Below are 72089 nucleotides of genomic sequence, written 5' to 3' on the forward strand. Positions count from 1 at the left end.
TGAAATTTTTAGTAACTTCAAAATAAAAGTGAACCAAACTCAATAATATTGATAGCAACTACTCCTACAAGTGCCTAGGGCCTATATCATGCATCAAAACTACTTTTGACCATATAAATTTGACATGCAAGCTCAAGAACAGGGTCACCTAAGTAGCAGAAATTTTCAATGAATAAAGCACTAGAACAAAAACTAATTGGACCAATAGAGGAGTCACATACCAAAGAACAATCTCCCCAAGCAGTTTTGTGAGAGGTGCTTTGAGAAAGGAGATCAAAAATGGCAGCAAAACGAGCTTGGACTCGGGTTTGAGCTGGATATTCATGTTTGGGGGAGGAAGAAGGAGTGTGTGGGTGAAAGGATAAGTGGAGGAGGGCCACCGTGGGCCCACGGGGCAGGGGGCGCGCCCAGGGGGTAGGGCGCGCCCTCCACCCTCATGGGCAGGTGGTTGACTCCCCCTGCTGTGTTCTCAGTGCCAAATATTCTCAAATATTCTAGAAAAAATCATATTTAAATTTCAGGGCTTTTGGAGAACTTTTATTTTCGGGGTATTTTTATATTGCATGGATAATCAGATAACAGACGGAAAAATATTTATTTTTATTTTATTTAATATAAATAACAGAAAGTAAAAGTGGGGTACAGAAGGTTGTGCCTTCTAGTTTCATCCATCTCATGATCATCAAAAGGAATCCACTAACAAGGTTGATCAAGTCTTGTTAACGAACTCATTCCGAATAACATGGAACCGGAGAAATTTCGAATAACACTATGTTACCTCAACGGGGATATGCACATCCCCAATAATAAGAATATCATATTTCTTCTTGACAGTAGGAAGAGGAAATTCAAAACCTCCAAATTTAATCGATGAAAATTTTCCAATAGAATTGATACTGTGGACTTGAGGTTGTTTCCTCGGGAAGTGTACGGTATGCTCATTACCATTAACATGAAAAGTGACATTGCCTTTAGTGCAATCAATAACAGCCCCTGCAGTATTCAAAAAGGGTCTTCCAAGAATACTATCGTCCTCGGGAATATCAAGAATAACAAAGTCCGTTAAAATAGTAACGTTTGCAACTACAACAGGCACATCCTCATAAATACCGACAAGTATAGCAGTTGATTTATCAGCCATTTGCAAAGATATTTCAATAGGTGTCAACTTATTCAAATCAAGTCTACGATATAAAGAGAGAGGCATAACACTAACACCGGCTCCAAGATCACATAAAGCAGTTTTAACATAGTTTCTTTTAATAGAGCATGGTATAGTGGGTACACCGGGATCTCCAAGTTTCTTTGGTATTCCACCCTTAAAAGTATAATTAGCAAGCATGGTGGAAATTTCAGCTTCCGGTATCTTTCTTTTATCAGTAACAATTTCTTTCATGTATTTAGCATAAGGATTCATTTTAAGCATATCAGTTAATCGCATACGCAAAAATATAGGTCTAATCATTTCAACAAAGCGCTCAAAATCCTCATCATCCTTTTTCTTGGATGGTTTGGGAGGAAAAGGCATGGGTTTATGAACCCAAGGCTCTAGCAACAAAGTCTTTCTTGTCATAACGTTGATTCTTTGATTGTGGGTTATCAAGGTCAACAACAGGTTCAATTTCTACATCATTATCATTACTAGGTTGAGCATCATCATGAACATTATCATTAACATTATTACTAGTTTCAAGTTCATTACCAGATTGATTTCAGCATCAGAAATAGAAATATCATTTGGATTCTCAGGTGTTTCAACAATAGGATCACTAGAAGCATGCAAAGTCCTATCATTTTTCTTTTTCTTCTTCTTAGAAGAACTAGGTGCATCTATATTATTTCTCTGAGAATCTTGCTCAATTCTCTTAGGATGGCCTTCATGATACAAAGGTTCTTGAGTCATTCTACCACCTCTAGTCATAACTCTAACATCATGATCATTATCTTTACTATTCAATTCATTGAGCAAATCATTTTGAGCTTTAATTACTTGTTGTACTTGAGTGGTAACCATAGAAGCATGTTTACTAATAAGTTTAAGTTCACCTTTGACATTAGCCATATAATCACTCATGTGTTCAAGCATATTTGAATTGTATTTCAATTGTCTACCAAAATAAGCATTAAAATCTTCTTGCTTAGCCATAAATTTATCAAACTCATCTAAACATGGGCTAGCAAACTTAGTAAATGGGATTTCAGCTTTATCATCTCTATAGAGAGAATTTACCTTCACTACCTGTGTCGGGTTATCAAGACCATGTATTTCTTCAATAGGAGGTAAATTCTTAACATATTCAGCTTTAATACCTTTTTCTTTCATAGATTTCTTTGCCTCTTGCATATGTTCAGGACTGATAAATAGAATACCTCTCTTCTTTGGAGTTGGTTTAGGAATAGGCTCAGGAATTGGCTCCGGAGGTGTCCAATTATTTTCATTTGTCAACATATTATTCAATAGAATTTCAGCTTCATCCGATGTTGTTTCCCTGAAAACAGAACCAGCACAACTATCCAGGTAATCTCTGGAAGCATCGGTTAGCCCACCATAAAAGATATCAAGTATTTCATTTTTCTTAAGAGGATGATCAGGCAAAGCATTAAGTAATTGGAGAAGCCTCCCCCAAGCTTGTGGGAGACTCTCTTCTTCAATTTGCACAAAATTATATATATCCCTTAAAGCAGCTTGTTTCCTATGAGCAGGGAAATATTTAGCAGAGAAGTAATAAATCATATCCTGGGGACTACGCACACAACCAGGATCAAGGGAATTAAACCATATCTTAGCATCACCCTTTAATGAGAACGGAAATATTTTAAGGATATAAAAGTAGCGAGTTCTCTCATCTTTAGTAAACAGGGTAGCTATATCATTTAATTTAGTAAGATGTGCCACAATAGTTTCAAATTCATAGCTATGAAAAGGATCAGACTCAACCAAAGTAATTATATTAGGATCAACAGAGAATTCATAATCCTTATCGGTAATACAGATAGGTGAAGTAGCAAAAGCAGGGTCAGGTTTCATTCTAGCATTTAGAGATTTCTTATTCCATTTAGCTACTAACCTCTTAAGTTCGTTTCTATCTTTGCAAGCTAAAATTGCTAAAGAAGCTTCTTGATCAAAGACATAACCCTCAGGAATAACAAGTGATTCTTCATCATCACTTTCATCAGTATTATCAGATTCAATATTTTCAATCTCTCTAGCCCTAGCAATTTGTTCATCAAGAAAATCACTAAGTGGCACAGTAGTATCAGGCATAGAAGTAGTTACATCATAAGTATCATGCATAGCAGAAGTGGCATCATCAATAACATGCGACATATCAGAACGAATAGCAGAAGCAGTTTTAGGTGTCGCAAGCTTACTCAAAACAGAAGGTGAATCAAGTGCAGAGCTAGATGGCAGTTCCTTACCTCCCCTCGTAGTTGAGGGATAAATCTTGGTTCTTGGATCTTTCAAGTTCTTCATAATGATAAGCAGATATAAATCCCAAGTGACTCAAAGAATAGAGCTATGCTCCCCAGCAACGGCGCCAGAAAATAGTCTTAATAACCCACAAGTATAGGGGATCGCAACAGTTTTAGAGGGTAAAGTATTCAACCCAAATTTATTGATTCGACACAAGGGGAGCCAAAGAATACTCTCAAGTATTAGCAGCTGAGTTGTCAATTCAACCACACATGGAAACTTAATATCTGCAGCAAAGTGTTTAGTAGCAAAGTAATATGATAGTAGTGGTAACGGTAGCAAAAGGTAACAGTAGTAAAAGTAATGTTTTTGGTATTTTGTAGTGATGATAGCAATAGCAACGGGAAAGTAAATAAGCGAAGAACAATATGGGAAGGCAATGGATCGGTGATAGAGAATTATGCCGGATGTGGTTCATCATGTAACAGTCATAACCTTGGGTGACACAGAACTAGCTCCAGTTCATTGATATAATGTAGGCATGTATTCTGAATATAGTCATACGTGCTTATGGAAAAGAACTTGCATGACATCTTTTGTCCTACCCTCCCGTGGCAGCGGGGTCCTTACAGAAACTAAGGGATATTAAGGCCTCCTTTTAATAGAGTACCGGAACAAAGCATTAACACATAGTGAATACATGAACTCCTCAAACTACGGTCATCACAGGTAAGTATCCCGATTATTGTCACTTCGGGGTTAACGGATCATAACACATAATAGGTGACTATAGACTTGCAAGATAGGATCAAGAACACTCATATATTGATGAAAACATAATAGGTTCAGATCTGAAATCATGGCACTCGGGCCCTAGTGACAAGCATTAAGCATAGCAAAGTCATAGCAACATCAATCTCAGAACATAGTGGATACTAGGGATCAAACCCTAACAAAACTAACTCGATTACATGATAGATCCCATCCAACCCATCACCGTCCAGCAAGCCTACGATGGAATTACTCACGCACGGCGGTGAGCATCATGAAATTGGTGATGGAGGATGGTTGATGATGACGATGGCGACGGATTCCCCTCTCCGGAGCCCCGAACGGACTCCAGATCAGCCCCCCCGAGAGGTTTTAGGGCTTGGCGGCGGCTCCGTATAGTAAAACGTGATGAATTCTTCTCTCTGATTTTTTCTCCCCGAAACACAATATATAGAGTTGGACAGGTGGTGGGCCCCTGGCCTTCATCTTTTGCAGGTATTTTTTATATTTTCCAAAAAGTTGCTCCATGAAGTTTCAGGTCATTCCGAGAACGTTTGTTTCTGCACATAAATAACACCATGGTAATTCTGCTGAAAACAGCGTCAGTCCGGGTTAGTTCCATTCAAATCATGCAAGTTAGAGTCCAAAACAAGGGCAAAAGTGTTTTGAAAAGTAGATACATTGGAGACGTATCAAGCTCGCCCACCACCGCCACGCCTCCTCCGGCAACTGGTCCGTGGGGAGCTCATCCGCGGGCGCATCGAGCTCGCGTCTCATTCCGGTGAAGAGCGAGCCGGAGGAGGAGCTCTCGCCTCACGCCGTGCCCGATGCGCCACCGCGCCGAGGCATCATCGGGCCCGAGGATTACCTCCCCCCGGGGAGGAGGAGCTCCTCGAGCGGTCGACGAGGGAGCGGGAGGAGATGGAAGAGCGCATCCGGCGCGAGCTCGAGTACGAGCGGCTCTTCGTCAAGACGGGCGTCGCCGCATCGCAGGCGCACACGTCCAAGGAGGCTGACCTGTGAGTGATGAAGGCGGAGCAGGCGAAGCTCTACATCGACCTCGACTCCTCCGACTCCGATTGAGCGCCGCCGCTGGGAAGCTACCGCACGAGCTCCGGTGAGCTCAATTTTGTGTAGTGGTACGTTAGTGTAGGCCCGGTCTAGCTCCGGCGAACTTATATGTAATATATGCATGATGTGTATGAACTTATATGAAGAAGAACTAACTATGCGAAGAAGAACTATCTATGCGAGCGAGCTTCGGCGAGCTTTTGCTTAAATTTCTTGCGCGAAACGAGTTTTTTAAATTTTTACGGGTTTGTATACAATTTCTGTTCTATCGCCATGATTTTGAGCCTGCATAAGCGCCCTCGTGCAAACTGTAAACACAGTTTATAGTTCGGCGAAATGCGGGGTCTGCTAGAGATGCTCTAAGGATGAACGAGAGAGGTGCGGTATCCTTTTGCAAAATTGCCATAGTTTGCTTTCTATCTGTCGGATATAGATCGGACGGTCTATATTGCAAGATGCCAGGCACATCATCATCACCAACTCGGTTTTTTATAAGAGTAGGAATAGATAATTTTTTCCGCTGCCATATGTTGCATGTAAAAGACTTTAATTTATGCGTTAAAAGAAAGCATGCGTTGCACGTGCACGCTTACTAGTGTGTTACAAGGTGTGAAGTTGAGTTAGACTCAATGCCCGACCACTGCAGAAGATAGAGAGAAAATGAAAGTCATTCTCTATGCTTCAGCCATAGGTTCTATCATGTATGCAATGTTGTGTACCAGACCTGATGTGTGCCTTGCTATTAGTTTAGCGGGGAGGTACCAAAGTAATTCAGGAGTGGATCACTAGACAGCGGTCAAGAACATCCTGAAATACCTAAAAAGGACTAAGGATATGTTTCTCGTTTATGGAGGTGATAGAGAGCTCGTCGTAAACGGTTATGTCGATGCAAGCTTTGACACTGATCCGGATGACTCTAAGTCACAAACCGGATACGTTTTTTTATTGAATGGTGGAGCTGTCAGTTGGTGCAGTTCCAAGCAGAGCGTCGTGGCAGGATCTACATGCGAAGTGGAGTACATAACTGCTTCAGAATCAGCAAATGAAGGAGTCTAGATGAAGGATTTCATATCTGATCTAGGTGTCATACCTAGTGCATCGGGTCCAATGAAAATCTTTTATGACAATACTGGTGCAATTGCCTTGGCAAAGGAATCCAGATTTCACAAGAGAACCAAGCACATCAAGAGACGCTTCAATTCCATCCGCGATCAAGTCAAGGAGGAAGACACAGAGATTTGCAAGATACATACGGATCTGAATGTTGTAGACCCATTGAGTAAGCCTCTCTCATGAGCAAAACATGATCAGCACCAAGACTCCATGGGTGTTAGAATCATTACTATGTAATCTAGATTATTGACTCTAGTGCAAGTGGGAGACTGAAGGAAATATCCCTAGAGGCAATAATAAAGTTGTTATTTATATTTCCTTATATCATGGTAAATGTTTATTATTCATGCTAGAATTGTATTAACCGGAAACTTAGTACATGTGTGAATACATAGACAAACTGAGTGTCACTAGTATGCCTCTACTTGACTAGCTTGTTAATCAAAGATGGTTAAGTTTCCTAACCATAGACATGAGTTGTCATTTGATTAACGGGATCACACCATTAGAGAATAATGTGATTGACTTGACCCATTTGTTAGCTTAGCATGATGATCGTTTAGTTTGTTGCTATTGCTTTCTTCATAACTTATACATGTTCCTATGACTATGAGATTATGCAACTCCCGAATACCGGAGGAACACTTAGTGTGCTATCAAACGTCACAACGTAACTGGGTGATTATAAAGATGCTCTACAGGTGTCTCCGATGGTGTTTGTTGAGTTGGCATAGATCAAGATTAGGATTTGTCACTCCGTGTATCGGAGACGTATCTCTAGGCCCTCTCGGTAATGCACATCACTATAAGCCTTGCAAGCAATGTGACTAATGAGTTAGTTGCGGGATGATGCATTACCGAACGAGTAAAGAGACTTGCCGGTAACGAGATTGAACTAGGTATTGAGATATCGACGATCGAATCTTGGGCAAGTAACATACCGACGACAAAGGGAATAACGTATGTTGTTATGCGGTTTGACCGATAAAGATCTTCGTAGAATATGTAGGAACCAATATGAGCATCCAGGTTCTGCTATTGGTTATTGACCGAAAGTGAGTCTCGGTCATGTCTACATAGTTCTCGAACCCGTAGGGTCCGCATGCTTAACGTTCGATGACGATCGGTATTATGAGTTTATGTGTTTTGATGTACCGAAGGTAGTTCGGAGTCCTGGATGTGATCACAGACATGACGAGGAGTCTCTAAATGGTCGAGACATAAAGATCGATATATTGGAAGGCTATGTTTGGACACCGGAATGGTTCCGGACAAGTTCGGGCATTTTCCGGAGTACCCGGATGTTACCGGAACCCCCCGGGGAGTCAATGGGCCTTATTGGGCCTTAGTGGGAGAGAGGAGGAGGCGGCCAAGGTGCCCCCCCAAGCCCAATCCGAATTGGGAGGGGGTCGGCCCCCCTTTCCTCCCCCCTCTCCCTCTTCCTTCTTCTCCTACTCCAACTAGGGAAGGGGGAAACCTACTCCTACTGGGAGTAGGACTCCCCCCTTGGGCGCGCCATGAGAGGGTCGGCCCTCCCCTCCTCCACTCCTTTATATACGGGGGAGGGGGCACCCCATAGACACACAAGTTGATTGTTTAGCCGTGTGAGGTGCCCCCTCCACAGAATTCCACCTCGGTCATATCGTTGTAGTGCTTAGGCGAAGCCCTGCGTCGATAACTTCATCACCACCGTCATCACGTCGTCGTGCTGACGAAACTCTCCCTCGGCCTCAACTGGATCAAGAGTACGAGGGATGTCACCGAGCTGAACGTGTGCAGATTGCGGAGGTGTCGTGCGTTCGGTACTTGATCGGTTGGATCGCGAAGACGTTCGACTACATCAACCGCGTTTCATAACGCTTCCGCTTTCGGGCTACGAGGGTACGTAGACATACTCTTCCCCTCTTGTTGATATGCACCTCCTAGATAGATCTTGCGTGATCGTAGGAAAATTTTGAAATACCACGTTCCCCAATAGCAATACCACCTCAAACTGGATTAGGCCTTTACCTTCACCGCAAGGGGCCGAACCAGCATAAACTCCCTGTGTCCTTTGTCCCCTTCAGAAGCAGCAAATGAAGGAGTCTGGATGAAGGATTTCATATCTGATCTAGGTGTCATACCTAGTGCATCGGGTCCAATGAAAATCTTTTGTGACAATACTGGTGCAATTGCCTTGGCAAAGGAATCCAGATTTCACAAGAGAACCAAGCACATCAAGAGACGCCTCAATTCCATCCGCGATCAAGTCAAGGAGGAAGACATAGAGATTTGCAAGATACATACGGATCTGAATGTTGTAGACCCATTGACTAAGCCTCTCTCATGAGCAAAACATGATCAGCACCAAGACTCCATGGGTGTTAGAATCATTACTATGTAATCTAGATTATTGACTCTAGTGCAAGTGGGAGACTGAAGGAAATATCCCTAGAGGCAATAATAAAGTTGTTATTTATATTTCCTTATATCATGGTAAATGTTTATTATTCATGCTAGAATTGTATTAACCGGAAACTTAGTACATGTGTGAATACATAGACAAACTGAGTGTCACTAGTATGCCTCTACTTGACTAGCTTGTTAACCAAAGATGGTTAAGTTTCCTAACCATAGACATGAGTTGTCATTTGATTAACGGGATCACACCATTAGAGAATAATGTGATTGACTTGACCCATTTGTTAGCTTAGCATGATGATCGTTTAGTTTGTTGCTATTGCTTTCTTCATAACTTATACATGTTCCTATGACTATGAGATTATGCAACTCCCGAATACCGGAGGAACACTTAGTGTGCTATCAAACGTCACAACGTAACTGGGTGATTATAAAGATGCTCTACAGGTGTCTCCGATGGTGTTTGTTGAGTTGGCATAGATCAAGATTAGGATTTGTCACTCCGTGTATCGGAGACGTATCTCTAGGCCCTCTCGGTAATGCACATCACTATAAGCCTTGCAAGCAATGTGACTAATGAGTTAGTTGCGGGATGATGCATTACAAAACGAGTAAAGAGACTTGCCGGTAACGAGATTGAACTAGGTATTGAGATATCGAAGATCGAATCTTGGGCAAGTAACATACCGACGACAAAGGGAACAACGTATGTTGTTATGCGGTTTGACCGATAAAGATCTTCGTAGAATATGTAGGAACCAATATGAGAATCCAGGTTCTGCTATTGGTTATTGACCGAAAGTGAGTCTCGGTCATGTCTACATAGTTCTCGAACCCGTAGGGTCCGCATGCTTAACGTTCGATGACGATCGGTATTATGAGTTTATGTGTTTTGATGTACCGAAGGTAGTTCGGAGTCCCGGATGTGATCACAGACATGACGAGGAGTCTCTAAATGGTCGAGACATAAAGATCGATATATTGGAAGGCTATGTTTGGACACCGGAATGGTTCCGGACAAGTTCGGGCATTTTTCGGAGTACCCGGAGGTTACCGGAACCCCCCGGGGAGTCAATGGGCCTTATTGGGCCTTAGTGGGAGAGAGGAGGAGGCGGCCAAGGTGCCCCCCCAAGCCCAATCCGAATTGGGAGGGGGTCGGCCCCCCTTTCCTCCCCCCCTCTCCCTCTTCCTTCTTCTCCTACTCCAACTAGGGAAGGGGGGAAACCTACTCCTACTGGGAGTAGGACTCCCCCCTTGGGCGCGCCATCAGAGGGTCGGCCCTCCCCTCCTCCACTCCTTTATATACGGGGGAGGGGGGCACCCCATAGACACACAAGTTGATTGTTTAGCCGTGTGAGGTGCCCCCTCCACAGAATTCCACCTCGGTCATATCGTTGTAGTGCTTAGGCGAAGCCCTGCGTCGATAACTTCATCATCACCGTCATCACGTCGTCGTGCTGACGAAACTCTCCCTCGGCCTCAACTGGATCAAGAGTACGAGGGACGTCACCGAGCTGAACGTGTGCAGATCGCGGAGGTGCCGTGCGTTCGGTACTTGATCGGTTGGATCGCGAAGACGTTCGACTACATCAACCGCGTTTCATAACGCTTCCGCTTTCGGGCTACGAGGGTACGTAGACATACTCTTCCCCTCTTGTTGATACGCATCTCCTAGATAGATCTTGCGTGATCGTAGGAAAATTTTGAAATACCACGTTCCCCAATAGCAATACCACCTCAAACTGGATTAGGCCTTTACCTTCACCGCAAGGGGCCGAACCAGCATAAACTCCCTGTGTCCTTTGTCCCCTTCAGAAGCAGCAAATGAAGGAGTCTGGATGAAGGATTTCATATCTGATCTAGGTGTCATACCTAGTGCATCGGGTCCAATGAAAATCTTTTATGACAATACTGGTGCAATTGCCTTGGCAAAGGAATCCATATTTCACAAGAGAACCAAGCACATCAAGAGACGCTTCAATTCCATCCGCGATCAAGTCAAGGAGGAAGACATAGAGATTTGCAAGATACATACGGATCTGAATGTTGTAGACCCATTGACTAAGCCTCTCTCATGAGCAAAACATGATCAGCACCAAGACTCCATGGGTGTTAGAATCATTACTATGTAATCTAGATTATTGACTCTAGTGCAAGTGGGAGACTGAAGGAAATATCCCTAGAGGCAATAATAAAGTTGTTATTTATATTTCCTTATATCATGGTAAATGTTTATTATTCATGCTAGAATTGTATTAACCGGAAACTTAGTACATGTGTGAATACATAGACAAACTGAGTGTCACTAGTATGCCTCTACTTGACTAGCTTGTTAATCAAAGATGGTTAAGTTTCCTAACCATAGACATGAGTTGTCATTTGATTAACGGGATCACACCATTAGAGAATAATGTGATTGACTTGACCCATTTGTTAGCTTAGCATGATGATCGTTTAGTTTGTTGCTATTGCTTTCTTCATAACTTATACATGTTCCTATGACTATGAGATTATGCAACTCCCGAATACCGGAGGAACACTTAGTGTGCTATCAAACGTCACAACGTAACTGGGTGATTATAAAGATGCTCTACAGGTGTCTCCGATGGTGTTTGTTGAGTTGGCATAGATCAAGATTAGGATTTGTCACTCCGTGTATCGGAGACGTATCTCTAGGCCCTCTCGGTAATGCACATCACTATAAGCCTTGCAAGCAATGTGACTAATGAGTTAGTTGCGGGATGATGCATTACCGAACGAGTAAAGAGACTTGCCGGTAACGAGATTGAACTAGGTATTGAGATATCGACGATTGAATCTTGGGCAAGTAACATACCGACGACAAAGGGAACAACGTATGTTGTTATGCGGTTTGACCGATAAAGATCTTCGTAGAATATGTAGGAACCAATATGAGCATCCAGGTTCTGCTATTGGTTATTGACCGAAAGTGAGTCTTGGTCATGTCTACATAGTTCTCGAACCTGTAGGGTCCGCACGCTTAACGTTCGATGACGATTGGTATTATGAGTTTATGTGTTTTGATGTACCGAAGGTAGTTCAGAGTCCCGGATGTGATCACAGACATGACGAGGAGTCTCGAAATGGTCGAGACATAAAGATTGATATATTGGAAGGCTATGTTTGGACACCGGAATGGTTCCGGACAAGTTCGGGCATTTTCCGGAGTACCCGGAGGTTACCGGAACCCCCTGGGGAGTCAATGGGCCTTATTGGGCCTTAGTGGGAGAGAGGAGGAGGCGGCCAAGGTGCCCCCCAAGCCCAATCCGAATTGGGAGGGGGCCGGCCCCCCTTTCCTTCCCCCCCTCTCCCTCTTCCTTTTTCTCCTACTCCAACTAGGGAAGAGGGGAAACCTACTCCTACTGGGAGTAGGACTCCCCCCTTGGGCGCGCCATGAGAGGGTCGGCCCTCCCCTCCTCCACCCCTTTATATACGGGGGAGGGGGGCACCCCATAGACACACAAGTTGATTGTTTAGCCGTGTGAGGTGCCCCCTCCACAGAATTCCACCTCGATCATATCGTTGTAGTGCTTAGGCGAAGCCCTGCGTCGATAACTTCATCATCACCGTCATCACGCCGTCGTGCTGACAAAACTCTCCCTCGGCCTCAACTGGATCAAGAGTACGAGGGACGTCACCGAGCTGAACGTGTGCGGATCATGGAGGTGCCGTGCGTTCGGTACTTGATCGGTTGGATCACGAAGACGTTCGACTACATCAACCGTGTTTCATAACGCTTCCGTTTTCGGGCTACGAGGGTACGTAAACATACTCTTCCCCTCTTGTTGATATGCATCTCCTATATAGATCTTGCGTGATCATAGGAAAATTTTGAAATACCGCGTTCCCCAACAGCAATACCACCTCAAACTGGATTAGGCCTTTACCTTCACCGCAAGGGGCCGAACCAGCATAAGCTCCCTGTGTCCTTTGTCCCGTTTAACCCCTTTAAGATAACCTAGTTGCGATGGCTCCACGACTAAGTCCTTCCTTTAGGACATCTGCCATGACAATTCCACGACACATCATATGAACCGCAATTATGTCCTTTCGTGCCCACACCATTGAGCAAATACAATTATGAATAAGCTAACCAATGTCTGTATCTTACATTACAAAACGAGAGGAATAGACTCATTTTGCTTTGACAAAGAAAAGAAGGCATTTTGCTCCCTATTTAAGGCCCAAGACGATATATGAGACAAAATTAACCCTTACAAGAATAAGAAAATGCAGGCAAGTCCTTGAAGAAATTGACATTGTTTTCCTTCTGCATTCATCAGCGCGCACCACAAACAAAGTTAGTTGCTGGCTTGCTGCCTCTAGGCCTTCATCTCGCTGAAGCAATCTTGTTGAAACCCAGGAGGTTGAAGAAGCAGCAGTCTGTAACTCGTTGATGTAGATCAGTAGATGCCAACAATCATGATATGGACAAACTGCAACCTTGAAGAAGGTGGCACCAAGTAGGGCTTGAAGATAATCCAAACTCCAGCTAAACAAAGGAGGAAGACATAAACCTTGTATGTTCATCGGCGGAGCATTATCTGGCTGAGCTTCATCGGACGAAGGAGCTAAAGGAAAAAACATGTAACATCATCCCCTCCGTAAGGTGTCGTCAATCACCTAGGTAAAACGAGGCCCAAGATCTGGCCATGACTGAACCTCCACACCTTGATGCCAAACAACATCACTGGAAAGAGAACATGACGAGGAGAGCCCATTCGTCGTTGTCAATGGCGTCGTCACCTCACCACTGTCAGTCATACACTTAGACTTAACCCTAGCAAAAGCTAAGATGACCAGAGACAACCAAACAATATTCAAAAATATGGAAAACATAAGAGAAGCGGAAGGCCACAACTTAGAGCAAATTGGCCAAAATTTTACCCCACCAAATTCATTGTTTTTGAATAATATGCACATGAAAATATAAAACATAGCACACTGATAGATGAAATAGCATATAAAATGTAGTTCACACAATAGCAAATACACATCAGATTCACACAACAAGCAATACAACTAAAATCCAGTCCAGTTCAAATAGACATAGCCTAATAGAGATGATGGGGCGCAGAACCTGAAGGAAATAGTTCTTGAACAAACCCTGATAATAAGAAAAATGGCATATCACCATTATTTCGCAAGCAGCCAAATTCAAAAACAACTGAATTCCAATTACAAAATTTAAAAGACGCTTAATCCGCTGCTTAGGCCAAAGCGGAGTGTTTTGCCATCGCTCATAAGCATTGGTTAAAAGCGCTTTCTTGAGCGCTACAACCAATACCGGGGTCCCCCACCTCGCTAACGTGGGAAGGCACCCGGAGCTGAGGGGAACCACCAGGGGCAACTGATAGGAGGAAACATATTTTGCATCTCAATCTTGTTTTTAATACTAATAAGTAGTTAATCAACATCTAACTGAATTAGAATTCAGTATTAGTTGTATTATCATTTTTTATTGTGCGAGACCAAACAATGACATGAAAATCATCACCATGCGTGCGGGACTGAGTAGATCGGAAGGACAAAAAAAACTGAATGCTGAATTGAAAATTAGCTAAATGAAAAACAGGAAGGCGTTTTTCAAAGCGTTTTTTAGACTCTTCTCTTTTTCCTTTTTTGAGGGATTTTTTTAGATGCTTCCCAGTCTTGTGGGCATCTCTAAACCTGCAAAACCCAACAGAAAAGCCGGCACCTCACCCGTAGACGCGTGAAATGCGCCCCCCAATCTAGAAACTGCTCACTGGCATGCAGCATTCCTCCCGCTGGGGACCCACTAGCAGCGACACATCCGGCCGTTCCGTTTTCTCGCCAGCTCGAAGGTAAACACACGCGCACACAAACAAAAAGAAAAGAAAAGAAAATATAAGAGTTCAAAAAGGCAGGGGAAAGAGAGCGAAACGCTATAAAAACGCGACCACCGCCTCCGTCTCCGCCTCCTCCGAGACGACGAAGCCGACCAAAGTAAGCAACGCCGCCGACCCCTCGAGGTAAGGTCTCCGCGCCCCCAAAATCCTCCTCCCCGGAATCCCGCCGCCTCCCACTCCGTTCGTCTGTCCCCTCCTCCTCCGCGCCCCGCCTCGCGGAAATGCCCGCGATCGAATCGGCCCGGTGGCGGTTTTTGCGGCGGTCGGCGTTTCGGCGCAGGCGGGGATGCCACGCGCGCGCTCTCTCTCTCTCCGCGGTTGACCGGGGTTAGGCGCGGGTTCGTGGTGGGGAAGCGATTTGTTAGGTTTGGTGTGCGGTTTGAAGGTTCTCTGCGATCATGGTTCGATGCCCTGGATCTCGGCGCTCGTAGTCGGCCAGCCACTGTCTGTCTAAGTTGGTGTGGGCTGTGTGTAGGGAGGTCGCAGATGCCGGGTTTGGTAGTGAAATTTCTAGTGTTTGGAGTTTATGCGAGGTGATTTTTGTAGTTTGGGATGGGAATTTCTGTCAGACGGCGCAGTTTATTTTCAGTTGAAATGGTTGCAGAAATCCCGCGCTGTAGTATGATGGATGTGATATGTACATGTGCAAATTCGATGTTCTCAGATAGAGCAAAGTCTAGCTGATGTACGCTTTCAATCCGTGAGATGATTTCTGGTTCGAGGTTGTTTCAGATTTTGTTTCTGACATCGAAATGCTTTGCTGTCATCGGGAACAACTTTGATGTTTCAAAGTGCTGACATAAACCACTTAAACGAACAAAAAACTTTAAAACTGATGCTCCTTCTGAACGTATATGGTGGTTCAAATGCTGTTGTTCTAGAAGGCTTCATTGGCTAGGAGATGACATCGGTGCTCTGAAGTTAAATAAATATGCTCCTGTGTAATCCTGTAATATTTTTCCTGATAAAAATCATTTATGTGCTTTCTGTAGTAGGGGTGAAACAAGGCAAAGGGAGAGTAATGTGGCGTCGCTGCATTTGCTGTCAAGCCACTGAGTTTGATGAGAATGAAAATGGGCGTGCCAAGGCCAAGGCCCCAACAAATAACGTAGATGGTACACTTATTTACCTTGATTGTATCATTTGCTTGCTAGTTTACAGTTATCATGCCACTTAAACTTAAAACTCTGTTCTGGTCATTTATCTGACATTCACCACATAGAATTTGATGTTATTTCCTCTGTTTTTTCAAGGAATGAAAAAGGGTTTGAAAGATTCTGCTACTGTGAAAGCCGAGCCACAAGATTCAGCTCCCTCTATCAATATTCCTGTTCTATCTTTGGATGAATTAATAGAAAAGACTGATGATTTTGGGGCAAAGGCTTTAATAGGCGAAGGGTCTTATGGGAGAGTGTACTATGCTGTCCTTGATGATGGGACAAAAATGGCAGTGAAGAAACTTGATGCTACTGAAAATGAGCCCATATCAGAATTCTCGACTCAGGTTGGCTTACTATTGAAGATTGGACTTATTCTTCTGGTTATACATCTGACACTTCTTAATGCATGAAGTGTTCTCTAATTTTAAATATGTATATTTTTCTGAAAATGCACGGAGAGTCCATCAGCAATGATCCACACTTTCTTATGCTAGGTTTCCTTGGTTTCAAGATTGAAACATGAAAACTTCGTAGATATATTGGGATACTGTATGGAGCGTAACCTTCGCATAGTAGCCTATGAATTTGCCACCATGGGGTCCCTGCATGATGTTCTACATGGTATGATTATGCATATCCATCATACTCCACAGTTTGATACAAAATTTCCTATTCTCGTTGGGAACTTGGGGATTGGGGTGGTACAGCTATTGTGGATTATTTGTAAGCAAGTATGTTTTTAACTTGTGCTAACAGGAAGAAAAGGAGTACAAGGTGCACAACCTGGTCCACCACTTAATTGGATGCAGCGAATGAAAATTGCTGTTGATGCTGCCAAAGGACTTGAATATCTGCACGAGAAGGTCCAGCCTTCTATTGTACATAGAGATGTTAGATCCAGCAACATCCTCTTATTTGAGGACTTCAAGGCCAAGATTGCAGACTTCAATCTTTCAAATCAGGCTCCAGATATGGCTGCTCGGTTGCATTCTACTCGTGTGTTGGGAACCTTCGGTTATCATGCCCCAGAGTACAGAATCCTATACTTTCAAACTACCAAATCCGTGATGAATTAATACTTTGATAACTATTTTATTGCTAAAATATACTCCCTCCGTCCCAAATTAAGTGACTCAACTTTGTACTAGCTTTAGTACAAAATTAGTACAAAGTTTAGTCACTTACTTTGGGACGGAGGGAGTAGTTCTCTTTGGAGTGTGAACTTGTCTAGTTAATTCTGTATGAAATCGATTGCATTGCTTGTTCAAAGCAGAGGTTAAAAAATGTCAACAGATAAGCACATTTATCAGCAACATTAGAATTTAATCATTTCCTGGCATTTATTTGTACATTTTGGCACTTAGCATTTATAGCAATATGCTGAGAAACTTGTGTCGTTGTAGAATCCATCAGCCTGTTTTTTCTCTTCTGTTCAGATTTTGTTTGACCAGATAAAACTGGTTTATACTCAACTACCAATCTGAAAAAGAATCAAGTTCACCAGGTGGAGGCAACCCAGTTTCCTGTACTTGGGCAGAATCAGACACAAATATTTATGTATTTTATCTTCTACTCCCTTTGTTCCATAATTCTTGTCGTGGTTTCAGTTCAAATTTGAACTAAACCACGGCCAGAATTATGGAACGGAGGGAGTATTAACCATTACTGTTACTGGCCAGAAACTTGTAAACTCTCCCTGGCAGTAAACACTCTAATATGGGGGTACTCCTTACATAAAACCTTTCTTGAAGTGATGCAATTGTCTACAGAATTCTGATATTACAGAATACTGTTTTTGTATAACTAATGCTTTGTAATAATATAAACTTTCTAGGTACGCAATGACTGGTCAGCTGACCCAGAAGAGTGATGTGTATAGTTTTGGGGTTGTTCTCTTGGAACTTCTGACAGGAAGAAAGCCTGTGGACCATACAGCGCCTCGAGGGCAGCAGAGCCTGGTTACATGGGTAATGCTCACATCGTAGTTACTTATTTCTCATAATAACAAGACACATCCCCATCCTTCACCGTGGACTTTGTTAACCAGTTCTCTGAGCATATAGCTTCTGTTGTGCAGGCTACACCAAGATTAACTGAAGACAAGGTGAAGGGTTGCATAGATCCCCGGTTGGAGGGTGAATATCCGCCGAAGGGACTTGCAAAGGTCTCCCTACTCCTCTTGTCTCTTGCCCCCTCTTTTGTATACCCACTAGCTTGACAACTTGTAACTTTTCCATCTGTTTTCACACTTTTCACCTTCGCACCTTAATACAGCTTGGGGCGGTAGCAGCTCTGTGTGTGCAATATGAAGCCGAGTTCCGTCCAAGCATGAGCATTGTGGTGAAGGCTTTATCTCCCCTTACCTTGAGCAGGCAAACTCCACCTGGACCACCACCAGCTCTGGACAGTTGATCCACAGAATTAACCAAAGAAATAAGTTAGTCCATACGGTTCTGTCATTGGATATCTCATCGCATGTTTAAGGTGCTAAGAGTTATGTTTGTGTCATCGCGCAGGATACCTCTTTAACTGAAGATGGCCTGCACGAAGATAGTCCGTCCGCTCGCCTTAAGCTGCTATCTCTTTTACCGAAAGCTGATGATGATATGCAAGTCAAGACATGAGGAAATTGGAGCCTTGTCAGATCACTTTATAACTAACTAAATTAAGACGTGTGGCTTTGGTGGAACACAGAGACGTCCTTTTCTAGTAGTATATCTCTAAAACTTCGGAATTATATCTGTAGAGAACAATATCTGCATTTTTCACATTCGTTGAGGGTGGATTGTAGAACTTCCTGTCGTGCTACTTTTGGGCTTTGGCCTAACTATAGGGGACGAAATACCTTTCTTACGAGTTACGATCCTCCTGGCCGTGCATCAGCTGAGGAACAATGGTTCCTCTATTACCGTCCTTGGGGTTATGATTTCTTGATTCTCATTATAGATCCTTCACTAAGATCATGTAGTCTGCGTACGTGGGAACAACTACGGTATTTTCAACTGGTTTATATACAGTCCTGCCCCCTCGCATCCAACGGTTGGCCTATTGCAGTTTACCTTGTTAGGGCATGTTCAACGGCAACCTGCAAAAAACCTCCTGCATCTATCTGTGGAGTGGAGGCAGCCATCCAATGCTAGTTGCATACATTTCAAATCGCACTTTAACTAACCGGATGAAATTCATGCAAATAGGCTGATATTTATTACAATTTGGATAGAAAATAGCACAAAGTATCCACACATAGCATGCAAATTAAGTCTAATACAACAAGGTCTCAAACTCGACTAGATCTCGGATGTCCAACAAAATTTTTCAGGAACGGATCATGTCCTCCCGCACATACTTCCCCCTCAGTTTCATCCAACAGTGCGTTCACGTAAATGGCCGTCCCTCTCACCCGTGGTTCAACATGGCAGCGCGTGTGGGCTACATATAATGTGTAGACCAACATTGAGTAAATAAATCAATCAACAAGTTTAGCAAGAGGACGTGTAGACCAACATTGAGTAAATAAATCAATCAATAAGTTTAGCAAGAGGAAATAAAACTTACCATCTCCTCCATGCCCGAGTGCAATGGCCACCTTGCCTTGAGCTGACTGACCAAATTGCGGAACTTGATGACATTAACCTAGATAGCGTGCCAGCGATACGACAACGACCTCACTTGTGTGGTCGCATGATGTACACGTCGTAAGGCGCAGTGTGCTTTCCTGTGTAAAACTTTTCATGCACTTGCTCCTAGAAGGGCGTCTCTCTGGTCCTGCCTATGAAATCCGTGGATACGGCCAGCCACGCATCGCACAACTCATCCTTCATGGTCGAGTAGCTCACCATCATTCGTACTCTAAAAATGACATAGCATTTGAAACTAAGCTCAATGACATTTGACCGAACACCTGCCAGGCGTGGTGTCCGCCATGAAGGTCGTCAATAGGGGGCGGAGTGTACCTGGGTACAAATGGCTCCAAGGCTGAAAGCTCCGTCGGAACAGCGAGCGGGCACGTCGGTGCTGGTTGCGGACGTCCGACAATGCCGGAGACGAACAGCGGCGGCGACGGAGGTGGAGGGTGCGGATGCAAAGTAAAAGGGGGAGAAGGGGCGGAGTGGAAGGAAATGAGACCGGGAGGGAAGATTGGGTCGGGCGGGGGTGTCGAAGTCCTACGTTTCATGTGTCCAGACTCCCGTAAACCTCCCACACTTTTGTCTCCAATTTACAGGAGAAATCACGTCCTGACCGCCTCGTGGACCGATACAGGTCGGCGTTGGACAGCTTTCGTGGGCCGTACAACGTAGTTCGAACGGTTGCAGGAGGTTTACGGGTCCACTTTGGCTAACGTTGACACGTAAATCCCCTCCCGCATCCGTCCTAGTTTTTTTTAATGTCCGCTCGTTCAAATAGCCGCATAAATAGAGTTCAGACGTTCAAATAGCCGCATACATAGAGTGCAAATGTTCAAATAGTTGCATGCAACAGTTCAACTTTAAAAAGGTTCAAATATTAATTACATTCCAACATTGTTGTCCCCTTCAACTGCCCACAGGTGCTCAATCAAATATTCCTTTAGTTGTCGATGTCGGATTTGTTGATGCATTTGAATAAACTCTTCAAATGTGTCCGGATTCTGGTTTGAAGTTCTATAGGATCACCCATGTTCTCAAATTCTAGAGCTACGGCAACATCCTTATCCTCATCCTCGACAATCGTATTGTGCATGATCACACAACATGTCATCATTTTCCACAAGGTCTCTGGATCTCATTGTTTAGCAGGTCCATGAACAACTGCAAAACGGGGCTGCAAAAATCCAAATGCCCTTTCTAGCTGCTTCTTGTCTTTGAGCAAAGTGAGACTTTTTCTGACTAACTGGGTTAGAGATGGTGCTGACAAAGGTAGCCCACACAGGATAATACTGTCAACCAGATATGTACTCATGTCCATTGACAATATAGTGGCAAGGGGGAGCTTTTACTTCAGTTATCCTCACAAACAATGGTGATCGCTGTAGCACATTTGATGTCATTGTGAGACCCGGTCATGCCAAAAAGCATGCAAAATTCAAAGATCATGTGATGCAACTGCTTCAAGAATGATGGTGGGCTTCTTAACATGAACCTGATATTGCCCTTGTAAAGCTTCGGGCAGTTCTTTCATTTTCAATGCATGCAGTTAAGAGATCTAAGCAAACCTGGCCACCCTCTTGCTTCTGAGATTGCCAAGAGCCTCTCGGTGTCTCTGACAGTTGGTTCTCTCAGGTACGGAGGTCCAAACACCTCGACCACGACAGTTGCAAACCTGGCCATGGCATCTCCACAAGTGCTCTCAGACATCTGTAGGTACTCTTCCCACAAATCAGCGGCCGTGCCATATGCAAGCATCCAGAGTGCGGCCGTGCATTTCTGGTAACCAAAGAATCCAATCGTTCCCACGACGTCCTTCTTCAAGACAAAGTAGTCATCATAGAGCAGACGCCATGGTATAAACAGTCAAAGACAGTCTTGCGCATCCAAAAACTCCAGTGAAAAGGGTCAGCGAAGAATGCATCGAGGGAAAAGTAATCAACCATTAGTGTCAAATGGAAACACGCCTTGTTGCGGTTGAGCACTCGATGACCCTCCGCGTCTTCAATGACTGCCTGCATCATTGCTATCTCATCTGTGTAGTCCTCCTCATCGGATGAGTCATCAGACGACTCAACATAGTGTTCGTATATGTACTCCAAATCAGAATTCATTGCTTGAAAGAAGAAGAAACAACTTTTTTAGCTCCGGCAATTCATCGAACAGTTACCGGGCATGGTGAGTATAGCAGTAGCGGATAGTACCTAGAGGGACGGTCGGAGGAGATGGGTTGAACGATGACGAAGGAGAAGCAGGGTGAAGCCCGGCTAGAATGCTAGGGGTGATGAAGAAGTAGAGTTTTGACAGAGGTATGGTGTAACGCCCCGAGACCGATATGCCAGGTGTCCTCCAGTTATTCGATGTTGTTGCCTTGTCATTGCTTGCGTGTCATGCTTTGCATATCATGTCATCATGTGCATTCCATTTGCATACATGTTTGTCTCATGCATCCGAGCATTTTTCCCGTTGTCCGTTTTGCATTCGGCGTTCCTATGTCACCGGTGCCCCTTTCTACCTCTTTTCATGTGCGGGTGTTAAACGTTTTTGGATTGGACCGAGACTTGTCATGCGGCCTTAGTTTACTACCGGTAGACCGCCTGTCAAGTTTCGTGCCATTTGGACTTTGTTTGATACTCCAACGGTTAACCGAGGGACCGAAAAGGCCTCGTGTGTGTTGCAGCCCAACACCCCTCCAATGTGGCCGAAAACCCACCTAAACCCCCTCCATCCTCTCGGTCGTTCGATCACGATCGCGTGGCCGAAAACCGCACCTCATTTGGACTCTCCTACCTCCCTCTACCTATATATAAGTGTCTCCCTCCGTTTTTCTCGCGTAGATCAAACCCTAGTCTACCACCTCCCCGCGCCGCCGAACACGTCCACGACGGCCGGACATGTCCACCGCCAGCCGCCACGCGTTCCGGCCAATGAGAGGCCGACACGTCGTCACCGCCGCCTCCCCCGTCCACTCCTGCGCCGCCACGTCACCGCCGCCATCTCCTCCGGCCCGGCAAGCCCACGGGAGGCCCTCTCGGGCCCGAGGCGGCCGCCGCCTACCTCCGCCCGCGCCCGCGCGTGAGGAGCCGCGCCCTCACCCGCGTCGGCCTGTCGCACCCCCCAGCGCCGCCGTGCCTCATCGCCGGCTCGTTGCTCCGGCGACCTCCGTCGCTGCGCCACCTCGCGCATCCGGCTGGAGCAGCCGCGCCTCGTCGTTGGCCACCGCGTCCGCGGCCACCTCGCCGCGTCCGACCACCGCCGACGCCGCCCCGTCCTCCCCCGGCCCGGATCCGGCGATCCCCGACAAGTCCGGCGACTTCCTCCTCCGGCGAACAGGGTTTCCGATGAACCTCGAAGCGCGCGCCGCCTCAGATCCAGATCCGGGCGAAACCCTAGGGTTGACTTTTACCCTAATTTCAGTAATTTTGGGCATGTTCATCGCATCATAACTCTGTCACCGTAGCTCCGATTCGTGCGTGTAGCATATCAAAATGTTCGTCTCAATGAGCACATCATTTCATCTCATTGCATCATTTTTATTTTAGCTCATCTTGATGCCCGAAATGCTGTTGGAAGAGGGCTATGTGATGATTATGTCAGATCTGTTTCAGCAAATAGCCTTTTGTCATTTTTGCCATGATTAATGTGCGCATGCTATGATCCTGAGCTCTACATGTGTTTTTTTATATGCCATGCCATCTTTACAGGGGTGTATGCCATGTATTTTTGTGATCTTTGTGGTGACTAGCACAAGCATGCAAAGTAGCATAATCGTTGATGCTGATTTCAGGGACTTAAAATTTCACTAAGTCCTTGTCCTGATTTTGTTGTTATGCCATATGTTCATGTCGTTTCCTAGTGATCCGTGTCTCTTTTGAGGATGATCAATAAGGATGTTTTGTAGATATTATGGTGCTCTATCCATCCATGTCTTTCTTTGCAATTATGGAGCACCCTAACTTGAGTCAATCGAGCTCTACTTTTGCTATAAAATGTTCCTAGCAGATTGTTAACATGTTTAGCGATTTTGCCGAGTTTGTTGCTATTGATCCGTCCATGCTATGTTGTTATTCTTGACATGTCTAGCTTCTATGACATGTCTTCTTGATGGGTGTATGCTTAGTTTGTCATGTCATGCTTTGTAGTGAGTGCATCGAGCTCGTAAACATGCCTACTCGTTATCTGTTTTGCCATGCTCCAGTTTTTCTCTAAGTCTGAATCTGTTTATATTTTTGCTATGTTCACATGCTTGCAATTGTATTTTCTGATCCCTTTTGGCTCATGGTCACTAAGGGACTTTTGTTATATGTTTTGAGTAGCTTCTTGCCATACCTTGCTTTGCCATGATATGTTCCTGTAGCATGTAGTTTTCATGCTCTAAAGATTGCTTCCTGTTGATAAATTCCTGACTGGTGGTTACTTTCACTAAGTCTGTAACCTGTTATCTTTTACACTTTTGCCATGCTTGTTTGAACCTGTTAATGAGTGAATTAGCCTTAGCTCAGTGTTCATCTTTTGTCAAGCATCATGAGTGGATCCCTTTCATGTATTTTGTTACTATGTTTGAGTGCTGTAGCATATTTATCTTGATGCATTTAGATGGTTACTTGCTGATTATCGCGGACCGGTGCCATATTTGTTTTGCTTGCCATTTCCAAACCGTGCATCCGATTCCGGTGATCTTTATATCGATTTCAACCGAAATCATCCCACCTTTCCAGTGGCATTCTTGGATTTCCAAGTTGAGGTCAGGTTCAATCATTTCTTTCCAAATCATGCATATGTACCGCATACCGTATCCCGCATATCATACCATGTTCATGTGTTGGTTGTTTACTTTGTTGTGTGTTTCTTTCCGGTGTTGCTTCTTCGGGTTGGTTCCGATAACGTCGTGTTTGTGAGGATCCGTTCAACTACATACGTTTATCTTCTTCATGGACTCGTTCTTCTTCCTTGCGGGATTTCAGGCAAGATGACCATACCCTCGAAATCACTTCCATCTTTGCTTGCTAGTTGCTCGCTCTTTTTCTATGCCTATGCTACGATACCTACCACTTGCTTATGATGCCTCCCATATTGCTAAGCCAAGTCTCTAACCCACCTTGTCCTAGCAAACCGTTGTTTGGCTATGTTACCGCTTTGCTCAGCCCCTCTTATAGCGTTGTTAGTTGCAGGTGAAGATTGGAGCTTGCTCCATGTTGGAACATGGATATTTGTTGGGATATCACAAATTCTCTTATTTAATTAATGCATCTATATACTTGGTAAAGGGTGGAAGACTCGGCCTCATGCCTGGTGTTTTGTTCCACTCTTGCCGCTCTAGTTTCCGTCATATTGGTGTTATGTTCCCGGATTTTGCGTTTCTTACACGGTTGGGTTATAATGGGAACCCCTTGACAGTTCACCTTGAATAAAATTCCTCCAGCAATGCCCAACATTGGTTTTACCATTCGCCACCTAGCCTCTTTTCCCTTGGGAGTCACGCTCCCGAGGGTCATCATTATTTTAAACCCCCCCCCCCCCGGGCCAGTGCTCCTCTGAGTGTTGGTCCAAACTCGAGCCCTGTGCAGCGCCCCCTCAGGGAAACTCGAGGTTTGGTTTTAGTTGTATGGAGCGCTCATCCGAGTGTGCCCTGAGAACGAGATATGTGCAGCTCATATCGGGATTTGTCGGCACATTCGGGCGGTGTTGCTGGACTTGTTTTACCATTGTCGAGGATGTCTTGTAACCGGGATGCCGAGTCTGATCGGATTGTCTTGGGAGAAGGAATATCCTTCGTTGACCGTGAGAGCTTGTGATGGGCTAAGTTGGGACACCCCTGCAGGGATTGAACTTTCGAAAGCCGTGCCCGCGGTTATGGGCAGATGGGAATTTGTTAATGTCCGGTTGTAGACAACCTGAAGTTGATCTTAATTAAAATACATCAACCGCGTGTGTAGCCGTGATGGTCTCTTTCCGGCGGAGTCCGGGAAGTGAACACGGTGTTGGAGTTATGCTTGACATAGGTTGTTCTAGGATCACTTCTTGATCATAGTTTCTCGACCGTGCTTTTGCCTTCTCTTCTCGCTCTCATTTGCGTTGTTAGCCACCATATATGCTAGTCGCTTGCTGCAGCTCCACCTCATACCTTTTCCCTACCTATAAGCTTAAATAGTCTTGATCGCGAGGGTGTGAGATTGCTGAGTCCCCGTGACTCACAGATACTTCCAAAACCAGATTGCAGGTGCCGATGAAACCGTGCAGGTGACGCAACCAAGCTCAAGGAGGAGCTCGATGAAGACCTTGTTCGTCGTGTTGTTTCGTTCTAGTTGATTAGTAGTGGAGCCCAGTTGGGGACGATCGGGGATCTGTGTAGCTTTTGGGATAGTCTTCTTTTATTTTGGTTCCGTAGTCGGACCTTGATTGTATCTGGTTGATGTAATGCTTTATTCATGTAATTGTGTGAAGTGGCGATTGTAAGCCAACTATGTATCTCTTTCCCTTATGTATTACATGGGTTGTGTGAAGATTACCTCACTTGCGACATTGCTTTCAATGCGGTTATACCTTTAAGTCGTAATTCGACACGTGGAAGATATAGCCGCATCGAGGGCGTTACATATGGCGTGACGGCCGGGGTGATGGAGCACATCGAAGACAAAAGAGAAAGAACGAAGGAGACAAAATGAGGATAGATACGCGGGGTCTGAGCGAGAGAAAAGTGACTGCGGTTTCCTCCGAAGAAGTAAGGGCAGGTGGTGCTCCCGTTTTACTCGGGACGCACGACAGAACAGAAACCACAAGAACTCCCGATAAAAAGAAACCACAATAGCTCTAATAAGACGTTGTGGGCGTCAATTTGACGTGCCTTCGAAAAGGCCAGCCCATTTTGGACGCTGGGAAGAGAAATTAAAACAGCATTGTAGGGACCAACAACGTAATGAACTGGTTCACTGCGGTCCAGCACTGTAGAGACCGGTTCCCTGTAGTGCCCGGTTTTATCGAACGATTTTTATTCTGAACAATTTTTATTTATACATTGAACATTTTTGTAATACAATATATGATGAACATTTTTGTAATACAGTCTATATGATGAACATTTTTATAATGCATGCATGTTGAACTTTTTGTAATATACGGTGAGCATTTCAGACAAACGCACGTATCCAAGAACCGATGAGGTGCCGCATTGGATGGTTTTCAGCGTCTGAACACCTCAGTCTGAACCTTTCCGGATGTTTTGAAGGTTCGTGTTGAAGAGGCCCTTAAGCTGTTGTCTCGCAATCAAGTTCTAATCATCCCAACACTTTCAAATAGCAAGATTTGACATGGGATCGAGGGTGGTCGTTGCCACTGCCGGAAAATGGCAACCGCAACATTGTGGTTGCCTTCTTTGGCCGGTCTGGGGACAGCCTCGTCCCCATTGGTGCCTACATCGGCGTTGCCCCACCGGAGGACAATGTCTGATCGTCAACCACTTGCATACATAACCTCTGCTCGAAACCACTCAAAGACAAGGCAAACATTGTTTGGATTGCATATGTTACAATATTCAATTCACCACAAAATTCCCGGGCCACTAGCACAAATGAAGTTTTGTTCTACAACTGAATCATATACTCTCTCCATCCCACAATAAGTGTCACTGGTTTAGTAGTACAAAGTTGTCACAGAAGAGAAATGATCATACGCCGTATTTCATGACATATGAAATATCCTTCACTAACTAACAATCCCAACATCTCAAAACGAAAAAGCAACCCCAACATGGAAATATTGCAGTAAAAGTATTCAGTAATACTCCTAACTAATAACCGTGCGTAACATAGGCAGGACAACTGACTGCGTGGCTACGTCACTCTCCCATCAAGCGCAGCACATGATCTACTTCGGGGCAGCTCCCTATGATATCAAAGAGCACATCCTGCGCCACCTCATCTATGCCGCCCAGCAGTACGGAATGCATCGGCGGCAGATCGTCCTTTTCCCGGTCACCATAGGTTTCGACACCCTGCATGCAGCCGTAGTACAGCTTCATGAGCTCGTCGATCGGGCTCCGGCTCTCCTCTGTGATTGCGGCAGCGAGCTGATCCGGCAGCATTATGGTCAGTTCTGATCCGCTCCCACCCGAGCTGCCGCTGCGAGAGATCTCGCGCTTGCGCTTGTCCTGCGCGCCGCGCACAACGCTCTCCAGGCCATCGTCGTCCCTGTCCTTCCCAACCTTCTTCTTCTTCACCTCGTCGTCGTCGTCGTCCTCATCCGCCTGCTCCTGATCGAACGGCGTGATCCGCAGCGAGCTCTTTAGCCGGCTGCTAAGCTTCTCCTCCTGCCTAAGCACCTTGGACCAGGTCTCGGACTCCTTGGCGCTCATCTTCTGCTGCAGCCGCTTGGACTGCCACACGAGCTTGCGCATCTGGTCGAAGCGCGGGCTCATGTGCTTGATCACCGCGCTGAGCAGGGAAACCTTCCACGCCTTCTTCAGGTCGTGCGGCTTCCGGTACGGCGGCACGCCCTGGTGGGCCTGCATCTCGCCCTGCGTGCCCCACCAGGGCTCGTGCCCCGTCGGCCACCACGGCGGCGCCAGGCCGCGCTCCAGCGGGAAGCTCCTCTGCGGCGGCTCGCAGTGCTGGATGAGCGCGGAGAGCACGGATCCGAGCGTGCTGTCTTGGATGTCCTGGAGACGATGAAGGGAGGAGGCCAGGGCGACCGGGCTCTCCCCCATGGGGCCGGCCAGGCCCATTGGGCCGGCGCGGTCGAAGCTCACGTTCTCCTTCCACCAGCCGCGGAGGCTGTCGGAGGAGCCGGACATGGGCTCGCCGGCCTCGTCGATGACGCCGTACACGAACCCGCGCGCGTTGCAGGCCTCCATCATCCGGAGCATGTGCCGGAGCACGCCGTCCTGAGCGCGCAGCATGGCCTTGCGGCGGCACCGCACGTCGGGGGGTTCCTCCTGGCCCGACGACGAAGAGGGGGATGCGCGGGCAGCTGGAGCCGGCGCCGCGCCCCTGGCGCCGGCGCGGCCCTCGAGCCTCGTGAGCAGCATCTGGTCCTTCCACATGCGCTTCTTGAGGTCGGAGATCTCGAGTGACTCAGAGCCTGATTCGGAGTCGCTGATCTCCTCCTCCTCCCGCTGCTTCCCGCCAGGGCCGTCCCCGTGCTCCATGTCGGCCGACTCTGCGGAAAGATGCCTCCTGCCGTGAATGCCTTTATCCATGGAGTAACTGATAATTAACAGACGATCTATGACGAGCGAATGGTTGCACCGGCGAGCTATTTATATGCGCGCCCGCGGTCGACGTGTCCAGTCGAGGAGAATTCAGTGGCCGGCGGTCGGGTGATGTCGTGGCGTTGCTGCGAGCCCATGAATCTGGCCAAAGGACGTCTCGGGAATCCGAGCTTTATCTTTCTGTGTAAGACCAACTCTAGCAGACCCCGTATAATAGCGATCCGCATAAGGTGTTTATAATTCGACGAAGAATTATTTTATGAGTTGAAATGGTATGCGACAGAGTATACCTTGTATATGAAACTGTATAATTGTAAAAAAAACTTTTACAGGAGAAATTGCAACAACACTAGTTCATCACATACTATATAATCATACACTAGTTCATCACATACTACAATATCATACATACTACATTCTTCTACTACTACTAGAAGGGGTGGGGGACCTCGCGGCGGTGAGGCCAAGGCCGATGTACCAAAATGGACGAGCTCGCGGCCGAAGACGACGCGGTGGAGGAGCTCAGTCCTCCTTCTCAGAGTCGACGAGATCCATGAACTTCAGCCTCTGCTTCTCGTGGATGTGCCACCACTCATCGTCCTTGTCCTTCACGGCAAGGTTGGCCGTGACCGCCTACTTGAGGATGAGGTGTTCGAGCTCCTCGTCGTGGCGCCGGCACTCCGCCTCCTCGCGCAATCTCCGTTCGACAATGCCAGCCGCGACCGCGTCGACATCGGCCACCAAATCTTCGGACCCGACGACCCCTCGGCGCTCGATCTCCTCCGGCTCTTGCTTGACGGCGATGAGTTCGATCTCCTCCGGCTCCTCCAACCACTCCCTCTTCACGGGGAGAAGCGCCGCGCCGAAAGAGGAAGAGCTCGCGACGGAGGAAGAGCCCGCGGCCAAGGAGGGCGTACGCCCGTGCCGACGGTCGTACTCCTCCGTCTCGCGACGAAGGAGCCTCGGCGGCGGCTCGAGGCCCTTGTTCGTCCACTTCCTCGCCGCGCGCTTCCTCGCCCCATCCGAGCGGACACGCCGCTCGCGCTCGGGGTCGCCGCCCCTGCCGGAGCTGCCATTGGAGCTGCGGCCGAAGCTCCACATGCGGCCTCACATGGCAGCTGAAGGCGGAAGGGGACTCACCGGCGAAGAGAAATGTGAGGGAGAAGTGGGGAATTGCGGCGAAACGCGGCGGTAGGGGATAGGGTTTTGACCCGTATCTACCCCGCAAATCCATAAATATACTGCTTCGGGGGGGCGGTTTGCGGGCCGTGGTAAAAAAAATTACAAATCAGACGAATAATTGAACCAAACAGCCAAACAGGTATATTCGTAGGAATTATGCGGGTTCGTGAGATATACGGAGTTGCTCTAAGCGCGTGCTGCCTACGTGTTCCAGGCTCTAGCTCTAGGCGAGCTAGCTACCGGGTGTGCGCACATGGTTTGGATATGGATCGGAAAATGCCGGCAAAATATTCTGTTCCGTTCCGGTCTCACTTTGTTTAGTAAGTTTACGTGGATGGTTTTGATATGTGTTCATGTGGATGCATGTGGTGGCGGCCGGGTGAGCAGGCATGCGTGCAACCATGCAAATTTTCTAAGCAGCGGTAGCCAAGCGGTACACATATACTCGCTCTGAAAATTTAAAAATACACGCTATTGATGAACCAGCAAACACAGATAGCTTAGTCATGTTCTAAAAAAATGGATAGCTTAGTCATGTTTCAAAACATAAAAAGAAAGATCACTTTGCTGGACGGTATTGCATTATCGGATACCTGATTGTTTTGTGGACACTATTATAAAAACAAATGCAAGTGCATATTTTATTTTTGAAGTGCTGCCTTCCAAGAACCCTAACTGTTATGTTTCTACCGTAGTTGGCTTTGCTGTGTGGTATCTACTTTAATAAGCTATAGTTGTTTTCTTAATCGGAAAATCTTATCCTCCATTCATCCCATAATATAAAAGTGTTTTATATCAAAATGAATAAAAGGGGATGTATCTAAATGTATTTTAGTTCTAGATAGATACATTCTTTTTATCCATTTTGATGACAAGTATTTTTGGACGGATGGAGTATTATAGGACAGAGGGAGTACATGTACATCGGAACAATATGTAGTTCAAATGCAATCTTTGTGAGATTGTAGCACAGGATATATACAACCAGTTTGGATGGCGGTCCAATAATAAGATATATGTTTAGTCATCTCGCTCTATTTTCGTCGGTTATGTAATTTCTTTTTCTTTTCACTCGACTTTGCTTGCAAACTTGTATTGAACTACGCACTTTGTTCCTGCTTTGCTTAATAAAATGTTTGTGTGCAAAGAACGGGGGTAATCTTTCTTTTCAAAAAGAAATTAGGTTTCCTGTTGTTAAAGGCCAGTTAATGCATAAATACATACATATATTCTGAATATTTGAACATTACATAGTAAAACTGTATATCCCTTATAATAGATTGTTTTCTTTCTTCTACGGGAAGAAAGAGAACCCTTTGGCTAGGGTTTCTTGTGCCTCCCGCCGATGTCGCCGCCGGTCTACCTCGTCTCGTGTGGTCTTAGGGCCATGGAGGCGTGATGGATCCCGGCTCTTGCCGGCGGGAGGGCTCCGTTTTTTCGTGCTCTTTTGAGTTTTGTTAGGATTTTTGTCCTACTCATAAATGTGAGGCGGCGACGGCTCTCTAAAGATGAAATAAGGTACTTTCCGCCTTGTCCCCGTCCCGGTGGTGTTTCTAGCATCATTGGAGGGTGTGTGGAGGTTTTTCTCCGGCAGATCTCGCGGGATTCTGTTGGCGTTTGTCTTCGGCGGATCCACGTGGATCTTGTCTTCGTTCATTTGTGTTCATGTGTGTAGAGGTTGCCTTCCGATCTACGCTTTTTTCATCACGGCGGTTGTTGTTCTGGTGCTGGTCCTATTGGGCCTTAACACGACGACTTTTCGACTGTCTACTACAACAATGTTTGCCTGAGTCCTATGAGGGAGGGGCGAAGACGGCGGCGCCTTCGGTTCACTCCAGTATATTTTTACTTCTAGTGGTCGCTAATGGTCTACGGGCGTAGATGCATTTTTTTTTACTTTAGGTGTTCTTGGTACTACCTGCAAAAAAACATAGTAAAATTGTAAACCTTAACATATTAGGCTTAAATAAAGATTTATTTATACCTATAGACATCAGCAATTCAACATATTATACTTACATCACGCTGATGCTCGCCAAACTGATTGACAATCTCAAAAAAGATGATGGCAGCATAGAGGTGTTCTTTTGGCAGTGTTTCTCTAAAAATGTGCACATTTACTTGGAGCGTGTTAGTGGGACTGCAAATAGCTAATGCTGATACGGCTGAAGGAAAATAAGAATAGTTCAAAATAATACATGTCGGCTTGTCCAACACGATCATGTATGTCTGCTTTAACAAAGACACTCAATGCAAACCTTTTCAAATGAAGATAGTCATCCGCCACCAAGGGTGAAGATCTCTTATCCTGCAAACCTTTTCAAATGAAGATAGTCATCCGCCACCAAGCGTGAAGATCTCTTATCCTGGACGATGCGAAACTTAGTTAGGATAATTAGGACTAAAAATCTGAGAGAAAGAAACTTACTAATCTATATTCGAAGAGACTAGCAGTAGCAAACATGTCCGTGCGTTTCAACTGGAGACAAAAAATAATATGGTCTAGCCAGATAAGTATGGCTCAATACCCCGACATATGAGCGTCTTTTATTTTAACACGGCGGTCCATCATGTTGGTACTTATATTTTTTTCTCACCCTCGTTGTTGATGGCCGCGGTGTCCACATAAACCTAATCTCGTCGACCACGAATTACTCTCAATGCCTAGACATATAAATGCTTTATAAAACTAACTAAATCCTAGACATAAAAGACTTAGCCGCACAAATTCTAGAGCTATCTAGAGCAATCTTATGGAGAAGTACTAAAATAGATCAGATGATATTCTTAAAAAAATCTTTATGAGCACAATTTTGAATAATATGGAGGTCAACATTAAGCCACTGGTTTACATAAACCTCGCAGGAACAGTTTAGTGTACACCGGTTTTGCGAAATGAACCTTTTTTTGCCCTGGTTTTTATTTTTATTATTTTAAATTTTCAGTTTTTCTTTTAAGTTTCCCTTTTTCTTTTAAGTTTTTTTTCGTTTAATTTTTTCAAGTTCGGTTTTATTTTCTTTTTCTTTTTAATTTCCCTTCTCCTTTTCTTTTTAACATTTCACATTTTCATTTTGCGAACATCTTTCAAATTCATGAATTTTTTTTGAAATCCTAAACATTTTTGGTATTCATTTTTTTAAAATCGTGAATATTTTTTGAAATCATTTTTTTCTCTTCAGTTTCCTTTTTTCGTTTAAGGTTTTTCAAGTTTAGTTTTCTTTTTTTATTCTCATTTCCCTATTATTTTTTAAATTTTACTTTATTATTTTGCGAACATCTTTCAAATTGTTGAATATTTTTTGAAATCTTAAACATTTTGGAATTCAATATTTTTATGAAATCGTTCATGAAGTCCTGAACATTTTATGAATTCATGAACATTTTCCGAATTCGTGAACATGTTTTTGGAAACTTTTGAATTGGCAAACATTTTTTGAATCGACAAGCATATTGTTGAAATTTGTGAACAAATTTGAAATTAATGATCATTTATTTTGTTTAGACGAACATTTTGTCAAATGAATGAATAGTTTTCGAATTCATGAACAACTTTTATATCAGCGAACATTTTTGGAATTGATGAACTGTTTTTGAAATTGGGGAACAAATTTTGAAGATTTAAAAAAACTTGTGAACATGTTGCAAAAACTGATTGACATTTTTCAAATTCATGAATAGGTTTTGAATACATGATATTTTTTTCAAAATGATGAACATTTTTTATTTTCTGAATATATTTTTCAAAATCATGAATTCTTGTATAATATGGGCAGAATTTTGAAAAATCACCAACATTTTTCTAATCCACGAACTTTTTATGATTTCCTGAAAAATTTTTGAATTAACAAACATTTAATGATTTTGCAAAAAAATCGAAACTCGCAACTCTTTGAAATTTAAAATTTTGTGAAATCTGAATTAATTTGGAGAAGGAAAAATAAAATGGAAACAATAGAAGAAAAGGCAAAGAAAAGAATGGGCGCCACGCCCCACACATGGGCCAGCCCATGAACGCTTGCTGAAAAGTGAGAGAAAATGAATAGAACCAGGGATCGAACCTTGGGCCCCGCGTGAAGTGGGAGGCTTCGGCCTCTGCGGTTCATGCATGTTTGTGACATTTTAGGGTATCACTGTATAAAAGAACCGAACCCGACGCGTCTTTGACAGAAAAAATCAAAACGTTTTCTTCACTTATGGATCACATAGTGGGTAATTTATGATAATTTTAAGGAAAATTTTAGGACGGACGGACATAAGCATTAATGACTTTATTATTATGTATAGACTAAGGTTATCATATCGAAGAGGACCGCAATAGCTGGCGAACGTTTGATGTGAGGGGTGGCCTTTGTGAACATTTTCTTTAGAGACACATGTCATTTTCTTCATAGGCATATGTATAAAAGATTGTAACTTACTTTAGTGATCTAAAAAGTCTTATATTACTTTACAGAAGGAGTACTTAAAAAAACTTGACTCGGGAGTGCCAAATCTGAGTTGTTTTGATTAGAAAGAAAATTGTGTCTGCCGCCTCCTGGCTCCTATCCTAAAAAAAACCTAGGGTTCCTCCGCCTCTCGTCTCCTGTGGCCTTAGGGCCATGGGGCGCGGTGGATCCCGACTCTTGCTAGTGGGAGGGCTTCATTTTTAAATATTTCTTTAAATTTTGTTAGGGTTTGTGTCCTGTTCAGGAAGGCGAGATGGTGTCGGCTTCATGAAGTAATAAGGTTCTCCCCGCTTGGCCCCCATTCCGGTGGTTCTTTTAGTATTGTCAATGGGCGTGTGAAGATGTGTGTCCGGTGGATTTGTTTTTGATGGGTTTGTTCGGATCTGGTTGTCGTTCGTCTATGTTCACGTGTGTTCATGTTGGATCCTTCCAACCTACACTACTCTTCATCGCGGTGGTTGCTATTCTGGGGTGCTGGTACTACGTGGTCTTAGCACGACGACTTCCCGACTGTCTACTACAATAAGTTTTGTCCGGCTCCGGCAAAGAAGGGGCGATGACGGTGGCACGCCTTCAACTCACTTTAGTGCTTGTAATCATTGCTAGGTGGTCTACGATCTAAATATAATTTTTATTATTTTTGATATTTATTGTACTGCCATAATTGAAGATAAATAAATTGGAAGTTTTTTTGAAAAAAAAGTTGACTCGGACGTGCATATACAAGTGACATTTATATACGAACACCATGATGCTGACTAGGCGCGCCAGCGTAACATGATACCCGCTGTCAGCGAATGGGCAAGTACGTGTGGCCTGTTTTTTTTGGAAAACCCATGATTTTTTTTCTTATGAAAAGGCCCTCAGAGAGAAACAACACAAATAAAAAGAACTGATCGAGGGGGGTTCTAACATGTGAGCTGCCTCTCACATGCGTGTCACGGTGTCAGCTAGAAAGTAAACACAATCACATTTAATTTTCTTTTTAACAAAGTACAGAGGCAGACGCGCATACATTATACATACATTCATCTCTATAAACACATACACGTACACTCTACCTCTATTAATATCTTTGAGAGACTGAGCCGACACATCATTTTGAGATTAACGAGATCGCCATAGATGCCCTTGTAGTCGACAGAAACGTCTCCTCCCACTGAACGCAATTCGCCGGAAAGCTAATCCAGAAAAATACGAGCACCGATGCCAAGTCTAGAACTTGAATTCTGATGGCTGAAATACCACTGTCCCACTAACTACCCAACCACGGGTTGGTTCGTACAATCATATTTGTTGAGATATAAGGATTCATGATCTTTACATACATCAATCGGAACAACATAAACTAAAGAAATATAATCCACCAAAAACAGTGTGGGGTTCAAACATACGACCAAAGGTTAGCAACGAGTTCTCACGTTTCCGAAGTATAATTACACTTTATGACTGTATACAAAACTTAATTTAAAAGGAATTAAAAATGTTTGTATTATTTAAAAATAATTCATGTGTTATTTTAAAACATATTCGTCTGATTTAAATATTTATATAGCTCATATAGTTTGAGGATCTGCAATATGAGGGCTCACTAGCCTTGTATCTTTTTTTTGTAAAACACACAAACTTTTATATATTATATAATTTTTTAAAACAACTTAAAATATTCCTTAAAGCATGAACACTTTTATCTAATATATGGACATTTTATTAAAAGCATGGAAAAATTTAAACTTATATGAGATACAGACATTTTAAAATGACTTTAATATTTTATTTAATATACAAACACTTTTTAAAATTATAAAAATATTTTCATAATTCATAATTAATTATAGTATTTTTAAAATTATTTTGTAGATAATTTATGAAATTATATGAAAAATATGAAATTTATTTTAATTATATGTATGTTATTTATAACACATGTTTATGATTTAGGTATTATTTACAAATTTTCAGAAACGAAAAAGGCCTAACATGTTGAGAGTGGGCTGCAGTGCGGTCCGTCTTAACCAAACGATCGTCTTATAGTTATATAAAGTGAAATTTATCTTTTCTTAACACGAGACCTCGTTGGTTGGAGTGTTGTCCGTGGCCGTTATATATAGCCCTAGGTTGCATGTTCGAGTCATCAATCCAACTAGCCACGCATGCATGCGAGTAGCTTGTTGAGGGTTCGAATCCTCACTGTCTAAGTCAAGTCGTGGCACCAATTCAATATATGACACATGTTTTGGCATTAAAGTGATTTTTCTCGTCAAGCTTAAGCACTGATGGTGTAATTGATCGGAAAATTAAAGGAGACAAACAGTAAGATCTACACATGAGCCCCAAGAGAGACCCTAGCCGTCACAACATCAATCTCCTCCCTTCTGCCTGTGGTTGTCGTTTCGACGACGCGGGATAGACAGGAAGGGATTCTCGTCTCTCGTCCTTTGTGTAGTAGGTTTTGTCTTGTGGTGACGTTGTTCCATCGGTGTCATCTCGAATATGGCGCAGGCTCCAAAAAGTATGGCGATGGAGCGCCGAGCGTAGAATGAGATTATGCTAGACCTGCTTTTTCGGACAAAATTACCATATGAGCGACGATGGGGTCGTTAATAGCCGCTCTGCTAGAGTTGATCTAAATATCTCTTTTGCATGGCACTTATTTGAATCTGGACTTTCTGAAATGGATTCTATACATGTTATTAAAGATTTTGTGGGAGAAGCTTGTGCTTGTATCTGTCAGCGGTAACAATAAACTGTCATCAGCCCTTCGTGTGATTGATTTCCTTGAAGAAAATGCAAATCATGACTTTGTGGGATGCTTTTGAGTTCACTTGTCGAGCTCCATATCAGACTTAATAGTGAGAACAATATGGACGTTTTGCTGGACCTCGTTGATACGAGTAGATATGATACTTGCTGAAACACGCTAGCTAGAAACGGTGTTGATGAACAAACTCCACGTCGTTTAATCACTGTACTCATTATTTAATCAATCAGTACAAAATTATATTCTTGTATCAAGCAAACAGCCGAACATCGGGAAGAGAAGCAGGAAGGCGAATTCTCCTGGACACGCCGCGGTAGGAGAAAGTGGACTATAGCGATCAATGAGAGCACGTATCTTAAGGCCAAGCCATGCTCCCCTCAAAAAAAAAGGAGAGGCAAAGCCATGCTCGATCAGAGCTGTGGAAACGCCTCACAATCTTCAGTTTTACGATTATGCTTAAGGGAGGAAATGTTCTTGGTGGGCGGCCGTCAATTAGTTCGCTTGCTTTGCTTAGCAGCACAGCTTGGCGCGCAAGTCAGCCGCGTCCACCTCCTTGGCGCCGCCCGACGGCCGATAGTAACCAGTCACCGGGTCCGGCACCCACGCGGCCTTCTCAGCGCCAGTGCCCACGTCCTTCTTGGCCGCCATTGCGCTCTTCGCCGCGACAGCGGTCTTCTCCTCGGTGGCGGCGGCGCTCCTCCCAGCTCCTTTCACCATGGTCGCGGCCGCAGAGTAGCCCCTCCTGCACGGGCAACATCAACAAAGAACCATCAGTACAGATACAGAGCTACACATGCCATGAAACAACACCAGACATAGCATGAATCTAACTGCATCTCGTATCACGGCAAAGATTGCAGACCTTTGTGCTAGGAGGCTGACACAGCGCGAGGCAACTCTCTCCATGGGATCAGGAATTCAGGATATCTTCCTCTTCTATTTTCTCTCGCCGTGCTCTCTTGTCTCCTTGTAAAATGCCTCTAAATTATGTGCGATGTGAGGAGGAAGCGTGCGGGGAGGGCCTTGTTATATATAGACCAGCAAGAGAGGAGCTCGAACTCTGAGAGCCACGGAAGGAGTTCGAGACGAAGGCTCATGGAAGACGGCCATACGCTTACCGAATCAATTCAAAGTTCGTTCGCCACGTATAGATCGGAGGGCCGGAGCTGGCCGACGAGCGGGGCCCGAGCGGCGGGGATCCTGGACCGGTATCTGGAATCCGTGGCGGGCAAGTTGGCCTGTAGGTGGAGGAGCCACCTGGGCCATGTGTTGTAGGCCAAAATTCGCTGGCCAACCAACCGGGGGAAAAAGCCACGACAGCTTTCGCGCCTCCTCTCGCCGGGAATGGAATTTCGGTAGATTTTTGTATTGTCGTGGCCACGGTTCAAAGGTTCGTTCGTTCGTTCGGCGCGCCAGCACGGATCGCACGCCGAACCGGCAGGTCCATTCAATAACGTTGCCTCCAAAGGTTCGGCGTCACGCTCGAACAGATGCTACAACCTAACTACCTAAGGTGTGTGTCACGAAAAAGGCATCGTGGTAGTGTGTGCTTTTGTTCGGTGCGCCCTCATGCGAATATGCGGCGCCGAATTAACGGTTTGTTTGTGCGAGATCCGAAATGTTTGGCCGCTGCACGGCCCGGGAATTCCTGGACTCGTTCTTTTAGGCGCTCACGTACCGATCTTTCCTTGTTATTACTTACATCAACTTCAACGGGTCCATCCAAACAGATGACGTTTCTATTCGTTTTTGTCTGTTTGGAACGGCCGCCCGCCCGCCGTTTGCTCTTTTTTAGATTTGGGTCGGCAGTGCGCCCAACAGACCGATCCATTTCATGACCGCACGCGTTTTAGATCATGCCAGTGGCCATACCATCGCCCTAGTTTTGACGCTCCACCGCGCGGGAAAGGTTTGTGCGCTTGGAGGGAAAAGCAGGCTAGCGCGCGGGAAAGGTTCGCGCGCGCGCCGCGGCCCACGCTGGTTATAAGAAGGCGCTCCCTCCACACTGTGTCCGTCGCCCACTCGTCTCGCCCCCTCTCACTACCCTCGCCGCCTCTGCGCCATCATGTCGATGCACCGTCTGGGCGCTTCGGATTTTTGCGGAGTCCGCGAGCGCCGCTCCGGCGCCTTCTCCTCCGAGATCTGATTTGGCGAGAAATGCCTCATCCTCGGCACCTTCGACACCGCAGAGGAGACGGCCCGCGCGCACGATGCGGCGGCATGGCGCCTCCTGAGGCCTCGTCGGGATATGAATTTTCCCGACGTGTCGAGCCAGCGGGCGCAGGATCTCGCGCCTCTCCTGCGGCTTTTCATCGACGAGAATCGTCGTGTCCACCGGAGGCGGCAACATCGCCTCGCCATTGCCGATATGGATGTGGAAGCCATGGTGGTGTGGCGCGAACGCTTCCCGCAGGACATCGTCGACGAACGCCGATTCTACAAGCAAAGAAGGACGGAGAGGGACGCGAGGAGGATGGAGCGAGCCGTCTATCGGGAGGACAAGCGTTCGCGGAAGCAGGTCTCTCAATTGAAACTGAAGCTATGAGAAATGTCGGGTTGGGACTTCGAAGACGAGCAGCATGCTGACGCCTACATTCAAACGTCGGAGGAGGACATTACCAAGTCCGAGTCGTAAAGCGACGAGTAGTTGGTCCTTTTTTTATCTGTGTACGCTAAAACTATCTTTTTATCGAAAAAATGGCCGGCGGCGTCGGCGACGAAGCAAACGGGAGAGGGTGTGTTATTTGATGTGGAGAGGCCAATATGCCACCGACCAGCGGGCCCGGTGAGAAAAGAGGGTGAGCGCGTGCGCGTCCGTTTTGTGTCCGCGCCAACACAAATCCGGATCAAAAATGGGCCAGGAATGGGTCAGCAGGCGGACGAAAGCGGACGCACGTCTGTTTGGGTCGGCGCATTGGACCGACTTTTTTATCCGCGCCGACCCAAACGGACGGCTGCGGATGAAATGGATCGCCCCTTCGAGTTGCTCTTAGTTCGTGACAATATCAGCCACCATATATGACATCTCTAATACCAGACGAAGAAATGTGAAACCAAGTTTTGCATAAATTTAAAAGGCAGCCCTCCCTAGCGCTAAGCGCTCATGTACCGATCTGATCGAACGCCTTTAGAGCCGCTGGATGGCCGGATCTCGCACGACAACCATCCCATTGTGACATCCCCGATTTGACCGTACACTAATCATGCACGCAAATATGTACGATCAAGATCAAGGACTCACGGAAAGATATCACAACACAACTCTACAAATAAAATAAGTCATACAAGCATCATATTACAAGCCAGGGGCCTCGAGGGCTCGAATACAAGAGCTCGATCATAGACGAGTCAGCGGAAGCAACAATATCTGAGTACAGACATAAGTTAAACAAGTTTGCCTTAAGAAGGCTAGCACAAACAGGGATACAGATCGAAAGAGGCGCAGGCCTCCTGCCTGGGATCCTCCTAAACTACTCCTGGTCGTCGTCAGCGGGCAGCACGTAGTAGTAGGCACCTCCGGTGTAGTAGGAGTCGTCGTCGAAGGTGGCGTCTGGCTCCTGGGCTCCAACATCTGGTTGCGACAACCAGGTAGAAGGGATAGGTGGAAAAGAGGGAGAAAGCAACCGTGAGTACTCATCCAAAGTACTCGCAAGCAAGGAGCTACACTACATATGTATCCATTGGTATCAAATGGAATAAGGCTATCATATGTGGACTGAACTGCAGAAAGCCGGAATAAGAGGGGGATAGCTAGTCCTTTCGAAGACTACGCTTCTGGCAGCCTCCGTCTTGCAGCATGCAGAAGAGAATAGACTGAAGTCTTCCAAGTAGCATCGCATAGCATAATCCTAACCGATGATCCTCCCCTCGTCGCCCTATGAGAGAGCGATCACCGGTTGTATCTGGCACTTGGAAGGGTGTGTTTTATTAAGTATCCGGTTCTAGTTGTCATAAGGTCAAGGTACAACTCCAAGTCGTCCTGTTACCGAAGATCACGGTTATTCGAATAGATTAACTTCCCTGCAGGGGTGCACCACATAACCCAACACGCTCGATCCCATTTGGCCGGACACACTTTCCTGGGTCATGCCCGGCCTCGGAAGATCAACACATCGCAGCCCCACCTAGACCAACAGAGAGGTCAGCACGCCGGTCTAAACCTAAGCGCCCAGGGGTCTGGGCCCATCGCCCTTAGCACACCTGCACGTTGCGTGGGCGGCCGGAAGCAGACCTAGCCTAGTAGGCGTTCCAGTCCAATCCAGCGTGCGCCGCTCCGTTGCTGACGTCACGAAGGCTTCGGCTGATACCACGACGTCGAGTGCCCATAACTGTCCCCGCGTAGATGGTTAGTGCGTATAGGCCAGTAGCCAGACTCAGATCAAATACCAAGATCTCGTTAAACGTGTTAAGTATCTACGAACGCCGACCAGGGCCAGGCCCACCTCTCTCCTAGGTGGTCTCAACCTGCCCTGTCGCTCCGCCTCAAAGTAACAGTCGGGGGCCGTCGGGAACCCAGGCCCACCTCTACCGGGATGGAGCCACCTGCCCCTTCAGCCCCCATCTCCGAACAGTATCACAGGTAAGGTAACTGTGTAAAGTATATTGTATATGCCCGTGGTCACCTCCCGAAGTGATCACGGCCCAGTAGTATAGCATGGCAGACGGACAAGAGTGTAGGGCCACTGATGGAACACTAGCATCCTATACTAAGCAGTAGGATAGCAGGTAATGGTAACAACAGTAGTAGCAAGGATAGGCTATGCATCAGGATAGGAATAACGGAAAGCAGTAACATGCTACACTACTCTAATGCAAGCAGTATAGAGAAGAGTAGGCGATATCTGGTGATCAAAGGGGGGGCTTGCCTGGTTGCTCTGGCAAGAGAGAGGGGTCATCAACACCGTAGTCGTACTGGGTAGCAGCGGCGTCGGTCTCGGTGTCTAGCGAGAGAAGAGGGGGAAGAAACAATAAATACAATGCAAACAAATGCATGACGATGCATGACATGAAAAAGCGTGGTGCTAGGCGTGCCCTAACGTGGTACGAGGTGGTACCGGTGAAGGGGGAAAACATCCGGTAAGGTATTCCCGGTGTTTTGCGTTTTCGGACAGACGAACCGGAGGGGGAAAGTTGCGTGTTTGCTATGCTAGGGATGCATGGCGGACGAACGGGCCGCGTATCCGGGTTCGTCTCGTCGTTCTGAGCAACTTTCATGTACAAAGTTTTTTCATCCGAGCTACGGTTTATTTTATATGATTTTCAAAGTTTTAAACAATTTCTAAAATTTTCTGAATTTATTTATTATTTCTAAATTAAAGGTGGAATTGCTAAGTGTACCCACAGCTTGTACATAACAATGTACTAAAGGGGCTGACAGGTGGGGTCCAGTTGACTTCCCAGTCAACAGTCAACTGGGACCGTTGACTGGTCAAAGGGGCCTAGTGGGACCCTCCTGTCAATGACTAGGCTAGTCCAGTCAGCAGTTTGACTTGGTCAAACTGGACAGCAGGCCCACCTGTCATTGGCTATACTGTTAATTAACAGTAGTTAATTAGGTTAATTAAATTAGGATTAATTAAGTTAATTAATTTAATTAACCAATTAATTAATTAATATTTTTTATTATTTCCTTTTAATCTTTTTTTAAACGTTCCAGGGGCTAGGCCCCACATGTCATTGGGTCAGGGGGCCTTAGCGGGCGCCGGCGCACAGGTGCGGATGCGGGCGCTGGGCGTTGCCCGTTTGGGCGCACGCCCACGTTACCAGGGGTGCTGGCCACGGCGGGGCACTGGCCACGGCAGGGCGCCGGAGCAGCACGACAAGGGGGCGCGCAGCGCAGGCGCGCGCGGCCAAGGCAAAAGGCAGGAGCGGGAGGGGCTGCGGTGGCACGGGACGGCCCAGGCGGGCGCGTGCGGGCGTGCGGCTCCTGGCGGCATCGACAGCAGGGGAACCGGGGGCGAGGACGCGAGGAGCAGGGGCGGCGGCCGGCAGAGGCCGCGGGGCGCGCGCGGTGGGGCGACGGGGTTCGCGCGCGGGCGAACCGCGACGGGCCATGGCCACGTAGAGGCGGCGAGGTGAGGTGCGCGGCCCTGGGTGGCCGCGTATGGCGAGGCGACGGCGGGGGACGGTTCGGGCGCGACGAGCGCGGGGAGGCCGCGAGCAAGCACGGCCTCGGGCGCGCAGTGACAGAGGACGAGGGGAGAGGGGCACGGGGAGGCGCTCACATTGGCCGTAGGGGTTCAGGGCAGCGGGCTCAGCGGCGGTCGGTGATGACGTGCGGGGTGGATGGCGAGGCGAGGCGAGGTCGAAGGAGCGCGGCGTCGGGCGACGATCGACAACGGCGCTCAGGTCAGGGGCGGCGAGTGCTGGGGCGCGTCAGGAAGAAGGCGTCGAGGACGGCCGTCGGGGAGGGGAAGGTTCGGCGAGGCGGCTCGGGTGAGGTGGCCAGCGGGGCGCTGCCCCGATCCGATCGGGGAAGGGGAGAGCGGCGTGGGGGGGGGGAGTGGGGGAGTGGGGCGACGGGTAGCGGCTAGGGTTTTGGGGTCCATGGATAAGGGGAGTGGGGGTGGGCCGGTTGGGCCTTTTGGCCTGATGGCTAGCTGGGCCATTCGGCCCAGGGGGAGGGGGGTTCTTTTTTTTTCTTTGTTGTGTTTGTTTTCTGTTTTTTTGTTTTTATTTATTTTCTTTTCTGTTTTAAATCATTTTAAATTATCTAGGCATTTTATAAAAATGTGTTTATTACACCATATTTACTTAAGCAAAATATGGCACCGTCCGAACATTTTTGTTTAATATTTTGAAAGCTTTTGTCGTTTGACTTAGTTAGGATTTAAATTTGAATCGGTTTCAAATTAACCCGAGATTAACTACAGTGACAGAGGTGACGTGTCACCATTAACGTGAGATTACTGTAGCATGATTATCCGGGCGTCACAATTCTCCTCCACTACAAGAAATCTTGTCCCGAGATTTAAGAGGTAGAGCAAGGGGGAGAGGTCTGGTTACGATATTCTAACGAGTCTTCTCGGTCTTGGTTGCACTTCCCGAAGTAGTTGATCCCCTTTGGTGATGTCTTCATTTCTCTATTCCGGGTCATCATGATGAAGTGGCCATCCTTCCTTCGGAGTGTTCATCATACTAACAAAAGAACAAGGGGTATACCGAAAGAATGGACCTCTGCAGGGTAGACTATCTGGTAGACAACATCGAGGATGGTTGCAGAAAGTAACTCCCGAATGAAAACTTAAGACAACATCGAGAGCAAAGTAAGTAGGTACCATGAGAAGTCTTCGAGCGGGTAGGCAATCGTACGATGCCTGAAACAAAGTGTGAAAGGGGTTCAAGCAACAGGAATAAGTATTGTGTTTGATACCAGAATCGATGATCTCTCGAAAGGTGGCTCGTGAATTACATACGAGGCCATGCGCAAGGAACAACGTTGGGAACAGGGGTGTACACAAGAGTCAAGTTTCAATCCTGTGGAACTGTGGGTTATGGGCCCACCATGTGGTTTAGAAGAAGGAAAATGGTGATGTCTTGCACGATCATGTAAGCAAGGGATGTCAGAGGGTAGCCTGTTGATTATGTCGGCAACAACGTCGGTGCCAAGGGCGAGGGATGAAGAGAACCATTTTTCCTGCTTGTTGAACGAGGCGGACCAATAGGCAATGTTCTCGTCCATCGGTGGCTACCGGAATGTCATCAACAATAGTAACAGGGCCTTACTGACGGAGTGGTACGACAAGGTGCTTACCTAAGCAGGGAAATGTCACTGCTCAGTTAAGTCAGATTACTGGAAAGGTTAAACAATACAATGGAAAGGAAATGTGATCAACACATTAAACGGAACAATGGAAAGGAAAATGTGTTTAAACACATATTTTAGGGGTATATCCTTCCCAAGGACAAACAGAGCATGATATCCGTGACAGGATATAATGTAGAAAACTCTTTAGGTACGGGAGAGAATTTTCATGACATTGCCCATACAACGGTGTTTGGATAATTGAGAAAGTAACATTTAGCATTAGGCTTCAAATGTTCTTGTTGAAAATCAGAGTACCACAGACATGCTTTGAGATAGCATTGACATGGTCAACAAGTGAAGATCAGACTTTGGATACAAGAAGGATTCATCAGGAACAACTTGCAGAATAAGTCTTACAGTTTTCCCATGGAAGAATGGGTAACCTTGCTGAAAGGGAACTATAACAATAGGGCCTCCGACCAGGTGTGCTAGGCATGACATCACCTTACCGGGTCACATAAAGACCATTGTTATAACTCTTGGAAATATGTTCCAACCATCATATCTGACTGAGATTCCGATCTGATTGGTCTGAGGATACCTCAGGCTCAGGATGCCTGAGAAGACAAGGTGCGACAAAATGTCGAGAAGACATTATAAGATTCTCGGGAAATGAACTATGGAACCGAGTTCCGAAACAAGAGTTCATCAGTAAACCAAGGAGAGGATGAGGAGGTGGCTGATGGACTCAGCGACAAATCATCAAGAATTCCAAAGGATGGATTTCCACAATTAGGTGAACAAGGGGATGACAATTGTCAGTTAAAATGATACAATGAGGTATGCTCGGGGAAACATACCCTTTTAAACATTGGTTGAAAGGTGCACCCGAAATATGGGCTGGGTCGCACGAACAATGTTAAAATGGTGACTTAATGAACAAAAGAATTAGAATGAAACTATCGATCATTCACTTCAAGCAATAGGGTTGCTAGAAGTTTTGAATTCACACCTCAAAGTTCAATTGCCGGTATTCCGATTAGAATCGACACGGGGACCAAGAATTAATGGCGATGGCGAGAAGTATTACTATACCAAGAATTCTTAGGAGGTGGTGAAATTCTCACAACCTTCTTCTTGAGATAAGAGATGGTAATGTTCCAAGGTAAAGAAGAACAATTGTTGGATAGCAAGGAACTCAAGGTATAACACCAAACACGAACAAGTTTGTTCTGGAGGGAAGTCAATAAAGTGGTCGATGGTAAGACAAATCATCGAGGGCAAGGATGGTATTTATCATCATGAACTCAATTGATATCTTGGAAGAGCTCGGAATGCTGATGATGATCACGACACATTTGTCGAGAGATTTCATGAAGATGTAATCAATCGGTGATGACATCTAGTCAAACGAATGATAAACGGAAGGTTATTGGAACCATGGTTACGACACAAACTCGAAATCAAGCTTGCGGTTCAAGGCAAAATGATATGATGAGGAAAATCGACGTAAGCTTAGCTCATCGTCAAGAATTGTGCTCCGTGAAGAAGGGCCAAGTAGCACAGTTAAAATTTAGCACCATGATGATATAGCCGATCAGGCTAGGAATGACTTAAGTGATTATTAACTCGTAAGCAACAACAATTATTTAAGAGTTATTGAACCAGAGTGCGGAATCGATTCACTTATTGGTGTCCTCGGTTGATGACAACCCAGAACCCGGGAAAATTGGAGTCGGTGAGAAATAATAGTTGATGAAGAACCCATAAGAAGTTATGCAGTTCTATGATATTCTTGAGATACCAGAGTGTAATACACGATGGTAGATCAAAGTAAAGGTTGGTCGGGTGCAATGACCTGTAGAAGATAATTACTTCAACTTGTCCGAGAAATGGTATTTAAAGGAGAACATGGTCGGAAACACTATTGCAAAAGGCCAGATCCCGGATATAAGATGAACTTATACCAAAGGAATAATTTAATTTAAAAGAAGCTTTAATGATAAGATCTACATCGTGTCCATGGGCATGAACACAAAGTTCAAGGTCGACTCCCACTTCTCCAATGCATACCCTTTCTCACTTCTCACTTTCGAGGAAGTTGTAGTGTTGAAATTTTATCCAGCAAAATATTAGAAGTGTATGACTCGTGAAAACTTTCGAGTTCACACATATTAAGGAAGGTATATATTCAACCCATCGGGGCATCTTAGAAACATATACCACAACTCCAGGAATAATTCATACAAGCTCGAAAGCAGCACATGGTTGAGAAAGTAGAGGATACAATTTACCCAAGGCATTATGTATCCGAGGACGGCTCAGAAGATTATTGAATATGAAGGACGATGTCAGATAAAATCCAAAAAAGTATCTGACGGTCCATAACAGGGCTGATGTGAGTATCGGTTCTCAATCAGAGGAAGAAGGAATGCAAAGGCATCAGATTATAGGAACAACTGACTAATTCAAAGCTCAATGCAAGGAAATTTATGATCCTCAATCAAGGGATCAGGAGCAAACGCTCTGATCAAGGACGGACAAGTTGAATAGACTTAGGGGTACAATCGATGGCAATCTGATTGGCCGAGGACCAGCTCACGTTTTAAATGACATCTGAGCTGGAAGGATGAATTCTATGATTTGAGTGAGGATTGCGAGAATTCGCAACATATTGAGTCAATGGACTCAAAATGATATTGACAAAGGTTGCCAATAAGATTACTATACTTATGGGATTAACCATAATGCAAGCAAGCAAGAATTTCAGGAGCAATAGGTTGCTCAGGATTTTCGGAAGACCGAATGGTAATTCGAAGAATTTTGTGAACTGCATGAATATCTGGGGATGAGCGGATACTCGATAAATGCGAGTAATTATCCGTAGTGGTATGCATGTGGCAAAGAACTGCAAGGCAGTAGGCACAAAGTATTCTCGGGGTATCTTATAATAACAAGATCGACTGGGAATAAAAGTAAGCACGTCAGGTCTAAATACTTATCCATAGGGATATTTCGGTGGTAGGGAATTGCAAAAGCAATGGCATAAGGTTTCGGGAGGACATCGGAGGGTATTGTCAGAATCTTCTGTTGAAGCAGTCGATCATCTGTAATGAAGGGGCTCTTCGGCAGGAAGTGGTAACGAGAACCTAGAGTTAGATTTTAGCAAAATCATTTAACCCGAGTAGGAGAGAGTCAGAATCCCAGAGTATAGACGAGGAATAAAAGATCCTAATACCACCCAATGGCGACGTGGGCCCGTAAGGCACACAGCCATGTTAGTAAAAGTTTTGTAATGACTAGACTCAACTTCGGCCAAGGAGTGTGGAAGGGGAATTCCTACAGGCAGTCGGCTCTGATACCAACTTGTGACGCCCCCGATTTGACCGTACACTAATCATGCACGCAAATATGTACATTCAAGATCAAGGACTCACGGGAAGATATCACAGCACAACTCTACAAATAAAATAAGTCATAGAAGCATCATATTACAAGCCAGGGGCCTCGAGGGCTCGAATACAAGAGCTCGATCATAGACGAGTCAGCGGAAGCAACAACATCTGAGTACAGACGTAAGTTAAACAAGTTTGCCTTAAGAAGGCTAGCACAAACAGGGATACAGATCGAAAGAGGCGCAGGCCTCCTGCCTGGGATCCTCCTAAACTACTCCTGGTCGTCGTCAGCGGGCAGCACGTAGTAGTAGGCACCTCCGGTGTAGTAGGAGTCGTTGTCGAAGGTGGCGTCTGGCTCCTGGGCTCCAACATCTAGTTGCGACAACCAGGTAGAAGGGATAGGTGGAAAAGAGGGAGAAAGCAACCGTGAGTACTCATCCAAAGTACTCGCAAGCAAGGAGCTACACTACATATGTATGCATTGGTAGCAAATGGAATAAGGCTATCATATGTGGACTGAACTGCAGAAAGCCGGAATAAGAGGGGGATAGCTAGTCCTTTCGAAGACTACGCTTCTGGCAGCCTTCGTCTTGCAGCATGCAGAAGAGAATAGACTGAAGTCCTCCAAGTAGCATCGCATAGCATAATCCTAACCGATGATCCTCCCCTCGTCGCCCTATGAGAGAGCGATCACCAGTTGTATCTGGCACTTGGAAGGGTGTGTTTTATTAAGTATCCGGTTCTAGTTGTCATAAGGTCAAGGTACAACTCCAAGTTGTCCTGTTACCGAAGATCACGGCTATTCGAATAGATTAACTTCCCTGCAGGGGTGCACCACATAACCCAACACGCTCGATCCCATTTGGCCGGACACACTTTCCTGGGTCATGCCCGGCCTCGGAAGATCAACACGTCGCAGCCCCACCTAGACCAACAGAGAGGTCAGCACACCGGTCTAAACCTAAGCGCCCAGGGGTCTGGGCCCATCGCCCTTAGCACACCTGCACGTTGCGTGGGCGGCCGGAAGCAGACCTAGCCTAGTAGGCGTTCCAGTCCAATCCAGCGCGCGCAGCTCCGTTGCTGACGTCACGAAGGCTTCGGCTGATACCACGACGTCGAGTGCCCATAACTGTCCCCGCGTAGATGGTTAGTGCGTATAGGCCAGTAGCCAGACTCAGATCAAATACCAAGATCTCGTTAAACGTGTTAAGTATCTACGAACGCCGACCAGGGCCAGGCCCACCTCTCTCCTAGGTGGTCTCAACCTGCCCTGTCGCTCCGCCTCAAAGTAACAGTCGGGGGCCGTCGGGAACCCAGGCCCACCTCTACCGGGATGGAGCCACCTGCCCCTTCAGCCCCCATCTCCGAACAGTATCACAGGTAAGGTAACTGTGTAAAGTATATTGTATATGCCCGTGGTCACCTCCTGAAGTGATCACGGCCCAGTAGTATAGCATGGCAGACGGACAAGAGTGTAGGGCCACTGATGGAACACTAGCATCCTATACTAAGCAGTAGGATAGCAGGTAATGGTAACAACAGTAGTAGCAAGGATAGGCTATGCATCAGGATAGGAATAACGGAAAGCAGTAACATGCTACACTACTATAATGCAAGAAGTATAGAGAAGAGTAGGCGATATCTGGTGATCAAAGGGGAGGCTTGCCTGGTTGCTCTAGCAAGAGAGAGGGGTCATCAACACCGTAGTCGTACTGGGTAGCAGCGGTGTCGGTCTCGGTGTCTAACGAGAGAAGAGGGGGAAGAAACAATAAATACAATGCAAACAAATGCATGACGATGCATGACATGACAAAGCGTGGTGCTAGGCGTGCCCTAACGCGGTACGAGGTGGTACCGGTGAAGGGGGAAAACATCCGGGAAGGTATTCCCGGTGTTTTGCGTTTTCGGACAGACGAACCGGAGGGGGAAAGTTGCGTGTTTGCTATGCTAGGGATGCATGGCGGACGAACGGGCCGCGTATCCGGGTTTGTCTCGTCGTTCTGAGCAACTTTCATGTACAAAGTTTTTTCATCCGAGCTACGGTTTATTTTATATGATTTTCAAAGTTTTAAACAATTTCTAGAATTTTCTGAATTTATTTATTATTTCTAAATTAAAGGTGGAATTGCTAAGTGTACCCACAGCTTGTACACAACAATGTACTAAAGGGGCTGACAGGTGGGGTCCAGTTGACTTCCCAGTCAACAGTCAACTGGGACCGTTGACTGGTCAAAGGGGCCTAGTGGGACCCTCCTGTCAATGACTAGGCTAGTCCAGTCAGCAGTTTGACTTGGTCAAACTGGACAGCAGGCCCACCTGTCATTGGCTATACTGTTAATTAACAGTAGTTAATTAGGTTAATTAAATTAGGATTAATTAAGTTAATTAATTTAATTAACCAATTAATTAATTAATATTTTTTATTATTTCCTTTTAATCTTTTTTTAAACGTTCCAGGGGCTAGGCCCCACATGTCATTGGGTCAGGGGGCCTTAGCGGGCGCCGGCGCACAGGTGTGGATGCGGGCGCTGGGCGCTGCCCGTTTGGGCGCACGCCCACGTTACCAGGGGTGCTGGCCACGGCGGGGCACTGGCCACGGCAGGGCGCCGGAGCAGCACGACAAGGGGGCGCGCAGCACAGGCGCGCGCGGCCAAGGCAAAAGGCAGGAGCGGGAGGGGCTGCGGTGGCACGGGACGGCCCAGGCGGGCGCGTGCGGGCGTGCGGCTCCTGGCGGCATCGGCAGCAGGGGAACCGGGGGCGAGGACGCGAGGAGCAGGGGCGGCGGCCGGCAGAGGCCGCGGGACGCGCGCGGTGGGGCGACGGGGTTCGCGCGCGGGCGAACCGCGACGGGCCATGGCCACGTAGAGGCGGCGAGGTGAGGTGCGCGGCCCTGGGTGGCCGCGTATGGCGAGGCGACGGCGGGGGACGGTTCGGGCGCGACGAGCGCGGGGAGGCCGCGAGCAAGCACGGCCTCGGGCGCGCGGTGACAGAGGACGAGGGGAGAGGGGCACGGGGAGGCGCTCACATTGGCCGCAGGGGTTCAGGGCAGCGGGCTCGGCGGCGGTCGGTGACGACGTGCGGGGTGGATGGCGAGGCGAGGCGAGGTCGAAGGAGCGCGGCGTCAGGCGACGATCGACAACGGCGCTCAGGTCAGGGGCGGCGAGTGCTGGGGCGCGTCAGGGAGAAGGCGTCGAGGACGGCCGTCGGGGAGGGGAAGGTTCGGCGAGGCGGCTCGGGTGAGGTGGCCAGCGGGGCGCTGCCCCGATCCGATCGGGGAAGGGGAGAGCGGCGTGGGGGGGGGAGTGGGGGAGTGGGGCGACGGGTAGCGGCTAGGGTTTCGGGGTCCATGGATAAGGGGAGTGGGGGTGGGCCGGTTGGGCCTTTTGGCCTGATGGCTAGCTGGGCCATTCGGCCCAGGGGGAGGGGGGTTCTTTTTTTTCTTTGTTGTGTTTGTTTTCTGTTGTTTTTTTTGTTCTTTTTATTTATTTTCTTTTCTGTTTTAAATCATTTTAAATTATCTAGGCATTTTATAAAAATGTGTTTATTACACCATATTTACTTAAGCAAAATATGGCACCGTCCGAACATTTTTGTTTAATATTTTGAAAGCTTTTGTCGTTTGACTTAGTTAGGATTTAAATTTGAATCGGTTTCGAATTAACCCGAGATTAACTACAGTGACAGAGGTGACGTGTCACCATTAACGTGAGATTATTGTAGCATGATTATCCGGGCGTCACACCCATCTAGCCGCGGAAGTCGTTCATTATGATCCATCCGTTTGCAACATGAGCCATCTTGCGCTCATCGGTTGCAACATGATTCATATTGCGTTCAGGAAAACATTCATGATTGTCCCTATCATGTTATCTGATCAAACTTGTAACATGAGAAATGTTTTTTTTGCGATAGTAACATGAGAAATGTTGCACTCGCCGGTTCCAACATGGATCATGTTGTGCCAGGAAAACATTTGTGGCCATTCGCCGCTCTGTTATGTGACCCATTTACAACATGAGTTATGTTGTGCTCGTTGGTTGCAGATGACCTATGTTGCGCTTTGTACCAGAACATTTGCAACACGACTCGTGTGCCACCGCGACACATGAGAGGTTGCAACCCCCAATGTCCTCTACAACCCATCATGCACCGATGAGCACCCTCGCATAACGATTCCACCCTCGTAGTACCGGCCGGCGCGCACACGCTCAGTTGCAACACTAGCAGTAACAAGTAGGCTTGCATCGGCCTCAAGCAGCACTCGTCGCAGGCTTTGCAGCACACCCACCAGCAACGCCCGCACGGTAGCCAGCCAACGGATCGGAATAGAACCTTGTAACACTGGCCTCCACTCTAGCACCTTCGAGCAGCTTCCTTGCAGTGATGTACCAGAATGACCAGCCCGACCGCCAACTGTTGGTATTTTGATGTCCGACCAATAGGTTGCATTGGAAGCAAGTCACATTCTCCTCCGCCCTTCATTTCATCACACCAGCCTCTACTCCATCACTCTCCAAGCAGCATACTTGCAACACCGGCCTCCACTCGAGAACGGTAATAGTCTGGCGGCCTGCTATGGGACAGTCAATTAATGGATGTGGCGAGATCTGAGGGGATGAGAGAGATACAACTGGTGCAGAGAGGAAGGAGAATGGGTGAATGTTCTCATGCGGAGATAAGGCTGGGGATAGAGATAAGCAGTTGGTAGGCTAGGGGGACACACGTCACGCTCTCTAGGAGGCTGACGTCGACGCTTGAGAGTGTTTCCCTTTTTTAGGGAGGAATTCCAAAACTTGTTGTTCCCTTGTGCGTTGCCTGGTCCCGAGTTCTTGCATGTGCCAAGTGATGCATCACTCTTGTTGAGCACTACTTAACATCATGTATCTTTTAAGGAACCCGAAAAGGTATATTATTAATCAAACAACATCATTGCAAGAAAACCCCAAAAACAAAAGAAAAAATCTAGTCCTCGGTGAATCGTCCATCCTCTTCATCATGCACATGGTAATGGTGCACTATTGTAGTTGTCGTTGGAGTTTTGCGCCATCATTAAAAAAAGTAGTATCCATACATGCAATTGGGAAGACATTGATCTCTGCTGGGAAATGCCAGCGATGTTGATCCTATAGGATCCGCGAACCAGAAAATACAATGAGTCGGTCATATACAAACATTCATCCGAATGGACTGAATAACCAGACCATGGAAAAGAAATATGGATTCTTCCTATGCAAGTATACTAGGGAGTGAGACAAAGTTGAGTGAAATTTCATGTGTAAGGGAGGAATCCGTATATCTATGAAGGTAAATTGATCCATGTGTCTTTCCCTATATAGAGTTGTGCAAGCAATGACTACCTATTCCATCTCCCTATTATCAGAATGAAAGCAGGATTGGATAAGAGATTTACACATGTCCCTTATGTTGGGGAACGTAGCATGCAATTTCAAAAAAAAATTCCTACGATCACACAAGATATATCTAGAAGATGCATAGCAACAAGAGGGGGAGAGTGTGTCCACGTACCCTCGTAGACCGAAAGCAGAAGTGTTAGGTTAACGCGGTTGATGTAGTCGAACGTCTTCACGATTCAACCGATCCAAAGTACCGAACGTACGGCACCTCCGTGTTGAGCACACATTTAGCTCGATGATGTCCCTCGAGCTCTTGATCTAGTAGAGGGTCGAGGGAGAGTTCCGACAGCATGACGGCGTGGTGATGGTGATGGTGATGTGATCCATGCAGGGCTTCGCCTAAGCACTACGACACTATGACCGGAGGAGTAAACTGTGGAGGGGGGCACCGCACACGGCTAAGATATTTTTGGTGTGCCTTTGGGGTGCCCCCGCCCCCGTATTAAAGGGGGGAGGAGGCCGACGGCAAGGAGGGTGCGCCATGGGGGGAGTCCTACTTGGACTCCTAGTCCAAGTAGGATTCGCCCCCTTCCTTTCTCCACCGGTGGGAATAGGAAGGACATGGAAAGGGAAAGGGAAGGGGGCGCACCCCCTCCTCCTTGTCCTATTCGGACTCCCTAGGAGGGGGGCGCGCGGCCACCCCCCGTGGGCTTCCCTCTCTCCCCCTTTAGGCCCATGTTGGCCCAACACTTCCCCGGGGGGTTCTGGTAACCCCTTGATACTCCGGAAAAATACCCGAATCACTCGAAACCATTCCGATGTCCGAATATAACCTTTCAATATATGAATCTTTACCTCTCGACCATTTCGAGACTCCTCGTCATGTCTGTGATCTCATACGGGACTCCGAACAAACTTTGGTCACCAAAACACATAAGTCATAATACAAATCGTCATCGAACGTTAAGCGTGCGAACCCTATGGGTTCGAGAATTATGTAGACATGACCGAGACATATCTCCGGTCAATAACCAATAGCAGAACCTAGATGCTCGTATTGGCTCCTACATATTCTACGAAGATCTTTATCGGTCAAACCGCATAACAACATACGTTATTCCCTTTGTCAACGGTATGTTACTTGCCCGAGATTCGATCGTCGGTATCCTTATACCTAGTTCAATCTCGTTACCGGCAAGTCTCTTTACTCGTTCTATACTGCATCATCCCGCAACTAACTCATTTGTCACAGTGCTTGCAAGGCTTATAGTGATGTGCATTACCGAGAGGGCCCAGAGATACCTCTCCGATACTCGGAGTGACAAATCCTAATCCCGATCTATGCGAACTCAACAAACACCTTCGGAGACACCTGTAGAGCATCTTTATAATCACCCAGTTATGTTGTGACGTTTGATAGCACACAAGGTGTTCCTCCGGTATTCGGGAGTTGCATAATCTCATAGTCAGAGGAATATGTATAAGTCATGACGAAAGCAATATCAATAAAACTAAATGATAATTATGCTAAGCTAACGGATGGGTCTTGTCCATCACTTCATTATCTAATGATGTGATCACGTTCATCAAATGACAACACATGTCTATGGTCAGGAAACTTAACCATCTTTGATTAACGAGCTAGTCAAGTAGAGGCATACTAGGGACACTCTGTTTGTCTATGTATTCACACATGTACTAAGTTTCCGGTTAATACAGTTCTAGGATGAATAATAAACATTTATCATGATATAAGGAAATATAAATAACAACTTTATTATTGCCTCTAAGTTATATTTCCTTCAGTCTCCCACTTGCACTAGAGTCAATAATCTAGATTACATGGTAATGATTCTAACACCCATGGAGTCTTGGTGCTGATCATGTTTTGCTCGTGAGAGAGGCTTAGTCAATGGGTCTGCAACATTCAGATTCGTATGTATCTTACAAATCTCTATATCTCCCGCCTTGACTTGATTGTTGCTGGAATTGAAGCGTCTCTTGATGTGCTTGGTTCTCTTGTGAAATCTGGATTCCTTCGCCAAGGCAATTGCTCCAGTATTGTCACAAAAGATTTTCACTGGACCGATGCACTAGGTATTACACCTAGATCGGATATGAACTCCTTCATTTGTTGCTTCCGAAGCAGCTATGTACTCCACTTCACACGTAGATCCCGCCATGACGCTCTGCTCTGCACCAACTGACAGCTCCACCATTCAATATAAATATGTATTCGATTTGTGACTTAGATTCATCCAGATCAGTGTCAAAGCTTGCATCAACGTAACCATTTACGAGAAGCTCTTTGTCACCTCCATAATCGAGAAACATATCCTTACTACTTTTCAGGTATTTCAGGATGTTCTTGACCGCTGTCCAGTGATCCACTCCTGGATTACTTTGGTACCTCCCTGCTAAACTTATAGCAAGGCACACATCAGGTCTGTTACACAACATTGCATACATGATAGAACTGTTGGGGAACACAGTATTTCAAAAGAAAATCGTATGATCACGCAAGATCTATGTAGGAGATGCATAGCAACGAGCGGGGAGAGTGTGTCCACGTACCCTCGTAGACCGAAAGCGGAAGCGTTAAGTAACGCGGTTGATGTAGTCGAATGTCTTCGTGATCCAACCGATCGAGTACCGAACGCACTGCACACATTCAGCTCGATAATGTCCCTCGAACTCTAGATCCAGCTGTGGCCGAGGGAGAGTTTTGTCAGCACGACGGTGTGTTGACGGTGATGATGAAGTTACCGGCGCAGGACTTCGCCTAAGCACTATGGCAATATGATCGAGGTGGAAATCTGTGGAGGGGGGCACCGCACACGGCTACGATCAACTTGTGTGTCTATGGGGTGCCCCGCCCCCGTATATAAAGGAGTGGAGGAGGGGGCCAGCTGGCCTCATTGGGCGTGCCCCAAGGGGGGAATCCTACTCCTACTAGGAGTAGGTTCCCCCCTTTCCTAGTCCAACTAGGAGGGGAAGGAAAGGGAAGAGGGGAAGAAGGAAAGGGGGGCGGCCCCCCTCCCCAATTAGGATTGGGCTTGGGGGGTGTGCCCCTCCTCTTGGCCGCCTCTTCCTCTCTTCCACTAAAGCCCATGAAGGCCCATTAACCCCCTGGGGGGTTCCGGTAACCCCCCGGTACTCCGAAAAATGCCCGAACCTATCCGAAGACTTTCCGATGTCCAAACATAACTGAGGGAGTCCTGGATTAGGGGGTCTCCGGACAGCCGAATTATATCCTTTGGCCGAATTGCTGGACTATGAAGATACAAGATTGAAGACTTCGTCTCGTGTCCGGATGGGACTCTACTTGGCGTGGAAGGCAAGCTAGGCAATACGGATATGTATATCTCCTCCTTTGTAACCGACCTTGTGTAACCCTAGCCCTTTCCGGTGTCTATATAAACCGGAGGGTTTTAGTCCGTAGGACAACATACGATCATACCATAGGCTAGCTTCTAGGGTTTAGCCTCTCTGATCTCATGGTAGATCTACTCTTGTACTACCCATATCGTTAATATTAATCAAGCAGGACGTAGGGTTTTACCTCCATCAAGAGGGCCCGAACCTGGGTAAAACATCGTGTTCCCTGCCTCCTGTTACCATCCGCCTTAGACGCACAGTTCGGGACCCCCTACCCGAGATCCGCCAGTTTTGACATCGACATTGTTGCTTTCATTGAGAGTTCCTCTGTGCCGTCGCCAGAAGGAAGGATGTCTCGTCTTGTCTTTAAAGACGGTACTACTGTCGGGGGAGCTTTGGCTGTCGGCCAAACTCTCCGGCTAGGCGGTTTCATCATGACCGCTTGTTTGGCACCCGCGCCGACTATGACTTCTTGGGTCATCAAAAACAGCCTCCATGTCAGATCGGCACTCACCGAACAGATGGATCCAATGGAGCTCGCCTCCTTAAACGAGCTCTTGGATCGCATCGCCGCCTTGAGAGTCCCTACGGACTATGATCGGATTGGGCTTAAACCCGATCAAAGGGAGATTAACTCTCCACCGGTCACCCATCATATTGCAGTGGTGGAGGAACAATGCGGCGACCTTTCCTCTATCTTAAAGACCAACTATGTCCAGATTCCCGAGCTCTCCGAGCCGGACGCCCATTTGCGGGAGGACAACATCCAATCCCTGAACTTAGAGTCAGGCAGCGGACCAGGATTATCGGGTAGCACCCCGGAACCGGGACTTCCCAAATTGGAAACTCCTCGGCCCCTGGATCCCAAATCGGGTAAGGGTTCGGATTCAATTCCACCCACCCACCCAAACATAAGCGATCTTTCCCACATCAGGCAAGAGCCCCAGGAAACAGTACATCACTATTGGGCCAGATTCCTCCTTGCGATAAACAAGGTTAAGGACTGTCGCGAGGAAGATGCAATCCTATTTTTCTGCAATAATTGCACGGACAAGGGAATCCTTAACGCCATAAATTGCCGTGAGATAACACGCTTCGCTGACTTGGCTTCCATAGTACGAAAGTACGGTGCGATGGAAAGTGCCTGAAAAACCGAAACAAACTTTTGGGATAATCCGGTCCTGAATACAAACCCAGTCCGAAATAAAAGGGTGCATTATCACAATACACTCGGGTTAACTACCAAAAAGCAAAAACCCTCTACAGGGCATGGAACCGTACTGGAGGGATGGCTCAACAGACCCTACAAAATTCACGGTACATCGGATACAATACCAACGCACAGCCTTAGAGCATGTTGGATACTCCGGCAGGTGGCCAAAAGTGGTGAGGATCTTCTTATCCCAAATACCACAGAGCACCATCCCGTGGATAACAATACGGTGTTAACAGTCTTTGAGACCTTCGCGTCAAATAATAGGCGCAAGCGAACACTCCGAAGCATGGCCGAAATCTGCCACATAGCGGCAGTAAATCCATGGAGTGACACGGCTATTACCTTCAATGCCAGTGACGAACCTAAATTTTGAACAGCCCGAGCACCAGCCGCACTGGTCCTCAGTCCAATCGTGGACGACTTTTGACTCACCAAAGTACTCATGGACGGCGGCAGTGGATTAAACCTCATCTATGAGGAAACTCTTCAAAAGATGGAAATAGACTGGAGCCGCATTGAGCAAAGTAGCACAACCTTTAGAGGAATCATACCCAATTGGGAAGCATGCTGTGCTGGGAAAATCACACTAGATGTGGTATTCGGCACGCCGGATAATTACAGGTCCGAAGAAATCACATTCCAAGTGGCCCCGTTCAGCAGTGGTTATCACGCTCTTTTAGGACGGGAGGCGTTCACAATCTTCCAAGCCGTACCCCATTACGGGTACATGAAGCTCAAAATGCCCGGGCCCAATGGAATCATCACTCTCGCCAGTGATCCGGACACAACACTCCGTGCCGAAAACAAAACAGCCGCACTGGCCCTCGAGGCATTATCCGAAGCCCTCTCGGCCGAGGAATTAACCACGCTACGCTCTAAAGTGGACAGGGACGACGTGATACTCGACAAGAGATCCAAGTCCACCTCTTTTAAACCAGCAGATGAAATAGTAAAATTCCAAGTCCACCCAACGGACCCTACAAAAACATCCTCCATCGGGGCACCGTTAAACCCCGTTGTGGACGCCGCACTACGAGAGTTCCTGCGCGAGAACTGGGACATATTCGCCTGGCATCCCTCAGACATGCCAGGAATCCCACGCAGGCTGGCCGAGCATAGCCTCAATATCCTTAAGGGATTTAAGCCGGTCAAGCAAGCTCTCCGGCGTTTCTACGAACCTAAGAGACAGGCCATGGGAGAGGAACTAGCCAAGTTATTGGAGGCCGGATTCATCAGAGAAATAAAACACCCGGACTGGCTAGCAAACCTGGTGATGGTACCAAAGAAGGACAAATCCTGGCGCCTTTGTGTCGATTTCAAAGACCTCAATAAAGCTTGCCCAAAGGATCCCTTCCCCCTCCCACGCATCGATCAAATCATTGATGCTACTGCAGGACATGAGTCATTGTGTTTGCTCGACGCATACTCCGGTTACCACCAAATCAAGATGGCGGAGTCCGACCAAGCCGCCACGGCATTCATCACACCATACGGTCCCTTCTATTTTAACACAATTCCTTTTTGGCTCAAAAACGCCGGCGCAACATATCAGCGCATGATTCAGACATGTCTGGATAAACAAATCGGCAAAACAGTAGAGGCATACGTAGACGATGTGGTCGTAAAAACCAAACACGTCGACTCTTTGATAGACGACTTGAGGCTCATATTCGACAACCTCCGAACATACGACATCAAGCTCAATCCGGAAAAATGCGTTTTCGGCGTACCAGCCAGAAAGCTCCTGGGTTTCATTGTCTCCAGTAGAGGTATTGAGGCTAATCCGGCCAAAATCCGAGCTTTGCCACAGTTGGCTACCCCAACAGACCTCAAGCAAATCCAGAAGTTAACTGGATGTGTGGCGGCTCTAAGCCGCTTTATCTCCCGCTTAGGAGAAAAGGCTTTACCCCTTTATCGCCTCCTTCGGCGCACCGAACACTTCGAGTGGACGGCCGCGGCCACAGCCGGACTGGAAGAAATAAAGGCCATTTTGGAAACCAACCCAATCCTGGCCGCGCCAAACATCGGCGAACCAATGCTGTTGTACATAGCGGCAACTCATCAAGTTGTCAGCGCAGTGCTCGTTGTCGAACGAGAAGCAGACGGACACAAATTCCCTCTTCAAAAGACGGTATACTATGTATCCACTGCCCTCACTCCATGCAAATCACGGTACCCACATTATCAAAAGATAGCCTATGCGGTATTCATGGCATCCCGGATGCCGCGACACTACTTTCAAGAGTGTTCGATTACAGTAGCCTCGGAAGTACCACTTAATGATATTATAAACAACCGCGACGCTACGGGCCGGATGGCCAAATGGGCCATTGAGCTCCTCCCATTCGACATAACATACAAACCTCGACGAGCCATCAAGTCGCAAGTATTGGCCGACTTCGTCGCCGAATGGACGGAGGCCAAACTCCCTAAAGAGTATGGCGCATACTCCAATTGGATCATGCACTTCGACGGTTCTAAAATGTTGGCTGGTCTAGGGGCTGGCGTCGTCCTGACGTCCCCAACCGGAGATACCGTTCAGTACGTACTGGAAATATTGTATACAGACTCCAACAATGCAGCCGAATACGAAGCTCTGTTGCATGGTCTTCGGATGGCAGTCTCCATGGGCATTCAACGCTTGGCGGTGCGTGGGGATTCAAACCTCGCAATATCCCAAATAAATGGAGATTTTGACGCCAAGGATCCGAAAATGGCGGCCTATCGAAACACCGTCCTAAAAATGTCATCTCGGTTCGAGGGGCTCGAATTTCACCATGTGGCTCGGGAAAACAATCAGGCGGCGGATATCCTCGCCCGCATCGGCACAAAACGCGATGTAGTCCCCCCCCCTAATATATTTTTGGAAAGGCTGTTTAAACCATCCGTAGTATGGGAAGGGGACACCGGTAACAACAGTCCGGACCCGGCCAAAATACCCGATACCGAACTCTCTGACACAATCGGAGGCCCCGCCACCGAAATAACACCTTCATCCCACGAAATAATGGCCATTATTGCCCCGTGGACTGAACCTTTCCTAGCCTACCTAACTAGACAGGAACTTCCGGAGGACCAAAATGAGGCACGCTGCATAGTGCGGCGATCCAAGGCCTACAGGGTCCATGAGGGAGAATTATACAAAAAAAGTACTACCGGAGTCCTTCAAAGGTGCATCTCCGAAGTGGAAGGGAGGAATCTTTTGGCAGAAATTCACGCCAGACTCGGCGGTCATCACGCCGCAGCCCGGGCTCTTGTAAGCAAGGCCTTTCGTACAGGATTCTATTGGCCAACGGCCCGGGCAGATGCACAGGACTTGGTCCAACGTTGCGCCGGTTGCCAGCTCTTTGCAAATCAAAGCCACATGCCACCCACCGCCCTCCAAACAATCCCCATTACATGGCCCTTTGCTGTCTGGGGGCTTGACATGGTTGGACCCCTTAAAGGGGGAACCCACAAGAAAAAATACTTATTTGTCATGGTGGATAAATTCACCAAATGGATAGAGGCCAAACCTATTAAAACAGCCGAATCTGGACCGGCGGTAGACTTCATATCCGGGGTTGTACACCATTATGGCGTCCCCCACAGCATCATCACTGATAATGGCACGAACTTCACGGCCGACGAGGTAAAACTCTGGTGCAGCAAAATGGGCATCAAGCTCGATTATGCTTCAGTCTATCACCCACAAACCAACGGTCAAGTCGAGCGAGCAAACGGTCTTATAATGAGCGGCATTAAACCCAGATTAGTGCGCTCCTTAACGGAGTCTAACACGCACTGGGTAGAGGAGCTCGACTCCGTACTCTGGGGGCTGCGGACCACGCCGAATCGTAGTACCGGATATACACCCTTCTTCATGGTGTACGGCGCAGAGGCAGTCTTGCCCTGTGACATAATTCATGACTCACCTCGAGTGCACATGTATGAAGAAAGAGTAGCCGAGCTCGATCGGCAGGACAGTCTGGACACCCTGGAAGAGGAGCGCGACGTAGCCAAAGCCCATTCCGCATACCAAAGCAGATAAGTACGGGCCAAAACTTATAACATTGGCGAACTAGTTCTACTCCTGCCGGATAAGAAAAAGAACAAGCTCGAGCCCAAATGGGAAGGTCCTTTCATTATTGACCAAGTTTTTACCGGTGGAGCGTACCGACTGCGGGATGCATCGACTAGTCGACTCGAGCCGAACCCATGGAACACGGCCAGGCTCCGAAGATTCTATGCCTAGCACCGGACTCTATGTTAGTCCCCTCCCTTTGTCCATTTTCTGCATATACATCATCTGTCTTGTTTCTCTTTCTTTCTTTCCTTCTTTTATTATTTCTCTAGGCTTTCAAGGGTCACCTTGTGCCTCGCTTGTACATTACAGATGCGCTAGCCGCACTCTTCATACCTGGGGGCTTCTTTCACAGAAGCTTAAATTATTTATCTGGGCCTCATGCCCAACACATGTGTTATACTTCCCCATGTACCTTTTTTGACCATTATATGCATCGATATGACTTAAGTTTTGGCCAAGCTGGGTTGCCTGGATCTTGTATTTATGCCCTACGTTCCCGTTAATTCGGCTAGGGCATAAGGGGAGCACCTCTGCGATTGTTACTGCCGAGTCAGCCGGATGTGTACCTCAGACTGGGTGAAGCCGAAAGCTAGCGTTCTTAAGGGAATATTCGGTCGGTGAACAAAAGATGATTTTTATTTATTGTCCATATCTGCCCCCAGATGTTTTTTTGCGTTTCCTATCGCAGTCCGGACATGCAGTTTAGGGCATGCTTACCCAGGGAAAGGAACCCTTAACGGAACTATTCTCCCTGGAAGATGTTTCTTACTACCCATGTAATATAACATAACTAGTTGGGCACTTGTCTGATAAAGCACTAATGACCCCTATGCCTAGTCTCCACGCATACCCCGGTTTTATATAACTGAGCGGGTATTTGGATTCACTCCAGACTATTGGGCCCGGAGGTTGAAGCGAAAAGGTCCGCAACGATAAATGATCTACAATCCGGCTAGAAGGCATTATACATGTCACTTTAATTACATAGTCATGCAGACTAACTAAACTCCTCCTCTATACCATCCAACAGGTGGTCTAGCTTACAATCCTGTTGGGAATACTTTGCGGCTAATTCTACTTGCCCATAAACTAAGCTAACGGGGATCTCTTTTCCGTCAGGCCCCACAGGTCCGACCTCGACCATGTGATTTGGGTCTGCCTTGGTATACCGCGTCTTCACCATGGCCCAGGCTTCTCTGGCACCCTGTCGGCAGGCTGATATCTTCCATAATCGGAAGCGCTGCCATGCTCCCTTCAGCTTCTCCGCAAGCTCTGCAACGCCTTCTGGCAGGGAGACAGACGGCCACAAGGCCTGGGTAACACCCTGCATCACCTGCCGAACTTGTTCGTGCAGATGTGACAGCTCGGACAGAAGATCACCCACAGACCCGGGCATTTCCTCCGCGGGACGACCCGTCAGCATACCTACAGACATAACGCTGTTAGTCAACTTCTTCGCCGAACTCCTTTAATAGGATTCGTTCAAGCACTTACTGAAAATGCCGCGCCGAAGCCGCTTATTCTCGTTCTCGGAGTCTGCAAGCTGGCCCCGAATGTCTTTTCGTTCAACGCTCAGCTTAACATTGGCATCGTGGAGATTGTTTTTCTCCCGCCTAACCTTAGTCAGCACGCGTTTGCCAGCTTCTAGCTATCGTATAACATGCTGGTCCTCTGGATTCTCCCCGGATTCATCTGCAACATCTGTTGTTAGAACTGCAGCTATGCCGCACACTATATGGTAACCATCACTCTTTAAAGTAAATGTTACCAGCGGGAGGCTTTTTCTGTTCCTGCAATGCGGCAAGAGCGTCCCACAGTTGGGCCTTGCATTCCTCCAGCTCCTGGGACAGCCTAGTATTCTTCTCTGTAAAAACCTGCACATTAAAGATGATCCTTAAATCTGTTCTACTAACTGTTTCAAGTCTCAGGGGCTACTGGTACATATAAATCGCCAAATTTACTCACCCGTACATCCTTTACATACTGATCCATGGCTCTGGCTAGACTATCTTGAGCAGCACGGAGGTACGCCTCTCCAGAATTAAAGGTGTCGAACGCCTCTGGTGAGAAACAAGCGTCGCAAAGTACGGCCCGGCGGCGCCTATGATTCATGGCGCTTTCCACTTCTGAGTTTGTAGCGGATAATCTATCTGCATCCTCTGTAGGGGGATTATCCGGCGCCTACCCCATATCGGCTTCCGCCTCCATGTCCGGTCCTGGCACTCGACTGGTGGAAGCTTGATTGGCAGCATCGCTGGACATATTCCGGCGAGCGTTTTTTCTGTTAAAGAAACACGGGCGTCATTACATTTTGAGAAAGACGACAACCATGGAGAGGGGTTTTTCCTATACCTTTGCGCCGGCGTCTCCGTCCTGACCGCCTTCCTTTTTGGCCAACCTGGCCTCGGTGCCTCTTGTTGGCGAGTTGCTGCGGGTTCGGCAGGGCGTCCCGAATGCCTTCCCTGTAAAAGATGCCATGTGTATATGGTGGGTGAAGTGCCTAAAAGGGGATCCTAGTTTTGGAGTTGGGACTTTTTGATATTTCTTACCTGCGATGCAGGGAGCAGTCCGGGATAGTCGGTCGTAATGGCCACCAGGGCATCATCACAGCTTAACTGATAGAACTGCCGGTCTATCAGTTCCACAGAGATAACCGGATCTTCTTCAAGTCCGGAGTCGAGGGCTCGGTCAGGGTCCTCTGGTTGTGGAGAAGGGCTGCTGACCTCCGTTATGGCTTTTCGCAGTTCCTGCCGCGAAGTGGCAAGGTGAATACTTACGACTACGAATGCGGGAAAAATGGGAGCAGGGAGATATAACTTACCCAACTTGGAGGATTGTACATGGAGAATCCATCCCGTGGCTTGATGCGGGTGAACTCCTCTTCCTCACCCTTGAACAGTTCGGACAGAATCTTCGCTAGAGCGGCAGCATTGTCCAGACCCTTACACCCGCAGCGGGTGGCGTCATCCGCCCCGTTATAACACCACAAGGGGTGCCCACGATATTGAAGTGGCTGCACTCCCCGCATTATGCAAATCGACATAACTTCGATTATTGTCAATCCTGATCGAGCCAGTGCTTTGATCCGGTTCATTAGATAGAGGACTTCTCCGTTGTCTTCCGCCTAGGGGCTCTGTGGGCGCCAACTTCGGTGCTTCTTCAGAGGAGCATTGTTGAACTCAGGAAGACCCCGCCGAACAGGGTCTGGAAGGGGGACGTCCTCCATATAAAACCATTCTGAAGGCCAGTCTTCGGACGGCTTCTTCGGGGTACCGGATAGGTATCCGGTATCAGTGATGCCCATATTTCAGCTCCGCCCGCTTGATAAAGTGATTCCCTCTGTGTGCGAGGGACAAGGCAGAATAGCCTTTTCCACAGCTCGAAGTGAGCCTCGCAGCCCAGGAACAACTCGCAGAGAGCAACATAGCCGGCGATATGTAGAATGGAGGCAGGGGTGAGATTGTGTAATTGGAGGCCGTAGAACTCCAGGAGCCCGCAGAGGAACGGATGAATTGGAAATCTGAGTCCCCTTAGTATATAAGGAACACGGTAGACCCGTTCCCCCATGGAGGGACAAGGAAGGCTCTCCGCTTGCGCCCCGCCATTGTAGGTGGCGAGCCTGGCTCGAACGAGCACCATATACGCCGGAGGGAGAAATCCCTTAGTCTACAGCTCGACTAATCGACTGTGCGGGACTGAACACCTCTCCCAATCACCGGGCTTAGGGCTACGGGGTGGGAGGAGGAGCTGCGGAGGTCGGCCATGCTGGAATGGATCTTTCCGAAACACGCTCTAATGAATTCTCGCTGGGGGAGGATGATATGGATCGGATCTAAGAATCCCCATCCCTTTAATAGACAATTTATTTATCTGGCTAGGGGGGCGAATGTAAAAACACCCTGGCGCCTCGTATTCATTCGACACATGGGAGATAGCCCTTATTGGGCACAGAAGCCAAGAGGTTCAACATTTATGGAGCTGGGCACTGCTTACGAACACTTGAAAGTTGGAGAAGAACCCGCCTTGCAATGCCGAAGACAACACTGCGCGCCGGACTCATCGTCATTGAAGCCTGGTTCGGGGGCTACTGAGGGAGTCCTGGATTAGGGGGTCTCGGGACAGCCAGATTATATCCTTTGGCCGGATTGTTGGACTATGAAGATACAAGATTGAAGACTTCGTCTCGTGTCCGGATGGGACTCTACTTGGTGTGGAAGGCAAGCTAGGCAATATGGATATGTATATCTCCTCCTTTGTAACCGACCTTGTGTAACCCTAGCTGTCGGTGTCAAAACCGACGGATCTCGGGTAGGGGGTCCCAAACTGTGCGTCTAGGCCGGATGGTAACAGGAGGCAGGGGACACGAAGTTTTACCCAGGTTCGGGCCCTCTCGATGGAGGTAAAACCCTACGTCCTGCTTGATTAATATTGATGATGTGGGTATTACAAGAGTTGATCTACCACGAGATCAGAGAGGCTAAACCCTAGAAGCTAGCCTATGGTATGATTGTTGATGTGTACGTTGTCCTACGGACTAAACCCTCCGGTTTATATAGACACCGGATAGGGTTAGGGTTACATAGAGTCGGTTACAATGGTAGGAGATCTGAACATCCGTATCGCCAAGCTTGCCTTCCACGCCAAGGAAAATCCCTTCCGGACACGGGACGTAATCTTCAATCTTGTATCTTCACAGTCCAGGAGTCTGGCTGAAGGTATAATTCGGCTATCCGAACACCCCCTAACCCAGGACTCCCTCAGTAGCCCCTGAACCAGGCTTCAATGACGACGGGTCCGGCGCGCAAATTGTCTTCGGCATTGCAAGGCGGGTTCCTCCTCGAAGTACTTCATAGAAGATCTTAAACACGAAGATAGTGTCCGGTTCTGCAAAATAAGTTTCCACATACTGCCCTAGAGAGAATAATATTTACACAAATCTAATCTGCTGACGTATTCCGTGGTGCGACACACCACGGCCAAGCCTTTATCCAAGTCGTTTAATTACCTACCTCAGCGTGTTATGCGAGGTGGTTTCCTTGGCACGTCTTGTTAAAGCAGAGATCGTGTCCCCTTATTACGGGATTCTCATCAATACGGGCGTGGGTAACCCAACCGCTTCTAGGACTCCTAGATCATAGGCAAGTCCAAACGGACACGGGGAGGACGCTTGATATCCACCCTCTTTATAAAGGGGCAAAGCTTTTACTTTTCCCTCCCGTGCTCAATCGAATCCTTCCCCCGAATCAAGCTCAAACACCCAAAGCTCAGGTCAGGTGCTCCGAACCCTCAGTCATGTCCGGATCCAGCATTCAAGGCCGATGGATGCCCTCTTCCATCACGGAAGAAGACATCAAAAAGTTGAGGGAGGCCAGGTATCTGACCGCCGAAATGTCGCATCGGTTGCCTCCCCGGGGGCAGGCCGTCCCCTCTCCCAAACCCAACGAGAGCGTCGTGTTCGTCCCCCACTTCCTCCGAGGTCTAGGTTTTGCACTGGATCCTTTCGTCAGGGGCTTGATGTTTTATTACGGGCTAGATTTCCATGATCTAGCTCCGGACTCCTTCCTGCATATCACGACTTTTGTTGTCGTATGCGAGGCCTTCCTCTGGGTTACCCCCCACTTTGGCTTATGGCTCAAGACCTTTGAAGTGAGGCCGAAGATGATCGAAGGGCAACTTGCAGATTGTGGAGGCACCTCAGTACGCAATATGACGGGAGCTCCATGGCCCAAAGGTTCCATCCCAAAGGTGTCTGCATTGTGGCAACAGGAGTGGTTCTACATCACGACTCCTAGAAGTGCCAAGTGGGCGGCCGCCCCCGTTTTTCGCTCGGGCCCTCCACCATGACTGATGTCATGGATCAGAAGAGGACTGAGCTGGGGTCCAGCCAAGGACGTGCCTTTACTGCAAAGCCGCATTCAAGATCTCTTCAACGAAGATCTTAGTTTGGTCGCGGTAATACAAGTTATGCCGGTTCGTCAAGTCCAGCCTTGCAAACGTCGGCCCCTTCGCTTGTGGGAGTTCAATCCCGAGGGTCCGCGTGCCATTCAAAATTTTCTCGGCATGACGCACGAGGATATGTATAAGTTATTCTTCGGATCTCAAGTAGAGTGTCCAGAAATCACCGAGGACGTGGGCCTGAGTAGTAACCGCGCCGCCAAACAGGTAAGGAATCTTCCGGCCGAACATATTATCTTTCCTTCGTTACGAAGTTATTTCTGAGAGTTTGCTTTCTCAACCAGGACTGGCTAACAAAGGCGAAGTTGATTCGGTGTTCGGCCCCCCTCCCTGAGGGTTTGGAGAATCTGGTATTGGAAAAGATGCTCCAGGCCGCACCTTGCCCGGATCCCTTGAAGGAAGATACTGTGGAGGATAATGCGGGCGGACGCGGCCCCCCAACGCTGCCTATTCTAAACGAGGGAGCGAGCGTCTTCGTGAAGGAAGACGACCGGAAGAGGAAAAGGACTGCGCCCGGGAATTCAGAAGCCGAAGCTTCCAAACGGGAGAAGAAATCTTCCTCCGGGGGCCCTACCTTGGGGGGCGCTACTGCCGCACAAAGTCTGCGGGGCGATCAATTCTCCCGGGAGTCGTAAGTGACCCGAAAACTTTAATAGTACAGATATGCCATCCTTTTCTTCTGAGAAAATAACCACCGCATATATTTTTGCAGTTCGGGCCTTAGCCCCTCTCAAATGAGCTCGTCTTCGGGGGATCTTCTTCCAGAGATGATGGAGAGCGAGACGCCTCCTCCGGACTCCTCCGCTCCGGAAGCGGGCGACCCTGAAGTGTCGTCGCGGAGGGCCTCTCCAAGTTCGGAGAGGCCAGAAGGTGATCCTATTGATCCCCGAGGTTCCCAGTGTCCGGCTCCCGAAGAGAGTAGACAAAAGAGTCCGGCGCCGTCTAGTGTGCGGTCGGACGTTCTGAGGGAGTTGGTGGGGCGAGCGGCCATCTCAGATGATCACCGTGTGCTGATGAATATGGTGATGGAGAGGATATCGTCTGCCGAAAGTGGATTGCATGAAGCTTTTATGAGTCTACTGACAGGCTTTGAGGTATGTAAAAAGGAATGTGTAATAGTCCTGCACATGCTAGGTGTGCCCTGTGTAGATAGTAGCCCCTGAGACTCTGGTTGTCGTTGGAAACGATGACGAACGGAGGATCATATTCCCAGGTAATAACCATACTGCCTTTATGTGCAGGAGATGGGAGCTCCGGTGGCCAGCCGGACTAGCCAGTTTGCCCGTTTAGAACGGTAGTTGGATACGGCAGATGCTGACATCGAGCTTGTTAACAGAAGGCTTGACGAGGCGCAGGGTAAGTATCCTTGTCTGGTAAACGCCACATAGGAAGAGTATGATGCCAGTGTTTTTAACATGTTATGACTGCAGATGGAGCTGCCACTGTTGAAGCCTTGCGGGCGGAACTTGCCCGAGCCAAGGAACAAGCAAGATTGGGTAATGCGGCTGCTTTGAAGGCGACCGAAGAGTTGCGAGCTGAGAAGGCCGCACATGGCGAGAGCCGGAAGAAGATGGCCAATATGGCTATAGAATTAGAAGCCGCCGTAGACCGTTGCTGGGCTCTTGAAAAGGAAAACCAGGCGAAGGCATCGGACCTTGAGAAGGCTGCTGTAACGGGAAAAGACCTCCGCTCTGCTATGAGGGCAAAGAAGGAGGAGCTGCGGGAAGCCGGGGATATTGTAGCCGGGAAGTCCTTTATGCTGCAGAGGAAGTACGGAGATCCACGGTATGCCCCTCTGGATCGGCTGTGGAGTTCGGAGGATGCGTATATGGATTTGGCGGCGAGCACTGCCGATGCGGCCAAGTACTTCCAGAGTCAGACGGACCGTGAACTAGACCAGCTGTTTTGGAAGCAATTCCTTTCTCCCGAGCGTCCGCTTTCATTTACGGACCAATTGGCCGAATGGGCCAAACTAAATAGATTGTCCGGACTCTCTATGAGGTCTGTTGTGGATCAGCTATGGCCGGGAAGGTCAAAACCGAGCAGCTATTTCAGCTTGGTGCAGCAGGTCCTCGATGTGGTGCCACGCATAAATGCGATGAAGAGGTCGGCGTGCATAGAAGGCGCACGGATGGCCTTTGCCCGTGCTAAAGCATACTGGGCAGAGATGGATGCTACCACTGTTGCAGCGCAGGATTCGGCCATAGGTCGAAGGGCTGCTGAGCACTACTTTGAGGAAGTTCTTGAGGGTGCTCGTTTGATAGAGACCCAGTGCTCAAAAAATATTATGTTTGAGTGACATGTAATCTCATTGTAAGCGAAATGCTTTTATAAATTTTTATGAGGCTACTGTTATACTTTTGCCTGAAAGTAATGTGATGCCTCCTGGGCGGCCGTTTATGTATACATGTGTATAACCTGAAAGATTGCAGTCGTCGGCTTCAACCCCCATGCATATAATGCGGAGGTGTTCGCAGAAACACGCGTTCACACTTAACCCAACGTCTTGGTCCTATTAAGGAGGTGATAGCGGAGCGAGCGAGGCAACCGGACTATAATGCTTTAACACTTTCACTTAGCCATAGGAGTTTGACAGTGGGGCTACTAGATAGCCCCTGGTGGCTCCACACTCTCCCGATCCCGGGGTGCGTATATGCCTAGCCGGAAAGCGGCCCTTCGTTAAGGCGGAGGAATTCTAACATTCCCATGGGTCATCGAGTGGTTGACCAGTCTCACGCTAGATCATGACAGTCAGTTTTCGGCTTTCTCTACTGAGGTGCTCGTCCGGATGAACCAGGGCACAATCGCAGTAGTTCTCCTGGTGCTACCTTAGCCCGTAAAGCGGAATGTAAGGCACCAAAACACAGGAGCCAGGCAAACCCAACATTTGACCAAAGACAATGATTCGGAGCTTATGCATATAGGGCCAAACTCGCGACGCCGAACACTCCCTAAGGTATTCGGTCTTTGTGGTATAAACCGGGCCTGAAGAATGGCCTTTGTAAGAAGCCCCTTGTGTCCAGGTACGTGCATTGTTCTGGCGTGGCCACATGCCAAGACGTCAGCATCCTTCTCAACGGAGGATATGTATCAACAAGAGACAGTAAAAAAGGTTTATGCAGGGTCTTAATCTAAAAAGAATCCTTGGGTCGGGTCCTTGCTGCATGTCTGCGCCTGTGTCTCCGTTGTGCCGTATCCTGGACGGGTGTAGCACGATGATCATCTGTAAAAGAGAGGAATTTAGGTAAAAGGTTGTCGTGCAAAAGGATAGTTTTCTAAAGAAACCATGTATAATTCAAGATAAGAAGAAATCGCCACTCGTCTGCGTGCATTGAGCCCCTTATACTTTTGAAATATAGGGGTGTGACCATTTACTCGATATGGGTAGCGGCGCCGGACTTGATTAGTTGTGTCTGAGGTCTTGACGACCTATTGGATGCTTTTGCTGGTCCGGGCGCCTTTAGTGTGCGGCTGCCAAGGCAGCCTCACTCTCTTTGGCGCGCAGAGATCGCTTGATACTTCCGTGCACTGAAATGATGCCACGTGGATCGGGCATCTTGAGTGTTAGGGAGGCGTAGTGTGGTATTGCATTAAAGCGAGCGAAAGCTTCACGTCCGAGTAGTGCTTGATAGCCACTTTTAAACGGAGCGATGTGGAAAGTTAAATGCTCGCGATGGAAGTTATCGGGGGAGCCGAATATAACTTGTAGTAGGAGGGAGCCCGTACAATGAGCCCCTAGGCCGGGCGTTAATCCTTTAAAGGTAGTATTTCTATGGCGAATTTGTGTTGGGTCTAACCCCATCCCACGGATTGTATCCTGATATATTAGGTTTAGGCTACTGCTGCCATCCATCAAGACTCGTGTGAAGTGGTATCCGCCAATTACTGGGTCTAATACCAGGGCAGCCCATCCTGCGTGCCGGATACTTGATGCATAATCA

General features: G+C 47.2%; 3 protein-coding genes across 3 annotated transcripts; 1 reads left to right on the forward strand and 2 right to left on the reverse strand.

Moving 5' to 3' along the window:
* Nucleotides 1-14652: 14652 nt before the first annotated feature.
* Nucleotides 14653-18681, forward strand: LOC125545506 (protein CYTOSOLIC ABA RECEPTOR KINASE 8). Its single transcript, XM_048709462.2, has 9 exons — nt 14653-14784; nt 15654-15776; nt 15915-16165; nt 16316-16442; nt 16578-16851; nt 17656-17788; nt 17899-17985; nt 18096-18258; nt 18338-18681. The coding sequence occupies exons 2-8, from the start codon at nt 15683-15685 to the stop codon at nt 18231-18233; spliced, it is 1104 nt and encodes a 367-aa protein (XP_048565419.1). The 5' UTR covers nt 14653-14784; nt 15654-15682; the 3' UTR covers nt 18234-18258; nt 18338-18681.
* An 8301-nt stretch (nt 18682-26982) lies between these two features.
* On the reverse strand, nt 26983-28754 carry LOC125548921 (ETHYLENE INSENSITIVE 3-like 5 protein). Its single transcript, XM_048712441.2, has one exon. The coding sequence runs from the start codon at nt 28635-28637 to the stop codon at nt 27279-27281; it is 1359 nt and encodes a 452-aa protein (XP_048568398.1). The 5' UTR covers nt 28638-28754; the 3' UTR covers nt 26983-27278.
* An 8477-nt stretch (nt 28755-37231) lies between these two features.
* Nucleotides 37232-38112, reverse strand: LOC125548922 (protein SENESCENCE-ASSOCIATED GENE 21, mitochondrial). Its single transcript, XM_048712442.2, has 2 exons — nt 37900-38112; nt 37232-37779 (listed from the first exon to the last, which is right to left on the reverse strand). Exons 1-2 carry the CDS (start codon nt 37941-37943, stop codon nt 37548-37550), a joined length of 276 nt encoding a protein of 91 aa, XP_048568399.1. The 5' UTR covers nt 37944-38112; the 3' UTR covers nt 37232-37547.
* Between the last annotated feature and the right edge of the window lie 33977 nt (nt 38113-72089).

Source organism: Triticum urartu, chromosome 3A, assembly GCF_056163025.1.
Source record: "Triticum urartu cultivar PI428250 chromosome 3A, HENAU_Tu73, whole genome shotgun sequence".
Lineage (NCBI taxonomy): Eukaryota > Viridiplantae > Streptophyta > Magnoliopsida > Poales > Poaceae > Triticum > Triticum urartu.

What these genes read in the sequence shown, in the direction of transcription:
- LOC125545506 (XM_048709462.2), top strand. Translation starts at nt 15,683, where the DNA reads ATGTGGCGTCGCTGCATTTGCTGTCAAGCCACTGAGTTTGATGAGAAT. An exon ending in CCTGCATGATGTTCTACATG is followed by an intron (nt 16,443 to 16,577) that starts GTATGATTATGC and finishes TTGTGCTAACAG; the next exon opens with GAAGAAAAGGAGTACAAGGT. An exon ending in TTCGGTTATCATGCCCCAGA is followed by an intron (nt 16,852 to 17,655) that starts GTACAGAATCCT and finishes TAAACTTTCTAG; the next exon opens with GTACGCAATGACTGGTCAGC.
- LOC125548921 (XM_048712441.2), bottom strand. Translation starts at nt 28,637, where the DNA reads ATGGATAAAGGCATTCACGGCAGGAGGCATCTTTCCGCAGAGTCGGCC.
- LOC125548922 (XM_048712442.2), bottom strand. Translation starts at nt 37,943, where the DNA reads ATGGAGAGAGTTGCCTCGCGCTGTGTCAGCCTCCTAGCACAAAG. An exon ending in GTCAGCCTCCTAGCACAAAG is followed by an intron (nt 37,780 to 37,899) that starts GTCTGCAATCTT and finishes TTGCCCGTGCAG; the next exon opens with GAGGGGCTACTCTGCGGCCG.